This window comes from Labeo rohita, chromosome 4 (genome assembly GCF_022985175.1).
Source record: "Labeo rohita strain BAU-BD-2019 chromosome 4, IGBB_LRoh.1.0, whole genome shotgun sequence".
Classification (NCBI taxonomy): Eukaryota; Metazoa; Chordata; class Actinopteri; order Cypriniformes; family Cyprinidae; genus Labeo; species Labeo rohita.
The window spans coordinates 17,850,595-17,922,683 of record NC_066872.1 but is presented as its reverse complement, the minus strand read 5'-3'; the positions used below and the strand labels follow the sequence as shown (position 1 = coordinate 17,922,683).

Here is a 72,089-nt window from a genome sequence, read left to right as displayed (position 1 = left end):
TCTCTTCGCCACGAGGGAGAATGCTCAATGTCCCCTCTGGTTCTCTCTAGTTCATCCAGCTCCCCTGGGACTGGATGCTATGACACAGAGGTGGCCGAGGCTACGTCTGTACGCTTTTCCCCCGATCGCTCTGCTCCCAGGAGTTCTGGAGAGAGTGCGCCGAGACGGAGTCAGTCTACTGTTAGTAGCCCCGCACTGGCCGGGCCGAGTATGGTTCCCGGACCTGATATCTCTCCTCGACGGCTCTCCATGGGAGATTCCCGTCAGGAGGGATCTCCTCTCACAGGGGGGGGGTACCATCTTGCACCCCCGCCCGGAGCTATGGAAGCTGTGGGTGTGGCCTCTGAGGGGGCACAACTCATAGCTTCCGGTCTCTCAACCGAGGTTGTTGAGACCATCCTCCAATCCAGAGCTCCCTCGACGAGGAAACTGTACGCCCTGAAGTGGAAGCTTTTCACTTCATGGTGTGGAGAACGCCAGCAAGACCCAGCTAACTGCCCAGTTGGTACAGTACTGGAGTTTCTGCAGGCCTGTCTCTCCACAGGGTTAGCCCACTCCACCTTGAAGGTCTACGTGGCGGCAATTTCGGCCTACCACGCCCCTTTTGGTGGCATGTCAGTGGGTAGGAACCCCCTGGTTACACGTTTCCTCCGCGGTGCACTGGGGCTGAGGCCTCCGACGCGACCTCATATCCCTACTTGGGATCTGGCTGTGGTGCTTGAGGCTCTCTGTAGGCCTCCATTTGAACCTATAGAAGAGATATCTGATCGTCTTCTCACTATTAAGACAGCTTTGTTGCTCGCTCTTACTTCCCTCAAGCGGGTAGGGGACCTGCAGGCCCTTTCGGTGGCCCCTTCTCATTTAGAGTTTGCTCCTGGTATGACCAAGGCATTTCTGTACCCCAGACCGGGGTATGTACCTAAGGTCCCCACCAGCACACCTCAGCCGGTCGTGCTCCAGGCTTTCTGTCCTCCTCCCTTTCGGGAGCCCGACCAACAGAAGCAAAATTGTGTCTGCCCAGTACGTGCCCTGGATGCCTATGTCCACAGAGCTGCCCTGTGGCGTAAATCGGAACAACTGTTCGTCTGCTATGGCCCCCCCTAAGAAGGGGAGTCCTGCTTCCAAGCAAACTATTAGTAGGTGGATCGTTGATGCCATTTCTACTTCTTATGAGTCTTCAGACCTTCCTTCACCTATGGGTCTTCGAGCCCATTCCACTCATGCTACGGCTGCTTCCAAAGCACTCATGTTAGCTGTCCCCATCCAGGACATCTGTAATGCTGCGGGGTGGTCCACGCCATTCACCTTTGTCAGGTTTTATAACCTAGACACCCGAGCCACTCCTGGCTCTTCTGTCCTTGTGCCCTAGCAAATTCACTAAAAAACGCTCTTTACTCAATTTGAGCTATATATACATATTAATGGACTAATCTGATGGGCCCAGAAACGGCACCGAATGAGTATATGCCGTTTTTCAGCTTTCCATAGCACATAAAGTGCAGCTACCCTCTCAAGAAAATCCATGTCAGCCATTTCGCAACGAGACTGAAGCTGCCTGGCAGAAGCCCCTCCCATGACGTAAATTCGCGTCTGTTGTGAAGTGAATTTCACATACGAATGAAGCGAGTACACTCAAAATGTTCAAGCGTCCAACTAAGCACGAATAGTGGGATTTTTCACGCAAGTCGCGTGTGGTGTGAACGCACTGTAAGACCACATTTACGCACTAGGTCTTATTGTTCAGCCTTGCAATGCAATTGAATGCTACATTTTAAAAATAGCTCTATTTACTTGGACATGAAGTCACAAAATCTGTGAACATCCCTTGAAGCACATCATGTTATACAATATATTATACAATATATAATACCTATATGTGCATATAGAGGTGTAGCAATAGAGCAGGCAGGGCAGGCACTTGCCTGGGCCCCGCATTGTGAGAGGGCCCCTAACAGCTGACCATTTGAACAATCTGAAATGCCATTATTAATATAACATGGAGTAATATATCTGCATCCGCTCTAGGGGGCCCCCTCTCACATTACACTGGCTGTGCTTGCTTTTTCCTTGTGATGCACCAGCCACTGTTTTCAAACTGGCACAGCGCTTACTCATGCATTTACTAATTTAAAAATAAAGAGGACTTATCTGTCTGGCAGCCAATAGTGGGCAAAAAAGCAAGAAGAGGAGGAAAAGAGGAAACATGACAGCGGTAAGTTAAAGTCCACTTCCAAAATAAAGATTCACATGTAATATACTCACCCTTTTGTCATCCAAGATGTGCATGTCTTTCTTTCTTTAGTTGCAAAGAAATTATGTTTTTTGAGGTAAACGTTTCAGCATTTTTCTCTATATAATGGACTGATATGGTGCCCCAAGTTTGAACTTCCAAAATGCTGTTTTTTTTAAGGACTTCTCCTTTAAGTGATGGAGATAAGACTGACTTAAGAACAATTATATGACAAACAAATGTTTTTGTTGTTAATCTTACTTTTTTTAAATTATTTCCAAGATGAATTACAAGTCCAATTACTAATAGGTTGACTGGGAAACAGGTTAGATAGTGTTGCTACTTTCCCAAGAAACAATCAACTTTCCCACAGCCTCAAATCACCCCGCTCTTCCTATGTATCTTGTATATGGATTTAACATTGACCGCTGATTAATGATCTATAAATGCCAAGAAAACTACATTTTAAAATATAATTTGATTGGATTGAATGGTACCCCTGCTTATCATTTGTCATAAACATGCCTTATTGTTGTAAAAATACCATGAGCTGTTTAAAAAAACACAAAGAGAAAAGATATATAATCATAAACAGTCTATTTGCTTTAATATTTTTTACGTTTTAAACAATGTTTCTCTCAAGGGCAGGAGATATGATCGCATGATTGACAGATCTAGAGTAAACACACTGACTTACGCACACTAAAGAACAAAACAGTGCTCTTCAGATCACATAATTGTTTAAAACTTACAATCCTACAGATAAGATGAAGTCTAAAAATAGTGCTTGTAATAAGCTGAATAATCAGATTCACCACTTCATTTGATCTTTTTCTTCTGCTATATCTTCTTAAATTATTTATCTATGTTAAAGCCGATTTACTGTGAAAGATAGATAACATAGTACAAAGCATTTTGATAACAGCATAGCATGTGCCAGGTTGAACATGGTAAGTTCCAAAAATGATGTAAGGAAACATTCTGATGTGTTAAAAACATCAGAAAAAACATTGTGGAAAAAACATATTTGTAACGTTTAAAAAAAAACTACATCTGTCATATAAAGTACTTTGACATTTCACACTGTGACAAAACAAAAACAAAAAGAGCAGATTTTTACAGTGTAGTTGTGTTTGCTGGGCCAGTTATGTCTGAAGTGAACATAAACAGCTGAGAAGGAAATCGTATGTGTGCCAGTATCATTAGAAGTAACAGGAGTTATGTAATCAGATTACTTTTTTCAAGTAACTAGTAAAGTAACGCATTAATTTTTTATTTACAAGAAAATATCTAAGTTACTTTTTCAAAAACGTAATGCCAGTTACTTTGTTTTCCCATTTATTGACTGACTAGTCTCCTGGCCACATGTTGAGAGAAATTGGAAATACAGAGGCGTTGTGTGCACTATGTGAACATGATGATACTGTAGGCTTACTCATTTCACTAAAAGCCAGGTCTTAAATTTGCTTAAAAATAGAACTTTTTATATTAGAAAAACAAAAATCTGCCCAGATTTAGAAAGTAACGCAAAAGTAACTCAAAAGTAACGTAACGCATTACTTTACATATAAAGTAACGAAGTAACGTAATTAGTTACTTTTAAAAGGAGTAACACATTATTGTAATGGATTACTTTTAAAAGTAACTTAGCCCAGCACTGGCCAGTATATTACATACGTGCATTCGGTCTTAATCTGCGTCATTAATGTTAATCAAACAAAAAAAAATTAAAATTTTGATATTTTGGGAAGATCAGCCACCTCTAGTGCGGCGTCTTGTGTTTGCGTTCAAAAGATATGATTAGCGCAAAACATAAAGAGTCATAATCACACCAGATATACAAAGAGTTTCTATCTTAAAAAAACACATATTTCATAATACAGAAATAAAACAGACTTTGACCACTTTTTAAACCCAATAAGTAGATTCACACAGAACCTACTATAGAACAAATTAAACATAAAAGTAAACAGGAAAAATAATGAAGTAGCCTCAGAAAACTGTGAATGTAAGTAAACACGTTAGCATGTTCCTCACTCTTTCTTTCTGCAGATAAAGTTGAGTTTGAGAGATTCAGGAAGGCTGATCCAACGCTGATCTCCTCCAGACTGAACTGCTCCTTTTCTTCTCTCGAGGCTGCAGTTTTCCGGTGTCGTTCCGTTCCCTGGAGCCCAGTTGTGATAGCACACAACCTCTACACTGACCCAGAGCCACATGTTCATGCTGCAGTAGTTGTGTAAACCCAACCACACCGCCGCAGTAGACGCCCGTTTAACCACATTCATCACACGACGCTGAATCTCTTCTGAATGAACCGAGACCAGATCCATATGATTCTTTCTGCAGTATCTCAGCGCTTCAGACCACGTCAGATTCTCTTTGATCAGAAACAGTTTATCTGGACACAAAACAAACCACAAGCAGAAACTAGAGAAAGACTGACCAAAAACAACATGCAGAACAAACACTGTGGATGATTTTGTCATGTCAGACATGTAGTGTGAACTTTAAGAGATCTGGAGGTGATGGATTGTGTGTTTTGTGAGGATCTGCTCACCTTCATGGCACACAAAAAAGGACATTGGTTATTGCAGTAGAGGTCATGCCATTGTCCTTGAGCATACAGATTGAGAGCTGTACAGTTCTGATTACCCCCCAAATTGTTAGGTTGATCAGTGTTCCAGTATCTGAATGAGGAGTTACTCAGATCTGACCACTGCCATGAGTCTCTGAACAGACCGATCCAGACATGTGATCCAGATAAATTTCTATCACTAATGATCTTCTCAAGCAGTTGACTCTCATTCTGGTTCCTCACACTGACCAGATCAATGTGATTCTGTCTGCAGTAAATCTGAGCGTCTCTCCAATTCATCGTCTGATTGACAAGGACGAGTCCTGTGTTTGCTTTAAGAAAAAAATGAGAAAAAGAATCATATGAATTAATTTGTTCATTATTCTTATGCTGCTTTATGGTTTGGATGTGAACAGGAGCAGTGGTGGAAATATCAGAAATATGTCATTCAAAGACTTGAGCTGCTTCTACAGCTGGTGATATATTTAATATTCAGTTGAAAATCTCAACTGAACTGAAGGCTGAAAATATCAAGTTAAATCACCTCTAGTTACTTTATTGTTTGTTTATTATTAATAATATAAGATCAATTTAGATCTCCAAGATTTAAGATCTATAATTGCAGGTATCCATTGTGACAAATTATCATATATAAGAATGACAAAGCATCAAAGTGTGTTCAGTGAATGGTGAAAGTTTTCTTCTGGCAGTAATGTTGATATAGAAATTGTCTGAACACTGAAAGTGACAGACATCCACAGTCTCTTCTAAATTTGCTATCAAATTAAAGAGTCATTTTGTTTAGTATTCCATTAAAATATGGTGCATCTAAAAATGAACTCACTGTTGTTGCAAATGAAGTACTTGTTTTCACCACATGGCAAATCATGCCATTGTCCATTTCTCATCATAGCACAATCATCTCTGCTATCTGGTTGTCCAGTAGCCCAGTTCAGATAGAGTGCAGTTTCACCTGAAGACCACTGCCATTCATCACGACTCATCTTCTGGAGCCCAATCCAGACATACTGAGAAATTCTATAATTCACACTCTTCTTCAGCTCATTCATGTCGTTCATGTTGTCAACGGTGGCCAGATCTGAGTATTTCTCTCTGCAGTATCTCTGAGCTTCAGTCCAGGTCTTGATCTCATTTATAAAGTGATACTGACGCTGAACACATTCAGATACGGAGCAGACAGCTGTGAAAGAGAGGATTTGCTTTAATGCTTTTCATAATAGGATCAAACCTAATGAAACTAGAAACCATAAATAAAACCACAAACACACTCACCAGTGAGAAGAAGAATGAAAAATAGAGTTTGGTCCATTTCTGATCAAGAAAAATAGAGATAAACTCACATTAAATATTCAGAGATTGATGTAAAACATGATTAAGACTATATTAACATGTCAGTAGTCTAATTCTAGTTAAAGAATGAAGATGTGAGTTGTTCTTACTTTAGATGTAGTGTGTTTCTGTCCTGAGTCTGATGTTTCTGTCTGCAGCTTTAGTGTGATTATCATATCTGCTCTCGTTCCTCATTCAGCATCACATCATTTGTTTATTACTCTAAACAAAAAACTTTTTCTCAATGTTGCTCTTTGTTGCTGGAAGTGTGTTAATTTGAATGTGACTAGACAATCTGTCGGTTTCTGTATACACACAGTATAATGACATGCAAATGAAAGACAACAGCAGCAACACATTCACCTCTTTCTTTATGGAAATCATAGGCAAAGAAGGTCCACATTATTGTACACAGGTAAACTCACAGTCAACATTATAACAGTAAATTTAATTTACTGGTGTTGCTACTCGAACCTCTCTCTCTTTTTTTGCTGATTAACATGCATACGAGGACCTCCAATGACTATAGAATACTCATGTTCCCATTCACTAATGCTATATTTGTACTGCAACAGCAGCACATAAGCTACATAAGATAGCACAAAAAGAGTACAAGGGCAGAAAATTAATTTCAATATAGAAATATTGAGTGAAAATATAAAATCATAAATAATAAAACATACACCCTGTCACATCAACAGTTGAGTTAAAGTAATGGTTTTAATTATTATTAGTGTCTTTGTGCATTTCATGAAGAGGCTAATTCAGCACCCCTAATGGTGTATGTAATGTAGCTGTAGGTGGTAAGGTTTAATTCACATTCTTTCTCACAGAGTGTCACAAGTGTTGTGTGCGGGGAAATGAGGAGTAGGGAGAAGGAAATCCAGAACATATACTTTTATTAAAGGTGCAGTGTGTAATATTTAGGAGAATTTATTGGCAGAAATGCAATATAACATACAAAACTATGTTTTCAGACGTGTGTAAAGACCTTACATAATAAGCCGTTATGATTTTATAACCTTAGAACGAGCAATTTATATCTACATACACCGCGGGTCCCCTTACATGGAAGTCGCAATTTAGTGCTGCCATGTTTCTACAGTAGCCCTAAACGGACAAAATTCTACAGAGCGCGTTTCGTCAGTACGTTGTTCTACTTCTTCGCTGGTGTTTTAAAAGGCCACTCGTATCGTCACCACGTTAAAATGTTGAAACGATGTTGAACCGGCATCGTGATCCCAAAGTTGTGTTTTAAAGGCAATAAACATTAGATGGAAAAATATATATATTTCATTACTTTCTCTAGCAGTTATATCGTTAAGTAATTATACTGTATATAAATTGCGGGCATCAGGGGGCCGCTAGTAATGTGCATGGCACTGAAACTGATTTCGTATGCATGATCGCATTTCACTTTCACTTTTCATCATGATGTTTCACTGTAGACTTCGTCTGATGCCAATTTGGTAGACGTCGCACAACCCTACTAACTGTCATACAAAAAAATCTAACTAAAGTCAGCGAATAAACCTGAGACAATGATCAATGAGTAACAATAATATTCGCAATAACATATTGGTTTACTGAATAATTAAGTAAATATAATTCTTTGACTTACCTTTGTACAGAAACATCATTGCTTGATTGGCTACTGTCAGGTGTAACAGACGACGACACTTTTGTCCTGTGTCAGCTTCCGTAGCTTCTGTATGCGTTTCGAAAGGGCAGGGTGAGTGGGGGACTTAGCCGTTGGTTGAAATTCGAATCCTCACCACTAGATGCCGCTAAATATTACACACTGCACCTTTAAATAATCCACACTCGGAACAGGAACGAACAGGAACAGCAGGGAATCCACATGCAAACAAAGACTGGGAGACAATACAGACTTTGAATGACAATACAAGAACCGACAACCAAACGGGGAACTCAAACCAACTTAAATACACAGACCAATCAGACCAGGACAGGTGTGAACGATCAAACAGTGACGTAATAATTAAAGACGGAACAGGAAAGACCAAATAAGGGCATACATAGGGAAACCCACAAAAATAGTCCACAGGGGTGTGACACAGAGTGAGTTGCTTTTAGCTTAACCTAAAGTGTTAATTAATACATCAGTTGACAAACATGTACTAACATTCAAATCACACTATAGCAAAGAAACTATTGAACTGAACTGACAAACATGTCATGGTAAGGACACCACAGTTAAGCAATAACATGCAGTAAACTGTAGTGTTGGGTTCGAGTCCACCTAAGTCGAGTCCGAGTCTTTAACTGATCGAGTCCGAGATGAGTCCGAGTCCAAAACTTGACATTGTTTTAACCCAGGGGTGCCCAAACTCGGTCCTAGAGGGAGGTGTCGTACAGATTTTAGCTCCAGGCCTATTAAACACACCTGAACCAGCTTATCAAGCTCTTACTAGGCATACTAGGCAGAAACCCCCTGGCAGGTGTGTTGAGGCAAGTTGGAGCTAAACCAAGGACCAGGACCAAGTTTGGGCACCCCTGTTTTTAACCTTTACAACTAGAAAAATGCAATGTCAGTTGAAATGTAAGAAAAAACAAACCTCTAGTGGATCTTGCCATTTTGATTTTTGATTTCACAACATCTCATAATTAGTGTACTGCTCTGCTTAGCAAACTTAAAGTCATGTAACAGTAGTTATGGCTGATCAATGTAATGTGACATATTTTAGAATGAAGGTTTTAGAATGTGAAAAATTATAGGGCAGAACTTGACTTTATTCATCGATGTAGTAAATATATAAATTCAAGAGTGGGGGTAAAGGAGTAGGTGTCTTGGTCAATGGGACCTTAAGAGCAGAAAATGCACCTCTTTTATTTCTGATTGTGGCTGTGTGTGTTTTGGGTTTTATATGACTTTTTTTTTTCTTGAATGAAAATGAGGTTGTGAGGGATAAACCTAGTCTTTACAATGGCACACACTGTGTATAAAGCCCTACATATACTTTCCATAAGTCACAGCCAACCCACACCTGTTTTATTTTCTAATGCATTTATAGTTTCATTAATTACAATAAATTATAGATTATATAAGGAATAATTGATGATTGGGCCATTTAATTATTAGAAAATAATGCACACCCAAGGTGGTGTTGGACCCATAAAAACTCTTGCTGCAAAGATGTTAGAAAAATTATTTTTCTTTCAAGCTAGAAACTGCCACCATGTTTAAATAATAATAATTTCAATACAGAAAAAAAACTTAACTAATGTAAGTAAAACATTCTCAAGCTCAAGGAAAGTAAACACTCCAAGTATTACTTACAAGCAAAAATATTAATACATATATTGATCAAAAATACAAATTAAACAATATTTTTTTAAAAATAGAATATTTTTAAAAATAGAATTTTAGGGGTTTTTTTTTGTTTGTTTTTTAGGTAGGTCTAAATAAAGGTTACTACAGAAACAGACTACAGACATTTCATGAAGTAATAAATGTTAAAATAAAACACTGCAAAATCTTTACTGTATACATTAAAGATCTTTATCACAGTTAATAAGTGATTCAGTCAAGAACAGTGAGTGATTTTTTTTTTTTTTTTTTTGTTTAATTATTGTTTTACGCTGCTGTCGCTTTAAGATCTGACGCACATTTAAAATATTTGGTAACACTTTATTTTGATAGTCCACTTTAGACATTCTACTAACAGCAAGTAACTTTGCAACTGCATGTCAACTAGTCATTAGAGTATTAGTAGACTGTCTGCTTAATATCTTCTAACACTCTAAACTTTCCAAATATATGTCAACTTATCCTACTAACCCTAATCCTAACCTAACCTAACCTAACAATCTGCTCTGAGAGTTAGTAGAATTGTAGTTGTAAATTAATGAGAATTAGTTGACATGTAGTTGCAAAGTTACTTATAGTTAGTAAAATGTCTAAAGTGGACTATCAAAATAAAGTGTAACCAAATATTTTGACGCATCAGTATTTCTCCCAACTGTTCAGGTTTACTTAAGACAAAACCGACTTTATTTACATGAATAATCTCTAAGACAAGCATGTGTATAGCAATAACAAAACCTATTAAAAGCGAAAGACAACTCGGCATTCGCACACTAACCGAGAGGCACGTTCTGTGATCGCGGTTTGAGTGTATGTGCGCACATAAAAAAGTAGCCTACTGGACAAGACTTTCGTGATAATGCATTGAGTCAGTGACATTTCCGTCAACTGTCTCTGGACTCGGACGGACTCTGGATATTTTCCAAGCCTGAAAGGCTTGAGTCTGAGTCAAGTCCGAGTAAAAATGCATCCGAGTCCATGACAAGTCCAAGTCGCCTAGAAATTGTTGAGACTGGACTTGAGTCCGAGTACGAGTCCAAGTACCCCAACTCTAGTAAACTGTAATGTTCTGCCTGAGATTCCCTGAAGGGAACAAGACATTGCGTCCTCTTGAGGTCACTATGGGGAACAGCGGAGACAGCCTATGACGTCACTACTGGCACAACCACAATATAAAAGGCTGCCAGGAGAATACGTCATCTGCTTCTTCATCTGAAGCTTGTGTCCGAAGCATGCCAAGAAGTCTAGAGGATGCAGTGTCACACTGTGTCCCCCAGAGGTCGCTTTAGAGAGTGGTATACCCATGCTGCCATGCTGAGGGGAGCGCATGCCAAGCCTGGGACAAAAAACCAGACCCTGGCCTGTTACCCAAGGGGTGACTGCCAGCTCTGAATGAGCTTGCTCAAAGGAACTGAATAAGCAGATCCTTGGTAACAACACCCTGTTACAGCGTCCACACTTCCCACTGTGTGAATTTGAGAAAGTGGACAGGAGCATGGCTTGTGCACCTACCATAATATGGATATTAGAAACACCGTTCTTAAAGGAGAAGTCCACTTCCAGAACAAATCACAAATAATTTACTCACCCCCTTGTCATCCAAGATGTTCATGTTTTTCTGTATTCAGTCGTGAAGAAATTATGTTTTTTGAGGAAAACATTTCAGAATTTTTCTTCATATAATGGACTTCATTGGTGCCCCGATTTTGAAATTCCAAAATGTCGTTTAAATGCAGCTTGAAACAATCCTAGCCGAGGAAGACGGTTGTTATCTAGTGAAACAATTGGTCTTTTTCAAAAAATTTCATACTTTTTAAGCACAAAAGCTTGTGTAGCACAGGCTCTGGGATGCGTATTTACGTACTATTAAAGCATGCCAAAAGTTCATGCGGAACGTAGGCAGAACCATAGACCCAGTGTTTACAAAGTGAACGTGCAAACACTAAAAAGGTACAACGGTCACAAGCGCGGTCTCTGTGGCTCCCTCTGACCGCCGCCAGCGGGAATCCTCCCCGGAATACTAACACTACATTTCCCATCAACCCTGTACCTGAGCCGCTGACTTCCCGTTCCGGGTCTTCCCGGTTCACTTCCGCTTGTCGGCCATTTTAGGTGCGTCTCGATCTGCGTTTCCTCGCGAAGTTTCGTCTTAGTTATGCTAGCGATCTTGAGCGTTCTTTCGGACTGTCTTCTCGTTGCCGACTGGACTGTTAAACGTGTGTGTGAACCTTTGCTGCCTGCCCTGTATCGACCTACGCTATTGTCTCGGATTATTCCCTTTGTTTGCCGCCGGCCCCGACCCTTTGCATGGACTATCGTTTCCCCATTTGGATTATCTTCACCACACCTGTCCGCCGTTGTTGAATCCCGCCTGTTGACACAGTCTGTATTAATAAAGTTGTTGCGAATGGATCCTACGTCTCCAGATCAATCCTTAACTAGCTTACAGAAAACTTCGCCAGCTATGGATCCAGCAACAGTCGATCAGATCACAACCGAGCTCTCTGCTCAAGCATCCGCCCTGTCGGACCACCAACAGCAGTTGCAACGTCTCACTAACCTCACGGAACAGCTCGTCCAGGCTCTCCAGGGACTTCAGGTAACCGCTCCATCCGCTACACCTCCCGACGCTACACCATCTCCAGCGGGAGTTCAAGCCGTTACCGCCAGCCCGCGACTTGCGTTTCCTGAGAAGTTTGACGGTACGGCGGCCCGATGCAAGGGGTTCCTTTTACAATGTACACTCTTCGTAAACCAGCAGCCTCATCTGTACCCCACGGAGGAGGGCAAGATTGCTTTTGTGTGCTCACTCCTCACTGGGAAGGCGCTGGAATGGGCCACTGCTGTTTGGAACCTGGACCGCCCTGCCTTCCTCTCCTTCGCTACTTTTCTCCAACAATTCAAAGCGGTATTTCAGCCCAGTTCTGAGAGGCCTCCTCGAGGCCTTCAGCCGAACTAAAGCCACCCTTCTGCCACCTCATCGACCCGGGGATTGCGCCATCGACCTAGTTCCTGGTTCCACTCCACCACGGGGATGAATCTACCCCCTCTCACAACCCGAATCCGAGGCCATGAACACTTACATCCAGGAGGAGCTCGCAAAAGGTTTCATTAGACCCTCCACCTCACCGGCCTCGGCCGGCTTCTTCTTCGTCAAGAAGAAGGACGGGGGCCTCCGTCCCTGCATAGACTACCGCCCACTCAATGACATCACCGTCAAATACCGATATCCTCTCCCGCTCGTCCCTCCAGCACTGGAACAGCTTCGCACGGCAAGGTTTTACACTAAATTGGACTTACGATCAGCGTACAACATTATCCGCATACGTGAGGGAGACGAGTGGAAAATGGCCTTCTCAACTGCATCTGGGCACTACGAATATCTGGTTATGCCCTTCGGACTAGCCAACAGTCCTTCCTGCTTTCAGGCCTTCGTGAATGAGGTTTTCCGAGACATGCTAAACCGCTGGGTGATAGTCTATATAGATGACATACTCATCTACTCCAGCTCCTACAGTGAACACGTCCAGCACGTCAGGGCAGTGCTACAACGACTCATCCAGCACCAGCTTTATGCTAAAGAAGAAAAATGCGAATTTCATCAAGAAAGGATAGCTTTTCTGGGCTACGTCATCAGCCCCGAGGGGATCGCCATGGATGAGAGTAAGGTTAACGCCGTTTGAAACTGGCCACGCCCCTCAACCCTCAAGGAACTCCAACGATTTCTAGGGTTTGCCAATTTCTACCACCGCTTTATCCGAGGTTTCAGCTCCGTGGCCGCTCCCCTCACAGCTATGGTAAAAAAGGCAACTCTCATCTCTCCTGGTCTTCCACCGCCCACCAGGCCTTCGCTGATCTCCGACAGCGGTTCACCACGGCACCTATCCTTCACCACCCGGACCCTAACATTCCTTTCCTGATAGAGGTTGATGCTTCCAGCACTGGCGTAGGGGCTGTTCTCTCGCAGCGACAGGGCCAACCTCCCAAGACCTACCCCTGCGCCTATTTCTCCCACAAACTCACACCCGCAGAGAGAAACTACGATGTGGGCAACCGAGAGCTGCTGGCCATAAAACTTGCTCTGGAGGAGTGGCGGCACTGGCTCGAGGGGGGCTCTACACCCATTTACTGTACTCACAGATCACAAAAACTTGGAATACCTTCGCTCAGCCAGAGTCCTTAACCACCGCCAGGCCCGGTGGGCATTGTTCTTTACTCGATTCCAGTTTCAGGTCACCTACCGGCCTGGTTCCCAGAATACCAAGGCGGATGCGCTCTCCCGCATTCACGATCCCGACATCACTCCTCCTTCCCCCGGGACCATCCTACCCACCTCAGTCATCGTGGCACCTGTGGCATGGGATATTATGACCGAAATATCAGAGGCCCTCACTCAGGATCCCGCTCCTGCTAACTGCCCAGACCACCTCACATATGTCCCCCTCGCCCTACACTCCCGTCTGCTATCTCTAACCCACTCCACACCCAGCTCAGGTCACCCCGGCATCGAGGCCACCCTAAATCTACTAAGCAACCGGTTCTGGTGGCCGTCCATACGCCCCGACACTATCACCTTCATCAAGAACTGTTCCATATGCAATATGGCCAAGACGCCTCGTCAATTGCCAGCCGGTCTCCTACAACCCTTACCGATACCCAGGCGTCCATGGTCACATATTGCTGTAGACTTTCTCACTGATCTCTCCTCCTCCAGCGGTCACACTACCATCCTCACAGTCATAGACCGTTTCTCCAAGGGCTGCCGTCTCATCCCATTACCCAAACTGCCCACCGCCATGGAGACCCTTTGCAACACAGTCTTCCGGTATTATGGCCTACCAGAGGAGATTGTCTCGGATCGAGGTCCCCAATTCACCTCTCGCCTTTGGAGGAGCTTCTTCAACCTTCTCGGCGTTAACATCAGCCTCACTTTGGGGTACCACCCTCAGTCCAACGGCCAGGCCGAGAGGATGAATCAGGAATTGACGCGCTTCTTACGCTCATACTGCCGAGACCACCAGGAGGAGTGGAGTCGCTTCCTTCTGTGGGCAGAATACATTCAAAACTCATTACGTAAGCCCTCCACCAACCTCACGTCCTTTCAGTGCGTCTTGGGATATCAGCCACCCTTGTTCCCCTGGTCAGGAGAACCCTCAGAGCTCCCAGCGGTCAACTCCTGGTTTCAGCGCTGCGAGGAGACCTGGAACCAGGCCCATGTCCACCATCAAAGAGCTGTCAGGCGCACACAGACCCAGGCCGACCGCAAGCGTCGACCCAATCCCACCTATGAACCGGGCCAGTGGGTGTGGCTTTCGACCCGGGACCTTCGCCTTTGCTTACCTTGCAAAAAGCTCAGCCCCAGGTACGTGGGTCCTTTCAGAATAACCAGACAAATTACCCCAGTTTCATTTCGTTTAGATTTACCATCTGAATATCGTATCTCACCCACCTTTCATGTGTTCCTGTTAAAGCCCGCTGATGATCCGGAAGGAGAGGAGAACCTAGAGAAGACCGCCCCACAGGAGCCGCCCCCCCTAATCATCGATGGCGAGGAGGCCTACCGGGTCAATACCCTCCTGGACTCTCGGCGCCGGGGAGGCCGCCTCCAGTATTTGGTCGACTGGGAGGGCTTCGGACCCGAAGAGAGGTCTTGGGTGCCCGCCGAGGACATCTTAGATCCCTCCCTCACCGCCAACTTTCATGCTACCCACCCAGATCGACCAGCCCCCCGTGGAAGAGGTAGGCCCCGGCGGCGCTCGCAGGGGGGGGCTCTGTCACAAGCGCGGTCTCTGTGGCTCCCTCTGACCACCGCCAGCGGGAATCCTCCCCGGAATACTAACACTACATTTCCCATAAACCCCGTACCTGAGCCGCTGACTTCCGGTTCCAGGTCTTCCCGGTTCACTTCCGCTTGTCGGCCATTTTAGGTGCGTCTCGATCGGCGTTTCCTCGCGAAGTTTCGTCTTAGTTATGCTAGCGATCCTGAGCGTTCTTTCGGACTGTCTTCTCGTTGCCGACCGGACTGTTAAACGTGTGTGTGAACCTTTGCTGCCTGCCCTGTATCGACCTACGCTATTGTCTCGGATTATTCCCTTTGTTTGCCGCCGGCCCCGACCCTTTGCATGGACTATCGTTTCCCCATTTGGATTATCTTCACCACACCTGTCCGCCGTTGTTGAATCCCGCCTGTTGACACAGTCTGTATTAATAAAGTTGTTGCGAATGGATCCTACGTCTCCGGATCAATATTTAACTAGCTTACAGAAACGATGTCAGATGATTCTAAATTTGTAGGAGAAAATAACATGGAGTTTTTCGACATACTCCACCTTTTTGAGCTGGAGCACACAGACAATGAACTTGTGGTGATTCGAAGACATGATTTGTAGTAGTGATGGGAAGTTCAAATTCGGGGCACCAATGAAGTCCTTTATATGCAGAAAAGTCCTGAAATGGTTTCCTCAAAAAACATAATTTCTTTACGACTGAAGACAGAAAGACATCAACATTTTGGATGACAAGGGGGTGAGTAAATTATTTGTAAATTGTTGTTCTGGAAGTGGAGTTCTCCTTTAAGGGGGAACTGAGGCCGATAATCAGACAGGCCTAGGAACCCTGCAGAACAGGCTCTGGAGCATGTGCTCATACATAACTAGTGGGCGTAGCATCCAGCGCTCAGACCATGAGGAGAACACCAACAATTGAATTGGAAGCAGTGTGCTCATAGATAACACTCTAGTGTGAGGAGAGCACTACAAGCTGACCCATAAGTGCAGCATATCAGAGAGGCAGAAAGACTTAACAACCGAATTGCTGACTCATGGAGCCCTGGGGCGGACCAATCAAATCTCAGGCAGAGAGGAAACTCAGATGCCTCAAGGGGAGCGACATGCTCTCAGGTGACCCTCTAGGGTGAGGGGAGCACTGCTGGGCTCACCAAGAGAGTAGCCCACAGGAGGAGGCAGAGCTCTCAACAAGGTTGCCTGGCAGAGCAAAGGATTTGACATTCAAATGAAGAATGTACTCAGGAGGGAGCAGTGTGCTCACAAGTGACCTTCTATGGTGAGGGGAGCACTGCTTAAGCTCAACCAACAAGGAGAGCAGCGTAGCAGGGAGGCAGAAAGGGGCCTAACAATCTGACGTAGCTGCTCAATGAAGCTCCAAGAGTGAAGGGTCTAAGAAGAGCCCTTAGACGCTCAATTGGGAGCAGTACGCTCAAAGGAAACCTTCCAAGGTGAGGGTGGCACTGTTAGACTTGGCCAGATAAAGGCAGCTTTTCAAGGAGGCAACAAGTAGCCAAACCACCTGACATTGTTGAGGTGGAGCTTAAAGAGAAGAGGGGTGGACCTTAGCCATGGGGAAACCCAGCTCAACCAAAGCGATCATTAGCCCCAGGGCAAGTACCTAGCTCTCAAACAGAGAAACGGACCAGTGGGCTCACAAGGATCCTCCCATAGCGAGGGGAGCATGGCCATGTCCTGGGAGCAGAGTAATCGCAAAAAGGGCCATAAGAAAGGGGATCCAGCTTAAAAGGGAATCACACATTCCAACAGGCAACCAGTGTAGAGGCAGCTCAACAACTCTGTACTGTTGCAGTACTCTGAGTTCTCTGGAGCAGCAATTTTGGCTCTCAAGCAGAGGACGGCCCTCAAGGCACAACTGGGAGCAAAAGGCTCATCAATAACCCTAGCAGTGAGGGGAGCACACCAGTGGTTGTGCGCAGCTTCATACTCTCCATCTCAATAGAGAGCACAGATGCATGATGCTCTTCAGTGCCAAAGCACTCAGGAAGGGTTTCCACATAAATACACCTCACTCGTACCTCAGGGCATACTCAAGCCAACTCCGCAAAGGGGGCGATTCACAGGTTTGACCATAATGGCAGTGACCAGGAGGCCCATGGGCCTGACCATCTATTGGACCACAGAGTGGAGAGTGCAGCAGCACTCGACAACCCAGCGAGAGGTGCTTCACCAACCACAGCTCCTGCACTTGACTCAAGGCTCACGGATTTAATCTCAGGCAAAGTCTGAAGAGCACTAGCGTCCAGACCATCGGTAGATAGTTCTATGAAACATAGAAACTAATCAAACCATCATAGAAATTTTTTCTCTTTCTTTTTTGCTGTAATTCTCTGTTAGTGTGTTCATTAGAATGTGACTGGAAGGTCTGTATGTTCCTGTATGCACACTGTAATGACACATGCAAATAAAAGATAACATCAACAACACATTCAATTGTTTATTCATGGAAATCATAGGCACAGAGAACATTCATATTATTTCATTATGTACACAAGTGACGTTGCTTCCTCTTCATATTATGTCAACTCACAGTCAAAATTATAACAGTAAATTTCATTTACTGGTGTTACAAAACATGCTACTTGAACCTGTCTCTTTTTTTCGCTGATTAACATGCATGTGAGGATCTCTAATGACTGTACATGACTCATGTTCACATTCACTTATGCAATTTTGCGCATTAGTTAATGAGTACAAGATTACGATTATAGAAACAATAAATTAATGAAAATGTGAGTTAATAGATAATGAAATATTGTCACGGGTGAAGAATCACACGACAAGGTAAGCTGAGTGAACAACCCTGGAGGGTGGATTTTATTGACAATACTTGTGAAGGTGAGTGAGAAAAGAGGGGCGTGAGGCTGGTGCGGCTGGTGCTCTGTGTCCTCTTCGGGTGCTTGAAAGTGGGTGGCCAGGCGTGCTCCAGTGTGGGCTGTCGGTCACTCGCTGCTTTCTAAAAATAAGGAGAGAACAGAGGTTAGTTGCCGTGCTTCCAGCTTGGGTCCTTCGACAGTCTGACTGAGCAGGACAAACAGCTTATAAGCTGTGCTGCTGATGAGGAAGCAGCTGTGACCGATCAGCCGTAACGAGGACGTGCAGGTGTAGATCGTTTGTAGCCAGGGTGACGCTGATGAGCCCGTAGACGCTTGTCACATACCCCCCCAAGCGTCGTTCTGGCCCTAAGAACGAATGGAGATAGAAGGGGTGAGATGAGGGGTGGGTGGGGAATGACCCCTGACAGACCTGCATAAGCTGTCCAAATCCGAGAGAGGCCGTCCGCATTGGCGTTTTTGGCCCCAGCACGATGGCGAACCTTGAAGTGGAAGTCCTGGAGCGCAAGGAACCAGCGAGTCACCCTGGCGTTAGTGTCTTTAGCCCGGGCCATCCATTGTAAAGGAGCGTGGTCGGTTACCAGGGTGAACTTGCGGCCTAGGAGGTAGTACGGCAGCTCCAGGACTGCCCACTTGATGGCCAGGGCCTCCTTCTCGACCATCGCGTAGTTTCTCTCGGCGGGGGACAGTCGAACTGTGAGACCTCATTCAGTTGGCGGAAGTTGTTGCAGAAGCGGAGGGTGCCATCCGGCTTTGGTACCATGACTATGGGGCTGGACCAGGGGCTGCAAGATGGCTCAATTACTCCTAACTTCAGCATCTCTTGAATTTCCTCCTCAATAGCCTGCCAACGAGCCTCCGGGACTCGATAGGGCCGTTGCCTGACAATCACTCCAGGGGGCGTCGTTATGTCATGCTGGATGACGTTGGTCTGCCCGGGCCGGGAGGAGAACACATCCGGGAACTGACCGACCAGGTGCTGCAGCTCAGACTTCTGGGCAGCTGACAGATGGGGATTAATGTCGACAACCATGGGCTCGGTGAGACCGAGGGCGGTGAGCTGGTCCCTGGTCCCGTGCCACTTCTTTATTAAGTTAATGTGGTATATCTGTTCGTTGCGTCTTCTTCCAGGCTGGCGCAGTCGGTAGGTCACTGGACCGATTTTCTCCACCACTGTATAGGGGCCTTGCCAGGATGCCAGGAACTTGCACGCTAAGGTGGGGACCAGAACCATGACGTGATCTCCCGGTTGGAATTCCCGTGGCTGGGCTGCCCGATTATAGTGGCGTTGTTGGGCCTGTTGAGCCTGGCTGAGGTGTTCCCGGACTAATGGCATAAGCTGGTCGATCCGCTCCCTCATCTGCTTGACGTGTTCGACGACCGTGCGGGGGGGGCAGGCTGCTGCTCCCAAGCTTCTCGGGCAACGTCCAGGAGGCCCAGAGGTTGACGGCCAAAGAGAAGCTCGAAGGGGGTGAAGCCGGTGGAGGCTTGTGGAACTTCTCTGATGCCGAACATCACATAGGGGATCATGAGCTCCCAGTCCCGCTTATCCTCCGCCGCTATCCTCCGGAGCATTTGCTTCAGGGTCTGACTAAAACGTTCCACAAGCCCGTCCGTCTGTGGATGGTAGACTGTTGTTCTTAGTTGCTTCACCCACAGCAGCCTGCAGAGATCAGCCATCAGCCGGGACATGAATGGGGTCCCCTGGTCGGTCAGGATTTCGGTTGGTATTCCGACACGGCTTGCCAACAAAAACAGTTCCTGGGAGATGGCTTTCGCTGTGGCTTTCCTCAGGGGTACTGCTTCTGGGTAGCGGGTGGCATAGTCCACGATGACCAGGATGTGTTCGTGTCCTCGGGCAGACTTAGACAATGGCCCCACCAGATCTAATCCGATGCGCTCGAAGGGCACCTCGATGATGGGCAGGGGAATGAGTGGGCTGGGGGAAGGAGTCCTGAGTGCTGTGATCTGGCAGGTCGGGCAAGCTCAGCAGAATGCCTTGACATCAGCGTCCAGGCCCGGCCAGTGAAATCGGTCCCGGATCCGCTGGATGGTATTTTCCACACCAAATGACCTGCCATGGGATGGGAGTGGGCGAGCTCCAGGATGGTCTCTGTTTTGCCCTGGGGAATGACCAGAAGCTCCTTCTCCTTCCCCCTATGTTGGGCAACACAGTACAGCAGACCCTTTCGGACTATGAAGTGCGGGAGAGGATGGGGCCGAGGGAGGACGTCCTTATTGTCTATGGCCCGCACTTGAGTCCAACAGTGCTTAAGACGGTCGGCCTCCCGCTGTTCCTTGGCGAAGGAGCCCCCTCCAGATGCCTGTTGAAACACATCATAGAAGAGATTAGAATTTTGGGAGGGGGACTCACCATCTCTCCCGCTGTGGGGTTGTGGGCTCCGCCGTGGGCATCGGCTCGTCTCGGGGTGAGGGAACCGCCGGTCTGCTGACTGTGCACGGGGTGCCCTCTGGCACGCGTCGCTCCTGGACCACCCTCCGGAGAAACAGCAGCGCTCTGTCCCCAGCTTCCCGGTGTTGAACGGCATCTGCCAGCTCGATCGCCTCCACGAGCTCGAGGACGGTGACTGGGTTTCTCATCCCCACCGCCTGTCGGTGGGGCCGTGGGAGGGCGCGGAGGAGGCGATCGATGACCACCCGTTCCACTACCTGAGCGGCGGTGGGCTCCCCTTCAAGTAGCCAGTGTTGAGCAAGGCGGGTGAGTTCGGCCGCCTGGGCCCGGGCTGGCACCCGGACTTTATATTCCCATTCATGGAACTGCTGCGCTGCACAAATTGAAGAAAGTCCCAGGCATGCTAGAATTTCCCGATTTATTTCTGTGTAATTTTCAGCAACGGCCGGGGGCAATGAGAAATAAGCACGTTGTGCTTCGCCAGTGAGGAGAGGTGCCAGCGCCGGTGCCCATTCTTCGGCGGCCCATCCTTCACGGGTGGCGGTGCTTTCGAAAACTTGAAGGAAAGCCTCCACGTCGTCGTGCGGCGCCATCTTTGGTAACAGGTGGGTGGCTTGCGCTCGGGGATCAGGTACTGGAACATGCTGAGCCGCGTGGAGACTGACAGCGGCGAGTTTTTCCTCAGCACGGCTCTGCCGGGTGGCCAGATGTTCCTCAATTTGCTGCTGGCGGATGTTCACTTCGGTGAGGCGTTGAAGCAGATCGTGCATCTCCATAGGGGAAGAGCACGCACTGCTTTCCACTGTAGCAGATAAAAGAGACAGAAAAAAATCTATTAGTGGGGTGCGGTGCGAACACTTGCCAGTGACTCTTCCTGCAATGCCCGCATTCTCCACCAGATGTCACGGGTGAAGAATCACACGACAAGGTAAGCTGAGTGAACAACCCCGGAGGGTGGATTTTATTGACAATACTTGTGAAGGTGAGTGAGAAAAGAGGGGCGTGAGGCTAATATACATGAAAAGAACAAGAGTATTTTATAAAATGGTAAGAGCGACATCTGGTGGTGAGCGGACCGCAGGTCACCAACCAGATTCGCAACACCAAGTTCATTATATATATTCCTGGATAAAACATTTATACAACATTTTAATATGAATGATATTAATGTCTGAACATGCCATATAGTCACAGATTTAATGGAAAAATAAAAATAAATAAAGCCACATATCATTTAAAAAAAACAAGAACATGGTCTTCTTTGTAATAAAACACCAATGGTATTTCAACATTAGTTACAACATTCTTTAATCTTCCAAGCTGATTTATTCATATAAATTACATTTAGATTAGTCCTAGGGCTACTAAAGTGTTTCAGTCAAGAGCATTGAGTGATTTTCTCTCTTTCTTTTGTTGCTTGATTAACAATTAATGACACAGACAACAGCAACTAAATTAGGGATCTATCCCTTTAAACCTGGATGCACAGATACTGATAGACATCTGATATTCTCCAAACTGTTTGCATGAATACTCATCAGAACAGACAATTTGACAGCATTTTGGGTGTAATTCTTCGGTCATGTGTGATTAGACATAAAAGAGAACTGAATTCAATACTCATGCACTAAACTGAGTTCTCTTTCATTCTGTTCATATTTATCCATATGTCTGCTCTTGTTGTGGTTTCCCCTCTTCCCCGCCAAAGAATTATTCGAGTCTTGGGTTTTGATGCCAAAAGATAGACTTTATTTGCCGAGGACAATCAAGCCGAGTTGTCTATAGAGAACTAATCCTTATTCGGTTGAGGACCGCTTTTATACTGGTCTAGTCACGCAAGCATGTCACCATAAATCATAGGGGTGGGGGTCTTAAGGTAAACACTATCATGGGAAACAGATGGTTTTCCTTAAGGCCTCTTAGTGGCCCCTAAAATAACATGAAATATAACTCTGCTAGTGGAGCCCCAAAAATTAATCATATGGGCTTGGCTATTTTCCCATACTTATGGCCTCTTACATCAACATAGAATGTGCTAGGCCCAGCAACATACAGAGTAGGACTATAATTATAATAGTAAACTAATTTGGACACAATTCCTCTATATTTTAGTTAATAAAATCTTCCTCACTCTTCACTTACTCCCAGATGTTGCCATTTTTCAATGTTTCATGACATGTGCAGCAATGGTATGCTAGCTCATGTTCTGCTGGATAGGTCAGCAAAGTTCAAATGTCTGTATCTAACCTTCCAACCACACAGGAGATGCGTTATGTCTGCATCTCTTCCCAAGTTGTCCATAACATTTTTGTCTTGTTTTTATTCGTTGACGAAAATGTCAATAGATTTTTGTTACAGTTTTTGTCTTTTAAAGCAAGACTTTTTTTGTTTGTTTGCTTGTTTTTTTGATGAAAATTAGTTGTCAACAGTATAAACACTGCTACATTATTACCCGAAGCTCCTAATATCAAAATCGCAATTGCACAATGTGCAAACGCATGTTTTAGCAGTTTTGACAGGTGGAGGAAAGGCCATTGCTCTTGATACTTTGTGAGGAGCTGCTGTGGGACATGCACTCATTTCTTTTATAAGTTTGCTGGTCTCTCTCCTTGTAAGTGTCCTCATCTCCTGTCAGAAAATATTAATTTTGTCTGGTAACAGAACAACCAATTTGGTACCCAAAACTATTAACACTTTTCTATCAGCCAGGAAGTTGACTGAGTGATGCCAGAGAAGAGCAGAAGCAGGAGACAAAAGGATGATGATAAAAAAAGGAGCAGAGTTTATTGAATAATCTTAGTTGCGTATGTTTCAATTATCAGTTTTTTTTCTGATGAACATAAATCCATCAAGCAGTGTTATACCAAATTGATTCACAACAACATCCCATAAAGCTTGATTTTCAATAAACACTCACTTGTAAAACAATAGAAAACAATAATATGAATGAATAATCAATTAATGAATCAATAAAATAAGTATATAAATGGTAACAATTATGATAAATGATTAAATAGAATAATAAAATGATTAAATGACAAATTACTATCAATGAAAAGAATAAACAAAGGATAAAAGAAAGCAAGTAAAACAATACAAATGTATGGTTGCTCTCTTGAACCAAAACACACAGTTTGTATCTGAGGATCTCTAGGTCCTTCATTAAGCTAAGTGAACTGTTCTCAAAAATATTTGACCATTGTTGAATTGGAGCATAGTGGGGAGGTGGGTGCCTTTTTGTTACCTTGTTTCCTCACTCTTTCTTTCTGCAGATGAAGTTGAGTTTGTGAGATTCAGGAAGGCTGATCCAGCGCTGATCTCCTCCAGACTGAACTGCTCCATTTCTCGTCTCAAGTTTGCAGTTTTCCCATGTCGTTCCATTCCCTGGAGCCCAGTTGTGATAGCACACGATCTCTCCACTCAACCAGAGCCAGATGTTCATGATATGATGTTTTAATAACAAGGTTCGGGAGGAGCACGATCATCATCCGAACTAGCACAAGTCATATATATGCACGTAGCCGACTTACCTCTGTCATTCGACAGCTTTCCGGCATTCCCCCCTCCACCCCAACTCCTCACTCTTAATCTATTCTCATCCCATACTTGGGATGGGGGGGAGTTCTCTGGGTTCGGGCCATATTCCAGGCTCTGAGCCCTCCCCCAGGACAGCACACCAAAATATGCTTACAGTTTACTCAACCAGATTAGATGTAAGGGTGAACTCATGAAGCAGTAGTTGTGTAAACCCAACCACACTGCCACAGTAGATGCCTGTTTAACCACATTCATCACACCACGCTGAATCTCTTCTGAATGAACCGAGACCAGATTCACAAGATGTCTGTAGTACATCTAAAGCTCTGTAGTAACTCAGAGCTTTAGACCACGTCAGATTCTTTTTGATCAGAGTCAGTTTATCGGGAAACAAAACAAACCACAAGCAGAAACTAGAGAAAGACTGACCAAAAACAACATGCAGAACAAACACTGTGGATGAATTTGACATGTCAGACATGTAGTGTGAACTTTAAGAGATCTGGAGGTGATGATGGATTGTGTGTGTTTTGTGAGGGTCTACCCACCTTCATGACACACAAAAAGAAATTGAACACTGCAAGGAGTGTCAACCCATCGTCCCTCATCTTTCAGTTCAACTACTGCACAGTTTTCAACACCTCCCAAATTATTAGGTTCAGTAGGGTACCAATTTCTGAATGAGGAATTACTCTGATCTGACCACTGCCATGAGTCTCTGACTCTGAACAGACCGATCCAGACATGTGATCCAGATAAATTTCTATCACTAATGAACTGCTCAACCTGTTGATTCTCATTCTGGTTTCTCACACTGACCAGATCAATATGATTCTGTCTGCAGTAACTCTGAGCATCTCTCCAATTCATCGTCTGATTGACAAAGATGTGTCCTTTGTTTGCTTTAAGAAAAACAAATGAGAAAAAGATTAATGAATCCATTTTTTCATTATTCTTATGCTGCTTTATGGTTTGGATGTGAACAGGAGCAGTGGTGGAAACATCAGAAACACGTCATTCATAGACTTGATCTGCTTCTACAGCTGGTGATATATTGAATATTTACAATGTTCAAGATATTTTACATAATACAATGATCTGTCTAAAAACTTGATTCTGATTGGTTGGAACGTGTACATTTAAACCATGAAAAATGAAAAACACAGACATTCAGTCAGACACAAAGAAACATTTTGAAGCACAGAAACTTGAAGTCAATCCCGTGCCGTGAGGTTAATTATATAAAATAGCTTCACTACTGAATTGCTACATTACATTTCCAAGCAACGAGGGTTTATTTGCTCCCTGGGCACTGGAGCAATGGCTGCCCACTGCTTCGGGTGTGTGTGCACTCATGATGGGTTAAATGCAGAGGACCAATTTCGAGTATGGGTAAAATACTTGACAATACGTCGTCACTTTCTCTTTATGTTGTAATGGATTTTCATTCCTACATGGACCAGACTGATCTACATGTGAAAAACAAAGCCCTTGTAGGTTTGTGATACTGAAGACTGAAAATTTTAAAACTGAATCACTGCTGTATATTTATTATTAATATAAGATCAATTTAGATTTTTAATATTTTTAGGCTCTTTAATTGCAAGTTTCCAAATGATCATATAGATGGACAACAAAAGATCAAATTGCGTTCAGTGTATTAAGTTTTTCTTCTGGAAAATATTATGTTGGTACAGGAATTGTCTCAGCACTGAAACTGTGACAAATATAACAGTCTTTTAAATTCACATTAAATTAAACAGTAATACTGTTTATTCCATTAAAATTTGGTATATGCTGCATCTATAAATGAACTCACTGTTGTTTCAGATGAAAGGTTGGTTATTACTACATGGCATATCATGAAATTGTCCATTTGTCATCATAGCACAATCATCTCTGCCTTCTGGTTGTCCAGTAGAACAGTTCAGATTCAGGTTTACCTAAAGACCACTGCCATTCATCACGACCTGTCTTCTGCAGCCCAATCCAGACAAATTAAAAACTTCCATCATTCCCACTGTTCTTCAGCTTGTTCATGTCGTTCATGTTGTCAACGGTGGCCAGATATGTTTAATTCTCTCTGCAGTATCTCTGAGCTTCACTCCAGGTCTTCATCTCATTTATAAAGTGATACTGGCGCTGAACACATTCAGATATGGAGCAGAGAGCTGTGAAAGAGAAGCTTTGCTTTAATGCTTTTCATAACAGGATCAAATCTAATGAAACTAGAAACCATAAATAAAACCACAAACACACTCACCAATGAGGAAAAGAATAAAAAATAGAGTTTGGTCCATTTCTGACCAAGAAAAATACAGATAAACCCAAATATTCACATACTTATTTTGGGTGTAAAACATGATTTCAGTGATAATTAAAACTCCTTCTTAACATAAGCATAAATGCACCATACACAATGATTGAGACAATATTAACATATCAGAAGTCTAATTTGAGTAACATGTGAGTTGTTCTTACTTTAGAAGTTGTGTTTCTGTCGTCTGATGTTTCTGTCTGCAGCTTTATCTGCTCTCAATCATAATTCAGCATCACATCATCTGTTTATTACTCCAAACAAAACCCTTCTCATTTTTCTTCTTTCTTCATTCTCTCTCTGTGTTTATCTTTGTTGCTGTAATTCTCTGGAAGTGTTAATTTGAATGAGGTAGAGACTGAGGGCCTGCATGTTTCCTAATTAAGTATTGCATTTCCATAGCAGCTTCTCAGTAAATAGCCACCTCATTATTTGCATTTCTTTTTGTTTGTTTTCCATGTTAGTGCACCTTCGATACTGTATCGATGTTTCTGTATGATCGATTAAAATAATTAAGAACTGTCACAATAGAATTCAAAAATGGATATGATTAAAGAGTTCATAAAATGGTTCAAAAAGCTTAAAATTGTTCAAATATGGAAAGTTTGCTTCCATTTTGTCTTGTGGATCTGTGATCTGTTGGTCAAGTTAAGGTATGTTGGTGACATACAAGGGGAGACAATGAGTCATCTGCAAGTTTCACTACTGGAAATTATTATTATAACATTTTCCCCCTTATCAGGATATAAAATCTGCACCTCAAACTAAACAATGATTTTGTAAAATATGAACACATTCTGTGTCATGGTTTGCTTGACGCTGGTAAAACATTATTTTATGGTTAGCATGGCGTTCCTGCAATGTTCTTTCCACCTACAGTTACAGTTAAAAATACAATGTCCTAAGAATGTTTTTTTTTTTTTTTTTTTTGGTAATATTACAAAGTTTAGTTTAATAATATGGTATATTAAGATTAGCATAGTGTTGCAACATTCTCTTTTTTTAACATTTTTTATTAACACAATTAATAAAAATAAAATTAGCATAATTTTAAAAATAGAGCAAAATTAAAAAAATGTAACAAAGTATTTTGTGATTATTAATTCATACCATTATCAATTGAAATTGAGAAATCAGTACAGTAGCCATAGAGTCCACACAACTGACCCATTTAACTGTTTATCCATGTTCAGTGTTCCATGTTATTAAATAAGATGAAATTTTAAAAATTCAAACACTGAACACAGTCTTTTAATGAGGTAACTAAAATATTTTTCAAGAATTAACTTGCATGTTGGTGTGCTCACAGTGTGAGTTGTGTTTGATAATGACTGGTCTTTGTCATGGCCTAGTAACCAGTATGTAAAAACAAAACAAAACAGTGTTTAAGGAAGTGTTCGGTTTATGTGATGCAGAGATAACCCTTACGAAAATTAACTATGGTTCTATTATCGCAAAAGTGTAGTAATCATGTATTTGTTTGCTTTATTTGTAGTAAAACCATGGTTAATTTTCCCAAGGGAACTAAGCTCATAAAACGATAAGTCACATCTAGATATATTTACAGTGTGTGACATCTTTGGTGCTGGCATGTCCTCGTCCTCAAGTTAAGAAATAAAATTCACAGGATACAATATAACAGAGTAAGTCAACTGTATATAAATTTAACAAAAATATTTTCATATTTAAAACTTAGGGTAGGCCATTTTTTTGTTGTTGTGGTGTCTCAGGTGTCTTCACATCCTGATCTGAATATTAAAACAAACATACGTCTTCTGTGGAAGTCCATCCAGTCATTGCAACCATTGTCAACCTATGTATTTGCATACCTCCACACACCCTGCTTGCACAAATATCGCATGTAGTATACACTAGAGTCCACAAGAGAGCATGACATTTATAGATGTGAAACAGCTTCTCAAACAGTCAAATCAGTATCATTATTTCTGTATTAGCAATATTACAATTATCACAACAGTACGAGTTAGAAGTTTAGAGTCTGGATATAGACTGATGTTAATTTATCCAGATACATGTAAGTGGCCGGTGAACTGAGAGAAGAATAGGGTGAAGTTTAAGCTACCTACACAATGTGTATAGGATATGAATAAACCATATCATTAAAGTAGAATTGAATGGATAGTTATTGCCACTTCCAAAGACATCACAGTATTTTGATAACACTTCTGTATATTGCTAGCATTCTGTGTACTTGAATTTCTGAAACTTTAAATAAAAATATGGTTGAGAACGCTGAATAGTTGTGATTATGCGCTTATCATAACAATATGTTTTGACCAAACAAAAAATTAAATTACAATATAAGAAAAATCGAATCTTAATACATGCATACATCAGAACAGATGCCAGATGTTTGAAAATTATTCCCTTAACTATTCTGAAAATTATTTGCTGAAAAAAAAAAAAAAACAGCATTCAGATGTTTAAGTCTTACACTTATAAAGGTTGATGAAACAGAGAGGGCCAGAAATGGGCAAGGTGTATCATATGAAAAATCTGGTAATAGAAAATACAGCACAAAGATTCTGTTACGGAGCGAATGTGACTTGAAGCAGGCAGGTCCAAACACAAGCTTTTATTGAACTGAGACAGAGACATGGTCTTAAACAGGAAGGGTCGACACCAGCAAACAGCTACAAACAGGGCAAGACACAAGAGTAATCCAGGGACAGGCAAGGGTCAGTCAACGGCGAACATAATCCAAGGGGCAAGACAAACTAGTAATCCAAACAGACAGTCTATAGTACAGTCGTGGGGTGAACAGAGTCCAGGCAAAGGGTTAATCCATGACAGGCAAAAAGTCCAGGGCAGGCTGAAGACAGACAAGACAAGAAAACCAGGCTATACACATCAAGACACGGACGACTAAACTTAAAAAACAAGACTTAACTAGACTTAGAAGGCTCCGTAAAGCAGCTAACACTAGGAGAGTGCTAAACGCTGTACAATTCTCGGCCCAGAATGATGGTGACGGCCTCATATTTGTGGTGTGTCTGATTGGCTGCAAGTGAAAGTGCAATCCATGCAGTGGAACATGGGAATTGTAGTGCAACAGTCAGTGTAGTGTGAGTGTCAGTATGATGCCAAGGCGACCTCTGGTGGTGGGCAGATTGGACAGGACTTGTGACAGATTCAATACACAACACTTCTTAAGTATTGTTTAATGTTAATTTTAATATTAACATTTACTAATATATTATTAAAATTAAAAGTTGTATCTGTTAACATTTGTACCTGAGCTCAAGCTGTATTTTCATTAACTAACATCTACAATGATTAATTCATATTGTAACAGATGTATTTCTCATTGTTAATATTAATGCATTACCTAACTAAAGTTCATTGTAAAGCATTACCTTAGTCTGAGACGTGTTCAAAAGGAAAAGTAAACTTTGACCGCAGAAATGTCCACAGCTGCAAATATCTAAGTTTGTTGTGGAGAACAGTATCTAGCACAACGTTCATGTGTTTCTTTCCACAAAGGACGCATTTATTTAGCAGACCAAACACTGTATATTAGCTAATGTGATGCTTTAAACACGCTCAGAAGTTTCCAATCCATAAATTCATCACCTGGTGGCCTGGTTCCTTTTGTACGCGTTCTGGATTTAGTGCCAAGACTTAAGTTTCATTTGGGATATCCAGTACTTTTTAAAGACTGAGGTTTGTTTCACTATTTTCGAATTCAACTTTCAGTATTCTGAAAAGTAACAGGGCTGACAGTAACAGGTCTGATGATTTCAAACTAATTTCCTAATTGCTAGCTAATAGTCATGTTCACAAAAGCTCATTGTGTACACATTGAAAGGATGTTAGTTGTAGATATTATTTTAAATGTAATAATTGTTTAAATTCACGTTAAAATGGTTTCGACATTGGATATCAGACATTACATTATCAGTCAAGCCTCAAAATAATCAAAAATAGAACATTATAGAAGAGCGAGAGAAACATGCGTGTGTTTTAAGAATTGGAATCCTGGTTGAGAGATGATGTAACCACTTGATGATGTAGAGATGATGTCACTGGAATGTATATTACATGACAAGGGTTTTTTGATGAGTGTAACAGGGCTGACAAGAAATCAGGGCACACCAACATAATGATTTCTATTTTATAGAAAAAATGTATACTTTTGCCAGAAACGTTGATAAACAACAAGACTGTATTTAGGACAATATGCAAATGTGATTTTTACATCGTTTTCCCTTCATTTTGCAAAGAGGAAAAATTATGGTGGGGGACATGCCAAAAACCTTACCCTTGATCAGCATAAATGCTATTTAAATTATGTAATATTTAATTGCATTTTTTGTCTAATATAATATTAATGAAGGAATACATAATATTGTTATGTTTTTAAATTGCAAATTTATTTGTTATATTAATTCTATGTTTGATTATTTCTTAGGGACACAAAAGCCACCACTTTCATGGAATGACCAGCAACCATAGTTAAAGAGGGATGGATCTGATGACCTCACACACTTTGTTGTGTGAGGATGTGCTCACGCTCAATGAAATCTACTTGTTCCATTTTGACACTTGTATAGTTTTAGCACCCCCTAGTGGCAGTTCTTAGTGCGTGAGTTCAGTGTTGATGATAACAGTATAAAGCATTTTGATGACGTTCAACCTGGCACATGGTAAATACGTTCCAAAAATGATGCAAGGAAACATTCTGACATGCTAAAAACTAAACATGTTGATGTTTCTGCAACATTGTGAAAAAACATTTGCAACGTGAAAAAAAAAAAAAAAAACCTACATCTGTCATATAAAGTACATTGACAAAGCAGATTTTTACAACGTAGTTGTGTTTTCTGGGTCTGTTATATCTAAAGTGAACAAACAGCTGGGGAGGAAATTGGATGCATGCCAGTATATTATACTTGTACAGTATATTACACTTTCAGAGTTTAAACTTTTTGTAACCTAATGACTGCCTATAAAGCCCGAAACACACTGCATGATTTTCAGCTTTTCCAGACAAAAGATTGGCATCGTGAAACAATCATGATGATTTTGTGACAGATCGTGACAGATCTGATCTTTTCACCATGTCCAATTTTTTGGCCCACCTGTTTACATCACTTTAGACATGCATTGTATCTGATATCCGTGTTTACACTAATCTCCTGCATTAAATCATTTCACTGGCTTTCACAACCATTGAGAGCAACAACTGACCCTATCCGATATCTGATATGTATCTATTGATATCCGATAGATATCCCATATGTATCTGATTTAAAACCACATTTGGAAACGGCTCAGATCGGATGTGAAAAAAATCGGAGAGGGCTGCGTTTACACTGGCAGAAAAAAAAAAAAATATTTTTTTGCCCACATTTGTCTGATCGGAATTTGATGCATGTTTGTAAACACAAATTTGCACAAGATCTGTTTTTTTCGCATCCGATCTGAGCTGTTTTCAAAAGTGATTTTAAATCAGATACATCTCCTATATCTGGACATCAGACCACGTCTAAACACACATCCGATTCTCCGTGTCAGTTGTCATTGTTCCATGATGGATTGCATTGAATGTCATAATTTCACACTTGGCTGCGTTTGGAGACACGCCATGGAGAAAGTGTTCCAGATGGCAAATAATTAAAGAAAGCGAAAGCGCTCGCATAGAAACTCAAAGCTAGTCTTGTTGATGCAAAATTTTATACCATTTCCTTCTCGTAAAAGGAGTTGACTTGGTTTCACCACTCCTGCCTGGCTATAATATGCATGCTATTATTTCCTATTGTACTTTCACTTTCAAATTAACACATTCAGCAAGGAGGGTAGACAATTTTGATAAACATGACACTATAGCATTAACATAACATGAAATGAGCTTGTAACCTTAATAAAGCACGGGATGAAATACAGTGAGTGAGTCTAGTAAATTGTGAATTAGATGTCTCCATCAAAGCTCGTGGAGCCAGCCGCGCTGGAGAAACCTATGTAAAAAGCATTAACTCTGTCCTTATGATGGTGGCATTAAAAAGGCGCTTTCACTTTCTTTGTTTAATTATAAGTTTTGCTGACTTTGGAAAATATGAATAAGCAAAAGTCCATTCAGAATTCGAGGGTCAGTCATTGCGCTCAATGGTTGTGAAAGCCACTGGAATGATTTTATGCAGAAGATTAGTGTAAAAAGGGATGTCAGGCGTGTCTAAAGTGTATGTAAACAGGTGGGCCAAAAAAAAAACCCGGATATTGTGAAAATATCAGATTTAGTGTGGAAAGCTCACCAAAACCCGCCCACTTCAACAAATACCAGCCCAAAATTGTAACTGCCAAAATAATGTGATAGAATTTTATTGCCATGTCAATCAAGGTTGATAAAAGACCATTTTTATCTTAAAAAATTATGATGACAAAATAAAAATAAAGAAATCAATTTTACAGGAATATGGATCAAAATGCATTAAAGGGAGTCAGAAAATATGCTTAAAATCTTTTCAAAGTGGCAATCAAGAAATTAACCGGTGACTTTAACCCTTGGAAAAGCACATGCATCCTTTTCAATGTCCACAGTAAGAAGAAGCAATTTTAAAGTGATCAAAAAGCAATGTAATTTAGCTGGCATTTACTCTCGTTCATGCACACACTTACGACAGCCAAAAATGTATTTTTCATTGATACATACTATATGGTAACTGGACAGCAAAAATAAAATAATAACAACAATTAACAAAAATAATGCGTTTACCTTTGTCCTGTGCTTTATCTTCAGACAGAACTACAGCAGGCCACTTTGCCATCACAGTCACTTAAATGAATGAATGAATATATAGCTGCACATTCAAAATCTTGCCCTTTAAAGTGCCAAGCTGCCCAATCTGTCAACCCTGATTGGATCTGTGCATTAAAGGAGAAGTCCACTTCCACAACAACAATTTACAAATAATTTACTCACCCCCCTTGTCATCCAAGATGTTCATGTCTTTCTGTCTTCAGTCGTAAAGAAGTTATGATTTTTGATGAAAACATTTAAGGATTTTTCTTCATATAATGGACTTCAATTGTGCCACAGATTTTGAACTTCCAAATGTAGTTTAAGTGCAGCTTCAAAGGGCTCTAAATGATCCCAGCCGAGGAAGAAGGGTCTTATCTAGCAAAACGATCTGTCATTTTTTCGATAAAAATGTGTGTACTTTAAGCACAAAAGCTTGTGTAGCGCAGGGTCTGAGCTGCGTGTCCATGGGTTGTTCTTGAACAACTCGTTCATTTTGAACAAATCCTTAATGTGACTCGGGAAGAACGAGCCGTCTCAGGGAGTGATTCATTCAGTCGCACATGCACAACATCCTATTAGGGTCTGTACTGGAAATAATTCACCTGTTTCGAGTCTTCAGGTTTTTCGAGTTGTTTGTTCATCTTATGGGGCATCATCAAGTGATGCTGATTTTGTTAAAATGAACAAAATGACTCGAAAAAAGATTAGTTCATTTTGCTGAATAAGATTCAAAGGTCTGAGTCACTAAAATGATCCGGATTTCCCATTACTACTACGAATCACGTCTTCGAATCACCACAAGTTCATCGTCTGTGTATGTGTAAAAGCGCAGTAGACGCCCGTTTAACCACATTCATCACATGACACTGAATCTCTTCTCAATGAACCGAGACCAGATCCACATGATTCTGTCTGTAGTAACTCAGAGCTTCAGACCACGTCAGATTCTCTTTGATCAGAATCATTTCATAATCAAAATCTGGACACAAAACAAACCACAAGCAGAAACTAGAGAGAGACTGATCAAAAACAACATGCAGAACAAACACTGTGGATGAATTTGTCATGTCAGACATGTAGTGTGAACTTTAAGAGATCTGGAGGTGATGATGGATTGTGTGTGTTTTGTGAGGGTCTACTCACCTTCACGACACACAAAAGGAAACTGGTTGGTGCAAGAGATGTCATTCCCTGAGCTTTCTGATCAACAGCTGTACAGTTTTCAACACCTCCATTTAGGTTCAGCAGTCTTCCGGGATCTGAATGAGGAGTTACTCTGATCTAACGACTGCCATGGGTCTCTGAACAGACCGATCCAGACATATGATCCAGATAAATTTCTATCAGTAATGATCATGTCAACCTGTTGAATCTCATTTTGGTTTCTCACACCGACCAGATCAGTGTGATTCTGTCTGCAGTAAATCTGAGCGTCTCTCCAATTCATTGTCTGATTGACAAAGACGGGTCCTGTGTTCACTTTAAGAAAAACAAATGAGAAAAACATTCATGAATCCATTTGTTTTATTATTCTTATGCTGCTTTATGGTTTGGATGTGAACAGGTGCAGCGGTGGGAAAAGACTTGATCTGCTTCTACAGCTGGTGATATATTGAATATTCACAATGTTCAAGATATTTTACATTATACCATGATCTAAAAACCTGATTCTGATTGGTTGGAACATGTGCATTCAAACCATTAAATGAAACACACGCACATACAATCACAGAAACTTGATGTCAACCCTGTGCTGAATTAGATTCATTATTGAATCACTACATTACATTTCTCAGCAACAACGGTTTATGTTGTAATGGACTATTATTCCTACATGGACCAGACTCAAGTTAATCTACATATGATAAACAAAAGCCTTGTAGGTTTGTGTTGAGATACTGAAAGCTAAAAAAAAAAATCTCAAGCTAAATCACCTCTTCACTGTGTGACGTATCGTGCGAGGAAGGGGGCGAATGAAGACTAAGGTCAAAGATAAAGTTGTATTATATTCCACAGGTAATTCCAAAACAGTGGCGGCTACTGGTCTGTCAAATAGGGGAAGCTCATTTTCGGCCTACATCGTAAAATTGTCTATTTATTTATTCACAAGAATGTGCCTTATTGTCATAAGTAAGTCACAATGCAAACAATCGTAAAAAAAAAAAAAAAAAACTAGTTTTATTATGCAAAATATGATGTATTTTTTTCTTTTAGTCAGATGCTACTATATAGTATAAATATTTTGCAATTTAAATAAGGTTATTATGGAGATTTATTTATTTATTTATTTCTAAAGTATTTTAATAGAAATATAAGGTTTCATTATGTTATGTTAAAATTTTTCAAGATTACTATATATATATATATATATATATATTTATATTAATTTATAGTCATCCTCCATGTTAATATTTAATGTAGTAATCTATATATATATATTGATTACTACATTAAATATTAACATGAATGAATGAATGAACGATCTAAAAAAATATTAAACTCTGTAAAAGTGAAACAAGGAATGTGGTGTATAATTGTGTGAAATGTATGATGAAAATCAAGCAATTTCGCCAAGCAAATATAAAGAAATAGGTTGCAGCAGTTTTATTTCGACTGAACTTGAGAAATCCACGATGGGACTGAGCGCGAATAGCTTCAGCGATTCCTTATAGTACAAAATCGCTGTCAGTCAAAAGGAGATGCAATCTTTCGACAGACCCTCCAATCATCACGCAGAAGCTCGGCGTCCAGGCCAGCCCACTCCTCATTTGCTCCTCATTCACCCCCAGAGACGCTGAGCGTCCGTGGGCGGGACATAATCGCAGCGTTTATCCAATGACCGTCTAGTTTCAAAGCACTGAAAAAAAACGTTCAAAGCAGCCCCATTGAAGTCAATGGACGCTGGGCTTCAACGGGGAAATGCACTGTGACGCTACGGGAATGTATGAGAAGAAAATCAAGTCAGCCGACCTGCTATATCTAACTGATACTGAACGAACTCGTCTTTGAGATGAACGTTTTCTAACGCATTTTTAGTCAATAAAATGTTAATACAATAGTACATAATTTGACCATTAATTTTGTGACATTATAGGGGAAGCTGAGCTTCCCTTGCAGTCTTAAAGAAATCGCCACTGTTCCAAAACAGGTAAATCCACAGGAGGAGGGTAAAAACATGCATACATTGACGAGACCGGACACCAAACACTGAACGGAATGCAACTTATAAAGTCAGGTGATAACAATGAACTTATTTAAGGCACAGATGATACAAGGAAACCTAATGAAGACTAAATGAGGACAGGAAACAGGAACAACCAAATATGGGCACAAGAGGGAAAAACCAAACTGAACAGTCCACAGGGGTTGTGATACACTGCTGTATGTTCATTATTAATAATATAAAACCAGTTTAGATCGCTAAGATTTTTATGCTCTTTAAGGGTAAGTTTTCCGTTGTGACAAATTATCATATAGGGAGAACAAAAGATAAAAGTGTGTTCAGTGAAAGTCTTCTGGCAAATATTATGTTGATACAGAAATTGTCTCAAAACTAAAAGTGTGACAAATATCCACAGTATCTTCTAAAGACATAATCAAATTAAATATTCATACTGTTTAATATAACTTTAAAATTTGGTATATGGTGAATCTATAAATGAACTCACTGTTGTTTCAGATGAAAGGTTGGTTATTACTACATGGCATATCATGAAATTGTCGATTTGACATCATAGCACAATCATCCTCGCCTTCTGGTTGTCCAGTAGCCCAGTTCACATAAAGCGTAGGTTCACCTGAAGACCACTGCCATTCATCACGACCCGTCTCCTGCAGCCCAATCCAGACATACTGAACACAATGTTCAGCTCATTCATGTCGTTCATGTTGTCAACGGTGGTCAGATCTGTGTATTTCTCTCTGCAGTATCTCTGAGCTTCAGTCCAGGTCTTGTTCTCATTTATAAAGTGATACTGACGCTGAACACATTCAGATACGGAGCAGAGAGCTGTGAAAGAGAGGCTTTGCTTTAATGCTTTCCATAACAGGATCGAACCTAATGAAACTAAAAACCATAAATAAAACCACAAACACACTCACCAGTGAGAAGAAGAATGAAAAATTCAATTTATGAAGAAAACAAATACAAATAAACTCAATTTCAAATGTTCACAGATTATAAAACATGATACAAAACATGAAAAACATGATTTCAGTAATAATTAAAACTCCTTCTTAACAGCAAAGTAAATGCACCATACACAATGATTAAGTATTAATTAACATTAACAGTAATTAACAATATTAACATGTCTAATTCTAATTCTAGTTACAGAATGAACATGAGTTGTTCTTACTTTAGAGGTTGTGTGTTTCTGTCCTGAGTCTGGTCTGGTCTGTCAAATAGGGGAAGCTCATTTTCGGCCTACATCGTAAAATTGTCTATTTATTTATTCACAAGAATGTGCCTTATTGTCATAAGTAAGTCACAATGCAAACAATCGTAAAAAAAAAAAGCTTTAGTTTTATTATGCAAAATATGATGTATTTTTTCTTTTAGTCAGATGCTACTATATAGTATAAATATTTTGCAATTTAAATAAGGTTATTATGGAGATTTATTTATTTATTTATTTCTAAAGTATTTTAATAGAAATATAAGGTTTCATTATGTTATGTTAAAATTTTTCAAGATTACTATATATATATATATATATATATATTTATATTAATTTATAGTCATCCTCCATGTTAATATTTAATGTAGTAATCTATATATATATATTGATTACTACATTAAATATTAACATGAATGAATGAATGAACGATCTAAAAAAAATATTAAACTCTGTAAAAGTGAAACAAGGAATGTGGTGTATAATTGTGTGAAATGTATGATGAAAATCAAGCAATTTCGCCAAGCAAATATAAAGAAATAGGTTGCAGCAGTTTTATTTCGACTGAACTTGAGAAATCCACGATGGGACTGAGCGCGAATAGCTTCAGCGATTCCTTATAGTACAAAATCGCTGTCAGTCAAAAGGAGATGCAATCTTTCGACAGACCCTCCAATCATCACGCAGAAGCTCGGCGTCCAGGCCAGCCCACTCCTCATTTGCTCCTCATTCACCCCCAGAGACGCTGAGCGTCCGTGGGCGGGACATAATCGCAGCGTTTATCCAATGACCGTCTAGTTTCAAAGCACTGAAAAAACGTTCAAAGCAGCCCCATTGAAGTCAATGGACGCTGGGCTTCAACGGGAAATGCACTGTGACGCTACGGGAATGTATGAGAAGAAAATCAAGTCAGCCGACCTGCTATATCTAACTGATTCTGAACGAACTCGTCTTTGAGATGAACGTTTTCTAACGCATTTTTAGTCAATAAAATGTTAATACAATAGTACATAATTTGACCATTAATTTTGTGACATTATAGGGGAAGCTGAGCTTCCCTTGCAGTCTTAAAGAAATCGCCACTGTTCCAAAACAGGTAAATCCACAGGAGGAGGGTAAAAACATGCATACATTGACGAGACCGGACACCAAACACTGAACGGAATGCAACTTATAAAGTCAGGTGATAACAATGAACTTATTTAAGGCACAGATGATACAAGGAAACCTAATGAAGACTAAATGAGGACAGGAAACAGGAACAACCAAATATGGGCACAAGAGGGAAAAACCAAACTGAACAGTCCACAGGGGTTGTGATACACTGCTGTATGTTCATTATTAATAATATAAAACCAGTTTAGATCGCTAAGATTTTTATGCTCTTTAAGGGTAAGTTTTCCGTTGTGACAAATTATCATATAGGGAGAACAAAAGATAAAAGTGTGTTCAGTGAAAGTCTTCTGGCAAATATTATGTTGATACAGAAATTGTCTCAAAACTAAAAGTGTGACAAATATCCACAGTATCTTCTAAAGACATAATCAAATTAAATATTCATACTGTTTAATATAACTTTAAAATTTGGTATATGGTGAATCTATAAATGAACTCACTGTTGTTTCAGATGAAAGGTTGGTTATTACTACATGGCATATCATGAAATTGTCGATTTGACATCATAGCACAATCATCCTCGCCTTCTGGTTGTCCAGTAGCCCAGTTCACATAAAGCGTAGGTTCACCTGAAGACCACTGCCATTCATCACGACCCGTCTCCTGCAGCCCAATCCAGACATACTGAACACTTCTATCATTCACACTCTTGTTCAGCTCATTCATGTCGTTCATGTTGTCAACGGTGGTCAGATCTGTGTATTTCTCTCTGCAGTATCTCTGAGCTTCAGTCCAGGTCTTGTTCTCATTTATAAAGTGATACTGACGCTGAACACATTCAGATACGGAGCAGAGAGCTGTGAAAGAGAGGCTTTGCTTTAATGCTTTCCATAACAGGATCGAACCTAATGAAACTAAAAACCATAAATAAAACCACAAACACACTCACCAGTGAGAAGAAGAATGAAAAATTCAATTTATGAAGAAAACAAATACAAATAAACTCAATTTCAAATGTTCACAGATTATAAAACATGATACAAAACATGAAAAACATGATTTCAGTAATAATTAAAACTCCTTCTTAACAGCAAAGTAAATGCACCATACACAATGATTAAGTATTAATTAACATTAACAGTAATTAACAATATTAACATGTCTAATTCTAATTCTAGTTACAGAATGAACATGAGTTGTTCTTACTTTAGAGGTTGTGTGTTTCTGTCCTGAGTCTGATGTTTCTGTCTGCAGCTTTAGTGTGATTACTATATCTGCTCTCATCCCTCATTTAGCAGCACATAATTTGTTTATTATTCTAAACAAAAGCCCTTTTCATTTGCTTCCTCATTCACTCTCTCTCTCTGTGTTACTGTAATTTTCTGGACGTGTGATAATTTGAATGTGGTAGAGAGTGGAGGGTCTGTATTTTCCTGTATGCACACTGTAATAACACACGCAAATGAAAGAAAACAGCAGCAACACATTCACCTTTTTTATTTATGGAAATCATAGGCACAGAGAACATCCGCATTATTTCACTATGTATGTTGCTTCCTCTTCATATGATGTCAACTCACAGTCAACATTTTAACATTAAATTTCACAGGTGTTACAAAACATGCTTGCTATTTGAACCTCTCTATATTTTTGCTGATTAACATGCATATGAGGACCTCCAGTGACTATACATGACTGTGGTAACCAAGATTTTTGGTGCATACCATGGTTTTAAAATTCTACTATAGTAATATTGTAGTAATAGTACTGTAGTAAAACTGTAGTAACCATGACTGTAGTAGCCACAGTATTTACTAAACTAGGTTGTTTTACGTAACAGGTTGTATTGTTATTATATAACAAAAGTTGTGCAATGAACTTCTAATGAACGTCAATATATATATATATATATATATATTTTTTTTTTTTTTTTTCGGATAAGCATAAAAACAATGCCCTACCATATTCCAATGCACCAAAGCAGTCAATACAGTGCAGTCAAGAATAACTTTAAGAGGTTGCCAGCGTTTACAAAACTATGGACGAGCTTTTGACTTTAAGTGTCAGTTGATGGCCTTTCATTTTTAACCAGAAATGTGCACGCTGCTTTTCTGATTTTCCGTGTCTTTTTCCGAGTCACTTGAAATGTATCCGTTTTGATTCGTTGTTACTGAAGTTGAATGTGAGGATAAAATGAGCGATCAGTTGTGGGACTATACTGTCATAAATCGCATACCATTCATTCCTGAACTTTAACGTCCATTTGTGGCAATGAAATTGGGCTACTGGTTGATATGTCCCGGTATAGCCCTGCAGTGTCACAAGGATGAAGTTGCCCATCCTGATTTGCCATCTCCTCTTTGCACGCGCCTTTAGAGAGAAATGCATCTTTACAAAAACTTGACATCAAATTGACGTCAAAAAACAGGTCAAAAACGTAAATCAAATTGACGTCAAAAACTTGACATCAAAAATTAACGTCAATGACTTCCACACATTTACGTCCTATTCTAGACAACCAAAATAATGACACAACAGTAATAAATGTAAGAACAATTTTATTTATCAAGATACAATTCCAAAATACAAATATGAACTGGATTTTATCACGTGAAGGGACTACAGTATGTAAATGTAACAATGTAAATCAAAAGCATAAAAAAGGCCAATTAACAACATACTGTAGATAGACGATGTAGATACGCTACCAGTCAAATGGTTTTGAATAGTAAGATGTTTAATGTTTTTTTAAATAATTCTCTTCTGCTCACTAAGCCTGCATTTATTTGATCCAAGTACAGCAAACACAATAAAATTTTGAAATATTTGTACTATGTAAAAAAGCTGTTTTCTCTTTGAATATATTTTAAAATGTAATTTATTTGTGATTTCAAAGCTGAATTTTTAGCATCATTACTCCAGTCTTAAGTGTCACATTATCCTTCAGAAATCATTCTAATTTTGATTTGCTGCTCAAAAACATATTATTATTATTATTATTATTATTATTATTATAACATTATGCTGAAAACAGCCAAGTAGAATTGTTTCAGGTTTCTTTGATGAATAGAAAGTTCAGAAGAAAAGCATTTATCTGAAATAGAAATAATCTTTTGTAACATTATATCTTTGTCATCACTTTGAAGCGCTGGTGAGATGTCAATGGAGTAGGACGTGTTTAGGTTATGTATAATGTTACAAAAGCTTTTTATTTTACATAAATTATATTTCAGATCTTTGGATCTTTCTGTTCAACAGAAAATCCAGAAAAAAGTACTCAACTGTTTTTAATATTGATAATAATAATAATAATAATAATAATAATAAATGTTTCTTGAATCTTGGGCTCTCTGAACTCCTGTTTTATAAAATTAATAAGTGCCTTATCTTGCATACCATCACGAGAAATCTGTTTGAATGTGTTCCTGAATCCGGAAAATAGTTGATGTGCGGACTAATGGCTGAAAAACTGCGTAAATACAAATTCGACACATCATCTGCTGCTAGGCCCAGCGCCGCACCAGCCTCGAGTTCCACCGTCACTAGATCGCGAACGACTCCGCCCCCGCTGGACAGCCCAGAAAAGATGGAGGCGGCAGATTTGAAAGCAGAGATACTTCGCTCCCTAAGAACGGACATTTCGGAGGTGATTAAATCTGAGTTGAAAAATGCGCTTGCTGACGATTTCAACTACCTTAAAAACGAAATGCAGGCGGTTAAGGCCGAAATTATAAACAATACAGCGGCGATTCACTCCGAAATAGATCAAATGAAAACCACGATCAAAGAGGTGGAAAGTGGACTGTCAACATGGTCAGACGAAGTAAATAGTCTACAGACTGTGGTAACAGACTTGAAAGCAGAGGTGACGGCGCTGAAAGGAAAATGCGAAGACCTGGAGGGAAGGATGAGACGGTGTAACATTAGGATACTTGGAGTAGCTGAGACGGATGGGTCAAGTTCCACTGGGTCGGTGGCTAGGCTGCTGAGGGAATCGCTGCACTTGGAAAAAGATGTACTTGTGGATCGTTCCCATAGAAGCTTGGTGCCAAGGAGATCGGATGGAAAGCCGCGGGCCATCGTAGCTAAACTTCATTACTACCAGGATGCGGTGGAAGTTCTGAAGCGCGCGCGCACCCGAGCTCCGTTAAGATTCAACGGGGAATCAATCGCCATCTTTCCGGATTATACGGCAAATGTCGCTAAGGCCAGGGCTGCGTTCACGGAGGTCCGGGAAATTATTGCACAATCGTCAAGGCATCCGTTTTGGTATCCTGTTCCCAGCCCGGCTACGTATCTCACATGACGGTAAAGAAAAAGAATTCACGGATGCGGAGGAAGCGAAGAGGTATGTCAAGAAGAACATCATTTCCACTGAGAAGGACTGAGACTGAACTCTACTGATGTATACGGTATTCCAAGTGTCACTCAGGTACAAGAATGTGAAGGTTTGATAAATCTGAATTGCTATTTGTTTTTATTCCCTTTGATAAATAATTTTGTTCACCTATTAAGGAATCGTGATGATCAGCCATGTTTCACTGAAGATGTTAATGTTTGTGTTACTTATGGCACTGTTCAAAGTGGAATCTAATTTAATAACAGTGCACCCTGCTTAAATGGTCTTTGATTGAGGGGTTTGACGAGAGCCTGGGGGGGGGGTTATGTTGTTGTTTGTTTTGTTTTTTTTGCTGATCTTATAGCGTCCCCGATACACACAAACACTTGATGTGTGGATTTGTTTTGGAAGGATATTGGGTTCACCCTGTTCTTGTTGGTGATAAAGGGGTGGGTGGGGTTAGTTCAAGTGCCAGACTTATTTTGACAGATGCCCACTGTATCTTGCGTTCTTTATTACACTGTAGCATTCCTAATTTTCATGTATCCAATTATATCCCCATAATATGACTGATACTAATAATGCTAGAAGAATGGAGGGCTGCCGAGTCAATTTCATGACTTGGAATGTTAAATCGCTTAATCACCCAGTGAAACGCAAAAAGGTATTTGCGCATTTAAAGCAACATAATGCGGATATTGCCTACCTTCAGGAGACCCATTTGCGCACTATGGATCTTTCTCGACTTAGAAGTAGTTGGTCGGGACAGATATATCACTCTAATTTTAACTCAAAGTCTAGAGGGGCTGCCATACTTATTAATAAAAATATACCATTTACAATGACTAAAACAGAAATTGATCCATTCGGGCGTTATGTTATTGTTGTGGGACAGCTGTTCTCGTTTCCAGTTATCTTGGCCAACATTTACGCACCAAACTGGGATAATCCTGCATTTTTTTCAAAAATTTTTTTCTTTTACCAAATCTGACATCACACCACCTTATTCTTGGTGGCGATACAAATTGTGTACTCTCCCCTGTTTTAGATCGTAGTTCGCCCAAAAGGGTATCACTGTCCAGGTCGGCTCGCTCGATTAAACTCTTTCTTAAAAACTATGGAGTGGCTGACTTATGGCGGTTTCGTAATCCTACCTCAAGAGAATATTCATTTTTTTCCCCGGTTCATAATACCTACTCCCGTATAGACAATTTTTTTCTGGATAATAGACTTCTTCCCCTCGTTACTAACTGTGGTTATGAAAGCATAGTCATTTCAGATCATGGCCCCTTAGCCATGACAATGTGTATTCCTGATACACAGACCAGCTATCGCCCTTGGAGACTCAATCCTCTGCTCCTTTCAGAAAAGAATTTTACTAAATTTATTTCCTCTGAGATTGCATCATTCCTCGAGATCAATCAAACGCCAGGGATGTCCCCTTTAACTGTTTGGGAGGCGCTAAAAGCGTACTTAAGAGGCCAGATAATATCATATTGTGCAAATAGAAATAAAATCAACACTATGCGCCTTAAAGAGCTGACAGATGAAATACAGAGGATAGACATGCTTAACAGTCATACGCCCTCTGTGGATATGATGAAAAAGCGTATATTATTACAAACTGAATTTGATCTTCTATCAACGCGGCAGGTAGAATATCTCATTTCTAAATCACGGCATACATGTTATGAGCACGGGGAAAAGGCTGGGCGATTACTCGCTCATCAGTTGAAACAAAAAACTGCCAATCAGACAATCTCTGCAATTAATGATGAGCAGGGCTGCAAGAATACTGATAGCTTAAAAATTAATGCATGTTTTGAGAACTACTACCAGTCATTATACACCTCTGAGGCTTATGAGGACCCTCCTTCCCTGGAGGATTTTTCTGAAAAAATTCACATTCCCTCCGTCAATCCAGAGCTGGTTGCTGGGTTGGAAAAAGACCTTACCGTTGAAGAGATTAGTTTAGCAATTAGATCTATGCAAAGTGGCAAATCACCGGGACCAGATGGATTCCCAACAGATTTCTTTAAAAAATTTTCGGATCAGCTCTCTCCTTTATTGCTTTCTGTTTATGAAGAATCGCTCCTACTGAAATCCCTGCCACTAACTACGCGGCAAGCAGTTATCTCTTTAATTCTTAAAAAGGATAAGAATCCCCTAGAGTGCAGCTCATTCCGACCGATCTCCCTTTTAAATACTGATGCCAAAGTGTTGGCTAAGGTCCTTGCGCGACGTTTGGAAGGGGTTTTACCATCTATTATATCCCCAGACCAAACAGGTTTTATTAAAAATCGTTATTCTTTCTCTAATGTCAGACGACTTTTAAACATTGTTCATAGCCCCTCCCCGCCCGGCGTGCTGGAGATAGTTCTTTCATTAGATGCTGAAAAAGCATTTGATCGGGTGGAGTGGGACTATCTTTTTGATATTTTAGGGAAATTTGGTTTTGGGCACAGATTTATTGCTTGGGTCAGACTCCTTTATACAACTCCGCTAGCTGCTGTCCGGACTAACAATAATATATCTGCTTACTTTGAGCTCCAGCGTGGCACGCGACAGGGCTGTCCTCTGTCCCCACTTTTGTTTGCAGTAGCAATGGAACCGTTGGCTCTAGCCCTGAGGCAAAGGGCTGATATCGAGGGCATTCAGCGGGCAGGGCTGGAGCATAAAGTCTCGTTATATGCGGACGACATGCTGCTGTACCTATCAAACCCCCGCTCAAGTCTTCCTAAATTGTTGAATTTACTTACCAAATTTAGTAAAATATCTGGATATAAAATTAATGTTCAAAAAAGTGAATTAATGCCTATTGGTGATAAAATTAATTTGTCATGTTTAGGCTCAGTCCCTTTCAAAATTAGTCATAATAAATTGAAATACCTGGGTGTTTGGATTACACGCAGATATAAAGACTTATATATAGCCAATTTTCAGCCCCTTCTATCTAATTTGAAACATGATTTTGAACGTTGGGACAATCTGCCTCTTTCACTGGGTGGACGAATTAATACAGTAAAGATGACTATACTGCCAAAGTTTTTATATATTTTTCAGTGCCTTCCATTTTTTTCTAACTAAATCTTTCTTTTCTAAACTGAATAATCAAATATCATCATTCATTTGGAATAAAAAACCGCCAAGAATCAAAAGAAGTATATTACAGAGACCGCGTTCAATGGGAGGGATGGCACTCCCGAATTTCATGTACTACTATTGGGCAGCCAACATAAGACCAATGCTCTACTGGGTAACTGAGGATGACTCATCCTATGCATGGCCCGCATTAGAGGTGGCGGCAGTTAGACCTACCTCGCTAACAGCTTTATTGTGTTCTAAACTACCATTTACACAGCCCATATCTAGCTTAACCTCAAACCCAATAGTTATACACTCAGTTAAGATCTGGAACCAAATCAGACGGTCCTTTGCACTTAAAGATCTATTACAGGCTGCTCCAGTTGCAAAGAACTTCATGTTTACCCCATCAATGATGGATGAAGCTTTTGATGTTTGGGCTAAAAAGGGTGTGGTTTCATTATCTGATCTTTATATCGAGGGGAATTTTGTTAGCTTTGAGCAGTTGGTACAGAAATATGACATCCCTAATTCACATTTTTATAGATATCTGCAGCTTCGGAGCTTTGTAGCGTTGAACTCTAATTGCTTTCCATCATGCCCTCCTACTTCTCTATTAGACTCAATTTTTGAATATAAATCAGTCGGAAAACAAACTGTAAGTAGGATATATGAATTACTTAATATGCATAATCTAGAGTCACTTGATCTGCTTAAAAATAAATGGGAAACAGATTTGGAGGAACCTATTTCAGAAGAAATTTGGCACAATATAATAAAAGGAATTTTTTCGTCATCCATCTGTCTTAGACATGCTGTGATACAGTTTAAAATTGTTCATCGCTTGCATTGGTCCAAAACCCGACTCTCTAAAATTAAGCCTGATATAGACCCCACATGTGATCGATGCAGACAGGATCCTGCCACCCTGCTGCACATGTTTTGGACATGCCCGAAGCTTTACACATATTGGGTTAATATCTTTGAGACCTTCTCCAAGACGTTTGGAGAGAGAATAGAACCATCTCCATTTATTGCATTGTTTGGTGTGGCCCCAGAAAACATAATTATTAACAAAAGGATGAACACTGTGCTGGCCTTCGGATCTCTTCTAGCTAGGAGGCTGATACTCTTTAAATGGAAGGACCCTACTCCACCGACACATACCCACTGGATAAGAGAGAGCATGGGTCAACTTAAGCTGGAAAAAATTAGACATACCATCAAAGGGTCTACTGAGAAATTTTATAATATCTGGCAGCCTTTCTTAACTGTCATAGCAGATATGGATGCAGCCAAGGCGGTAATGTGACAAAAAAAGGTAACAGAAAGGGGAATCTTCATTAGGATATGCTACACTAGGCTTATATTACACTGTTTGCTTCCATCTCTTTTTGGACTTCTGTATGTATGCATTGTGTATATATATGTCTGGCGACTGGGGAGTTGGGATGTTTGACCTTAGTTTGGTAACTTTGTATTTTTGTGTTTGTTTCTGTACTTTTATGCTTGGATTTTCTATGTCTGTGTTATACACTGCGCGTGAATAAAACTTTTAACTGGCAAAGCTTTAAAGCACATGCAAATATTGCACTTTTGTGATTGCGAATAAGTGCAGTATTGCTGAGTTAACACTGATGTGAATGTATGTGGCATTGTACAGCATATTAAGACAGAGGTGTCAGAACTACAACTGAGAGAATGTATGCTGTAGAACGCACACTACGTTATTTCTTCGAAAGCAGATAGTGGAGACATTTTTTTATTGTCAACAATCAAAAATCGTTAAATAATCGTTATACCCCTAATGGGAACCTATTTTTCCTGCTAGACTGCATTTTCTGTTTGTTTCAAGAAATGAAAAATTGCTTTTATGATGTGAAAAAGTGACTAGGTGATGTGAAAGTTGATCTAGAAGTTAAGAATTTAAATTCTGATCTGAGAAATGCACCAAAGCAACAGAGAAAAACTGTATTATGGAGTTTCATTTACCTTTTCATCACATTTCTCACACAGTCTTCAAGGTTTGTACCCCCAATCTGGACTGAGACATCTGAAAACATTTTTAAAAATTTGACATTTTCCAGCTCAGGAACACAGAGAGTACAGTATTACTATTGGCCTGACAAAGTTATACTGACCATCTGATTCTTCTGTCCTTCATCAGTTAGTTGCCCTTCTAGATTCTTGAGCTCATGCCTGCTGTTTATCTTATCCAGGTGGAATTGAGATTCTGCGGGGAACACAATGTTTTGACCCACTTGGGACAGCTTTGCTCTTATATCAGACAGTAGATAGAGGACTCATCTTTAGAACTCTGAAAGTCAAAAAAATATACACACATTTGTCCCATTTGCAAAAACACCACTGTCAGTTAGAAAATAAGGAGGTATACTTACTTCCATTATCTAAAGGGAATAGATCACTGCCCTCTCTGTGCTGGTTCACCCTACATGGACTGTGGGACCAATGATGAGAAGAGTGGGACTGCTGGTGTGGAGTATGGGACCGCTGGCATGGGGTATGGGTCCGCTGTTGTGGAGTATGGGACCGCTGGTGTGGGGTATGGAGACTGCTCAACACGGACAATGTTGAGCAGTTTAGAATCACAAGGTTCACTGAAGAGACTCTCTGTGTGGCATTGGCGTAGCACATCACAAACCAAGATGCCTTCTTTGCATATTTCCTTTACAAAGACATAGTCCTTGTTCTGAAGAATGAAACAACAATCTCGTGGCCTTGTGGAGATGCGAGTAAACCACTCTTTGGTCAAGGGCCTACATTTTGTAGACTGCTCTAGTTCTGCCAAACGCTTGGCAACTTGGGCTATAGGACTGCGAGATTGTCTGACCATTTTCTTTAGAGTCTGCAGGTAGTTCTCAAATGGAAAGCCTGAAATCCCATTCAGTGAACATCTAAAGTGTTCCACATCATCTGGTAAGTGAAGTAGTGAGTGCACGTTGTATACAGTGAAGGTGTTTCCATATATATCCTCACACTTCCTCACATAGTACATGAGTAGCTCTCTGACATAGTCCAAGTGTTCCTCACGCTCTGCATCATCAGAATTCAACAGGATTGACATTGCAACCATCAAGGAAAGAAAGTGACTATATATATAGCAGGTGAAACCACTCTTCTCAGAACCACTGGTCCAGTATAAAGTAGACTGAGTTCTGTGGCCTTTCAATTCCAGTAAAGTCCTAGGCTGCCGAGCAAACTCACTAGGAAGTTCTCCATTCAATGCCTTGAGTTTATCTGAAATTTCACTCCTTTGCTGAAATGATAGTCTGCATTTGTTGGGTCCTCCCTGCATGTAGTGATGCATTCTCCTAACTACACCCAAACACACCAAGTGCATGTAGTCCAATGCAAATGTCCGAATACATGGAATCCCAGCTAGGGTCAGTGGAGATTTTTCAACTTGGTGATTTTTGTAGGCAAGTCTACTGAATTCTGCTTCAGACCTTGCAACAACACCGGGTGCTGTAGCACCAATAACAACTCGTCCCACATAGGTGCCTCTTACTGTGCAGCGCTCACATGCGAAGTAGCTGTTGTGATTCTTTATACACTTCAGAAATGATCGGGCTGGTGCATCACAAATGAAGGCTTTCACAGTCATTTGAAGTGTTTTCTCTCCATGGACTATGCCATCTTCCTTAAGGTGCTGCAACTCCTGAAGAAAATCAGAAAGGTAATCTTGAACTGGGCTGGGTTTTGCTTTGCTTGATGATTTAAAAAGTGGAATACCATCAGTGTTGAAGCACGTCTATGCGGTCTTCCAGGAAACCAGGACTCTGAGCTAAAACTTTCAAAATGCCAGAAGCAATACCAAAGTATGCATATTGTCCACCACACAGTTCAACTGTTTCCACTCTTTTGGGGGTCTTCAGCAGCGTTCTGGCATCCTTGGGAAGGCGATGTCCTTGGCGCCTTAAAATGTCTAGCAGTTCATTTAGTGCAGACCGCTTACATTTGTTGGTAGCTGCCCAAGCTGCAGCTTCCTCACCCAGATCAGGAGGAGTTCCCTTTCGAGGAACTCGAACTGCGTCCTCTAGGGGGCACTAGGGGGGAACGCCGTCTGCGTGACCCGTGTCTGAAGTCTACATACAAAAACATCAACAGAGTTGGCCGGCGACAGCCTGTGACGTCACTTCCGGCGCGACTCGTCGCTGCCAGTGCGTCACTACCGGCGCGACCACAGTATAAAAGGACGCCGGTAGAGCAGGATGGTCTCTTCTTCGTCTTCACTGACCTTTTGTCTGTAACCAAAGCTCGAATTGAGTACATGTTTCTCACCAAATGTTTTAATTACGGCTCGCGTGTGACGATGCGTGGTAAGGAGCAAGCGCTCTTTGCTCCCGTGGAGTTTATTGCGCTCTTTGCTTGTCTCTTGTGAGAAACAAGCACGCTCTGATACCCGCACCTTTCATACGGTCCTTATATGGTGAGGATTAAGCGAATATCGGCTCTCGAGGGAGTTGAACGAGATCACTGCATTTATTGCTTGTTACGAGAGGCAGATGCGCTCTCATACCCGCTTACACAGGGCTCGCGGGCCTTGTGTGCAGTAGCCAGCTGCGCTTTCAGCTCTCGAGGGAGTTGAATGCGATCGTCGCATTCAGTGCTTATTTCTTGCGATGGACTGGTGTGCTCTCATAGCCGCTTACACGAAGCTCGCAAGCTGTGTGTGTGTGGTCGGGAGCATCCAGTTCACGAGGGAACTGGATGTGCTCATTGCGTTGCAATCGCAAAGGAGGGAGGTAAGTCTTCTCTATACCCGAATTTGCATGAGTGTGTTCGCCTCTCGGGACATTAACAACGCATTCGCGGCGGCGGCTCCGTTCCGCCTGATTCCCACGGGAGTCTGGCGCATGGGCGGAGCGTGTTCAGCTCCCCAGGGGCGTTGCGAGGGTATGGACAGAAAATGAAGAGGATAGTATAGCCATCTGAGGATGGTTATAGTTTTTTGCATTATTTATGTGGTTAAGTGCAGCTATCTGAGGCTAGCTGTGTATTAAGGGATGTGGGTAGACAGCCCATTCTTTGTGGTCAGGTCAATCGTGGTTGATTTCCCCTTTCTGTTAACTCTGTGATTGCTCCCCTTTATAGGGTTTTTAAGCAGTTGTCTCCCTGAGCCCCTGCCTAGATGGTGTTATCTCCCCTGTTAGGGTTATAAGTAGGTGACCCACTATGATGGTCTGGCGGTTTCTCAGAAGGTCTTTCTGGTAACTGGAGTCAGGCGTGGGAACCACGGTGGGTGAGTACGATCCCTTATTATGTGTCTAACCATGCTGTATTTCTGGGACCTGTCTTGTGCGTTTCCTTTGGTAGGTCCTCTTCGAGCACCCCCCTCTGGTCTTTGACCATGGTTATGGTTTGCTTGCCTGGATCTGCCTTCGGCATATCGATTGGGAAACTTTCAGGTCCCCACTACAGCACTGCATCTAGGGCTATGGTCCTACCTCCAGGTAAGCTCTTCGGAAGTCTTTGTCGCAGGAAGCTCCTGGACATGCTTGGATAGACGCATGGACCTAGGCCACCTGGCTGAGACCCTCTATCTGCGTCCCGCCCTGAAGGGCCTTCTGTTTCTTGATTTCCACCCTTTTCATACAGACCTATTCTCATGCCATTTGGTGTTCTAGCGAGTCGCCCCTCCGAGGAGTGGGCTTGATCACGCTATGTTTCGCCATATTACGAATCAGAGTCGTTTCTGCGGAAACTCTCTGGTGCTCCAAGGAGCCTTTGGCTACATTGTGGCCCTTGTTCTCGAGGTTCTTCGGGCCTTGATAGAGCGGGGCCCTATGCTTTCCATTGAGATGGGAAGCACAGGTCTGTGTGGGGTGAGAATGGTTTATGCCTCCTTAAGAGAATACCTGAAACATAGCCCGAGGGCTGGGGATGCTACTGCTCTCTGTTCCCTGTTTTTTAAGTAGGTCCTCTTCGAGCACCCCCCTCTGGTCTCTGACTATGGTTGTGGCCTGCTTGTCCTGGATCTGCCTTGATCATGGAGACATCATGGCCACTTTTGGCTTTCAGGTCCTCACTACAGCACTACAACTAGGGTTACGGCCCTACCTCCAGGTAAGCTCTTCGGAAATCTTTTTCGCAGGGAGCTCCTGGTCGTTTGGGATAGACACATGGACCTGAGGTCACCTGTTTGAGACCCTCTATTTGCGTCCTGCCCTGAGGGGCCTTCTGCTGCTGGGTTTTCTGCCTTTTACACAGACCTGTTCCCTTGCAATGTGGTGATCTAGCGGGTCGCCCCTCCGAGGAGCGGGCTTGGTCACGCTATGTTTCACCATTTTACGAGTGCTCCGAGGAGCCTTTTGTTATGTTCTCGGCCCTTGCTCCCAAGGTTCTGCGGGCCTTGGTAGAGCAGGGCCCATGCTTCCATCGAGGTGGTAAGCATAGGTCTGTGTGGGGTGGGAAGGGCTTATGGCCCCCTTGAGAGGTTACCCACAGAACAGCCTGAGGGCTGGGGATGTTACTGCTTTCTGTGCAGCTTTATAGAGGTGGCTCCCCGTCATATCTGGTCCCTGTATCTCTTCCTGGGCAGGGTGCGACGAGGCTCCCCTTTCTGCGGGAAGGGTTTGCTAGAGCTCGTCCACCCTGGGGGGGAATCAGGCTTCCCTCCCATCTTTCGGGAGTAGAAGCCTGTTCTGATACGCCACTTTGTGGTTAGATGTATCAGGTCTTTGGCAGTGTTATTAGACAGCTGGCTGCGGCCGCTGTCTGCTTGGTGCAGAATGCTCCCCTCCCTTCGAGGGTTTGCTTGAGCACTGCCCTATCGGCCAACTGAGGTTCGCCCTTACTGCCTCCCCCTTAGGCCAATGGAACTGATCACCGGGATCAGATCTCATCTAAGGCTCCTGTACAGGGCGTGATGATGCTCCCCTCTCTACGGAAAGGGTCTCTGAGCTCGTCCCCCGTGGGGAGATCAGTGGCTCCTCCTGTGTCGGGAGTAGAAGCCTGTCCCGATACACTGCCTTCCCTGAGTGTATCAGCTCTATGGCAGTTTAATGGACAGATAGCTGCGGCTACTGTCTGTTTGGCATATTCTGCTCCCCTCTCTTTGAGGGTTTTGCTTTGAGCATTGCCTGTTTGGGCAGCTGAGATGCGCCCTTACTGCCTTCCCCTTAGAGCCTTGTTAAGCCGGCAGTGCTCCCCTCACCCTGAGGGTCATCTTATTCCACCGTTTCTCAACGGTACGTCTAAAATCCATTTTTATGGTAAGGCCCACACGAACCTTTGGGCGCTTTCTCAAATCCATGTATATGGTAAGTGCACACGTGAACCTTTGGGCACTTTTCTAAAATCCACGCTGTGGTATGGAATGCACCAGGGTTACATACGTGACCTGAGACGTTTCCTCTGCAGAATCATCAGAGACAGGACTAATGCATCATAGAGAGTCATAATATGAGATGTTGCCATCTGCTGAAGTTGACAAAGAGGCAGTTTCATCCTCACTGAACTGAGCCTTCAGCAACCCATCTGCATCACTGCTATTTGAATCATCAGCTGCAAGACACAGCACTTCAGCATTACGTTTCCTTCAGTTTCTGTAGTATGCCAGTATTTAAGAGTCACAAGTAGCTGCAAAATAAAGAAGGAATGCATCTAAGATATTTACATATATTTACAAAGATGTTATAGGAGAATGACAAGCATGGGTCATTTGTCTTATTGAACAATTTAAAAAAATCTCATGTATTTTCAGCAGTCAGGAGTACTAACACCATCATCAATTAACAGACAAACAAATAGTAAATAAAATCTAAACTGAAACATGCTTCAACCTTAGTCATAACCAAATACTTAACTGTTAGTATTTCTTTTATATTTTAATTGCTTAGTTTTATTATTAATCTACTTTTTAATTCTTTTTTATTACAAATGTATTATTTTCAATTAACTTTTAATTAATTTGAAGTAGTTTAACTTATACATTTCATTTTATTATAGGCTACACTGTTTATTTACTGAATGAAAAACTTGAAACTCTGTCAGGTGCTAGAACTGTGCATACAGGATCAGCTCAGCCCATCAGCTAACTATAATTCATTATTTATAATTACACAATGGGTCGGCCCACATTTTACAGCGGCTCACCGTGAAGGTGCTCCCGATGGCCAGTCCACTGTTATTACAGTCTGTATAGAGACGCTAAAAATTAAATTTAGCATACACTGCGAAACTATTTTTATATCATTATTTTGATTTTAATGAAACAATCTCTTATTTTAATGAAATAATAGTGAAAAGGTTTGTTTCTGCTTATTAATCACAGTTTAAACAAGAAGAAACCGCATTTCTGTATTTAATTTTTGGGATAAATAATGGAAAAATGAATGGACTCAAAAATACACAGACGCCCGTAAAAAGATTAAGATTCAAATAATTAACGCAGAGCTCTAGTCCGAACACAAAGGTTAACGCATCATCCCCTTGACATTTCAAAATCATTAATGTTAGACTTACAATACAATGCTTATAGTCATATTTTATATATTCACATAGCCAAAGCTTCAACCACACTGGTAACATTAATATACAGGCCACATACTGGCAGGAAATTCAAATACACACACACAAAAAAAATCATTGCACGTTGCAGTTGAAAAACGATCTTATACAGTTATATATAAATGCTTTAATAAAGACCTCAATGTCATTACCCACTGAAGGTCTGTGCGTCGGAGAAGACGACTGAGAATGGCAGCTATTGCTTAAATAAATAAAAGCATTGATGCAAGTAATATTGCAGAACAGGTCATTGTTATTAGCGGCTGTTTCGTTATTATTGGTAGTATATTGTAAATATTATTCTTATTCACTACTCATTTGAACCCTTTTAACATTTTATTATTACAAACAATATTATTTATTATGCTTTTTACACTATTAAGATTCATAAAGTATATCATGGTCAAGATCTCATCAATTATATAAAGTAACAAGTCTAATTTCACCAGAATATCTTTATTTAAATAGCCTATATGACGCACACGCACAGGATTGTGGGAAATTGAAGGCAGCGAAGGATACATCTATGCTGCCTTCAAAATTCGATAGGTACCTCCGGAGACAGGAAGTGAAGCAGAATTGGAATTCGGACGTGCCTTGATGCCTTCCTGCCTTGGAATGCTGCCTCCGAAGGCAGCATTTTAGAGCTTTCGGATGCAGCCAGAGAATGCTTTTTCAATAAATGGCCATCATGGCCCTACATTTTTCATAATTCCAGAAAATTATTGGCAAACACAAACTGAATTTGAGAAAATAAAATGCATGTTTCATAGAGCCCAAAAAGAATGTTTTTTTTTTTTTTTGTTAAACTTTTAATAACTTTTTTAATAAATTACTGTTAAATTACTTTTTTCATGATTTCAATTAATTAGACATACTTTTTATTATTAATATATATTTTTTATTTGTCTGTTGGAGTCAAGAAAAATTAAAAAGAAAAAAAATGGAAAAAATAAAATTGATTTTATAGGGTCATACATTACATCTTGGACAATTAAGGAAATCTGAATAATTTTAAAATCTGAAGGGAAGCCTGTTTTTGCTCACCAGACATGAAATGTCAAAGTGAAAATTTTCACTGTGAAAAATTAGGCCTAATGTAAATTTTACAATAATTAGTAACTGTTGTTGTAATACTGTAAATGCTGGTTTTACAATTATATCGTAATAACAGCAAATGGTAATTCCATGCAAAAGTCAAACTTACCATGAAAAAATAACATTTTTACCAAAGTTTTTTTCTATACTGACAGCACAAATGTCAACATTTGGTGGTTCAAATACCCATGACCCAGGTCTCTCTTAAGGTTTTTAAAGCTTTTTTTTTTTTTAGTGCATGATTTTCCATAGTCTGGTAAGTGCTATTTTCAGGCTTGTCACATCCATAACAGTACATATTTATCAAAATTAAAATAACATTATTCTTTGAAGAGCCATCGCTTCTCTATTTGTTGGGTATTACTGCATCTGGTTTGTGCATTTTAATTTGAAGAAATCCTACAAAGTCTAGACCTATTCTCTCAAAAACGGTGTCCTTTTTTGTCACATCCATAACACATGATTATTTCTCTTTTTTAACAAAAACTATATAGACTGTATTTTTCTGTGTTTAGACCTATTTTTATTAAAATATAAGCAGATGGTTTAGTATACAACATCATTTTCAAGAATTTATGTCACATCAAAAATGTCACATCCATAATGCTGTATTTGCCAGTATACAGTATTATGATAGCACTATAAATAAAAAAAAAAGTATTTTTGGTAAATTTAATAATCACTGGACTGTTTACCTTCAATTTCTGCATGAGTAAAACAAAAATAATAATAACAATAAATTTCTAGTTGAAGTTACAAGTCCACATACAGCAATTGTGTTCCATGCACAAATCCAACACATCATGGTTCAAAAGATGACATGGATGTGTTTCAAAACCTCATTTAAGAAAAAAAAGGTATTTAAACTTAATCAAGCTAATGACAAATTCATAGTACACCATAACTTTACATAAATCCTGATTAAACATACTAATCATTGATGTCAATACGACGTCAATATGACATCAATTAAATGTTTAAAACTTGACGTTGATTTGACGTACATTCAGTGTTGGGAAGGTTACTTTGGAAATGTAATAGGTTACAGATTACAGATTACAAGTTACTTGATTTAAAATGTAATAAGTAGTGTAACTTTTCAGTTACTTTATTAAAGTAATGTAACATTACTTTTAATTACTTTTTGATTACTTTTCTAAATTTCTAATATTTTCAACTGTTAATCATATTGAAACATTTAAACCAGTCAGAGTTAACCTTACAGTAGCACTCAACACTGATTACTGTCAGACTTTCAAAATCTTTTATCACTTGAATTAGATTTTAATAAGTAAGGGATAATATACATCTTTATTTTGTGATAACAACTTGCTGAATGTACATTATCTCACTTATTACACAGCTGCTAATAGATTATTTAGATGTTTCGTGTCAAAATTATTAGACACAAAACACTGATCTGAGTTGAAATATTTGAACGCAAAGCTTCCATCAGTTGCTAGCAAATGGCAAGTTCAAACTAGACATTTTAGGGACACAGTGCAGTCATACCAGTTTTCTTACACAACATTTCACCACATAAATAGTTTGTTAGTTATCTTTATAATCCATTACAGTGTACAAAAAAAAAAAAGGCAGCAGCTGCGTTTGTATGAAACAATAGAGCAAGTACACAATACCAGGATGACAGAATTAAGAAATAGTACACATAATATTGAATTAAGCTTCAATATTTTATTAACTAACCAAACTAAACAAAAATTATCACGCATATAGTACTGACTTAAGTTGCCCTGAAATAGTCCGAGCTGTGTAATAATTTAATTTAAAGAACACCGCAAATTCAGATTTTTTTTTTACTTATATTTTTGGGCTTTTTATGCCTTTTATTGTGATAGGACAGTAGAGAGACGACAGGAAAGAACTTGGAGGAGAGAGGGGAGCGGGATCGGCAAAGGACCTCGAGACGGGAATCGAACTCGGGTCACCGTGAGCGCAGTTGCGCTATATGTCATAACAAGATCATAATATAACTAACATCATAACAAGAAATAGTTTAATAGCTATGATACTGGGTTTGAAATCAAATGTTTGCATAGTTATGACAGAAAACAATAGCATCTAACAATGCCTGGGAAAAACAATCTTAAAAAATAAAGTTTATGCATAAACCCAAATAGGAACAGTTATTGAATAAGCATGTGTCTGATTCTGTGTCCTAAACTCCTGAAACATTGGTGTCTCATTTTAGAGCAGTCAATGCAGTTTCTGAAAGAAGTCAATTAAATCTGTAAGTGTGGGTGGGTGTGTGAAACAATTCAGATGTAATCCCTTTTGTAATCACTGGCATTTTTCAAAAGTAACTGTAATTTAATTACATATTTTTTTCTCAGTAACTGTAACTAATTACAATTACATTTATTTTGTAATTAAATTACGTAATTCCGTTACATGTAACTAGTTACTCCCCAACACTGAAGACTGGTCATATTTTTTTATAATTTAGTTACATAAAAACATAGATTAGTCTCAGATGAATCTGAAAAGTAAGACTGCTTACCCACTGGCTAACTGCTAGTTGGTCAGTTTTTAAGACTCTGTCTTAACATTTAAGCTAAGTTTATCCAACTGGCTCCAGGTATTTTCAAATGTCCCTTTAAGGTATTCTATAGTCTTTGGTGTTATTCATGCTATTTCTCCATGTTGAGAGTGTGGTGTCACACAGATACCTGACTATGCATTTGCATGCTTTTCTCTGGTGAACTAAAAATAACTGTGTCTATGTCACAAATGTAAAATCTGAGTCATCTCAACCATCAAATTATGCAACAGGAAATTTACACACGGAATTTATTCTCTGGTGCTGTTTTGCAGTGTTGGTACATCCACCACTTAATTTTGAGTTAAAATATATTGTTGCAATGTTATGGCATTTCAGAGATTGTAACAAGTAATAATATTACCCAAATTTTATTAGCAATGCTTTATATTACTGCATTACAGCAAAAAGTAATATACTACTGTAATATCATTACATTTGTAATTTGTTACTCCAAATACTGCAAATTATCATACAGGGGACAACAAAAGATCTGATACAATTCCACACAGAACCCAAAAAATGCACTGGACAAAATTACTGTTAAGTCCCTTAACTTAATATTTAGTTAACACCCCCTTTGGGAAAAAAATAACTAAAATCAATCGCTTCCTGTAACCATGAATGAGTTTCTTACACCTCTCAACTTGAATTTTGGACCACTCTTCTTTTGCAAACTGCTCCAGGTCATTCAGATTTGAAGAGTGCCTTCTCCCAACTGGTGTTTTGAGATCTCTCCACAGGTGTTCTATGGGATTCAGATCTGGACTCATTGCTGGCCATTTCAGAACTCTCCAGAGCTTTGTTTGTAACCATTTTCGAGTGCTTTTTGAAGTGTGTTTTGGGTCATTGTCCTGCTGGAAGACCCATGACCTCTGGTGGAGATGCAGCTTTCTGACACTGGCCACTACACTGCTCCCCAAAATTCTTTGGTAATCATCAGATTTCATGATACCGTTCACACAGTCAAGGCATCCAGTGCCAGAAGCAGCAAAGCAACCCCAAAACATTTTTGAACCTCCACCATGTTTGACTGTAGGGACTGTGTTCTTTTCTTTGAAGGCCTCATTGATGTCCTTTACCAAAAAGCTCTACTTCTGTCTCATCTGTCCACAGTAAGTTCTCCTAGAAGGTATGTGGTTTTGTCACATACGTTTTGGCAAACTCCAGTCTTGCTTTTTTTATGATGTTTGATTAAGTTCGGGAAGAGCACGATCAGATAATCAACTAATTCGGCACAGGTGCAACTCGTCTAGCAAATCATCCAAACTAGCACAAGTCATATATATGCACACAGCCGACTTACCTCCGTCATTCGACTGTTTTTTTTTAGCTTGAATTTGTTTGGAAGTTAATCAGGGTTCTTTATCCACCATTCGAACAATTCTTTGTTGTAATTATTCATTAATTTTGCTCTTCCGTCTACGTCCAGGGAGGTTAGCTACAGTGCCATGGGCTGTAAACCTCTTTATGATATTGCGCACAGTGGATACAGAAACATTAACATATCTGGAGATGGACTTGTAGCCTTGAGATTGTCCATGTTTTTCCACAATTGTTTCTCTCAAATCCACAGTAAATTTAGTTCAATTCAATTCAATTTTCAATTCAATTCAAATGTATTTGTATAGCGCCTTTCACGATACATATCGTTGCAAAGCAAATTTACAGCAAATTAAAGTTTTTACAATATATTTAGTAGTAGCTTACTAGTGGTGACTATGTCAGGTTGATGTACATATGGCAGAGATGTGTGGTAAAGATCAATTTATGACGTAATCAAACAGACAAAGAACACTATAAATTAGTAGCAAAATTCGGTAGTGCTGTATGTTGTTTCAGGGTCTTGTCTGGTACCCAAAACTCTATTAACAGTCTTCTATCAGCCAAGACATTGACTGAGTAAAGCCAGAGAAGAGAAGAAGCAGGAGACAAAGTAATAATGATGAAGATGGAGCAGAGTTTATTGAATAATCTTAGTTGCATATGTTTCAATGATCAAATTTCGTCTGAAGAACACAAATCCAACCAGTGTTATACCAAACTGATTCACAACAACATCCTATAAACCTTGAATTTACATAAACATTCACTCGTAGAATAGAAACATTAATATAAATGACTAATCAATACATGAATGAATGAAATCAGTATACGAATGGTTAAAATGATTACAAATGATTATGTTATTAAGTATAATAATAAAATGATAAATGATTATAAATGAATAAAAATAAAGAATAAAAGAAAGCAAGTAACACAATTCAAATGTATGGTTGCTCCTTGAAGCAAAACAGTTTGCATCTGAGGATCTCTAGGTCCCTCATTAAGCTATGTGAACTAGTCTCAAATTGTGATTCTTAAAACCTTCTTCTGTTAAGGTTGGCTTCTATCTCTTCCTGACTATTGATGAATTGGAGCACGGTAGGGAGGTGGGTGTTTTTTGTTTCCTTGCACTATAAAAGTGTGTTGTTGTAAAGAGAGTGGGTAAGTCAAAACCACACCAGATATACAAAGAGTTTCTTAAACGACACAAATTTCATAATACAGCAATAAAACAGACTTCTGGCCACTTTTAAAACTCAATAAGCAGATTCACTTAGAACTTACTAAAGAAAAATCAAACATAAATTAAATCAGAAAAATAATGAAGTAGCCTATGAAAAGTAAGTAAACACATTGGTGTGTTCCTCACTCTTTAATATCTGCTGCAGATGAAGTTGAGTTTGTGAGTTTCAGGAAGGCTGATCCAGCGCTGATCTCCTCCAGACTGAACTGCTCCTTTTCTCCTCTCAAGGCTGCAGTTTTCCCGTGTTGTTCCGTTCCCTGGAGCCCAGTTGTGATAGCACACGATCTGTCCACTCACCCAGAGCCACATGTTCATGCTGCAGTAGTTGTGTAAATCCAACCACACCGCCGCAGTAGACGCCCGTTTAACCACGTTCATCACACCACGCTGAATCTCTTCTGAATGAACCGAAACCAGATCCACATGATTCTGTCTGCAGTAACTCAGAGCTTCAGACCACATCAGATTCTCTTTGATCAGAACCAGTTTATCTGGAAATGAAACAAACCACAAGCAGAAACTAGAGAGAGACTGATCAAAAACGACATGCAGAACAAACACTGTGGATGAATTTGTCATGTCAGAAATTTAACATGAACTTTAAAAGATCTGGAGGTGATGGAGGGATTATTTGTGTTTTGTGAGAATCTACTCACTTTCATGACATACAAAAGGATATTGTTTGGTGCAAAGGCAGTCATGCCATCGTCCCTGACTATTCGGTTCAACAGCTGTACAGTCTTCACCACGTCTATAATCATCAGGTTGATCAGACCTCCAGTATCTGAATGAAGAGTTACTCTGATCTGACCACCGCCATAAGTCTCTGAACAGACCAATCCAGACATGTGATCCAGATAACCCTCTATCATTAATGAACTGCACAACCTGTTGATTCTCATTCTGGTTCCTCACACTGACCAGATCAGTGTGATTCTGTCTGCAGTAACTCTGAGCATCTCTCCAACTCATCGTCTGATTGCCAAGAACGAGTCCTGTGTTTACTTTAAAAAAAGATGAGAAAAGATTCATGAATCAGTTTGTTTATTCTTACGCTGCTTCACGATTTGAATGTGAACAAAAAACATCAGAAACACATCATTCAAAGACTTGAGCTGCTTCTACAACTGGTGATATATTTAATATTCATAATGTTCAAGATATTTTACATTATACAATGATCTGTCTAAAAACTTGATTCTGATTGGCTGGAACAAGTGCATTCAGACCATTAAATGAAACACACACATACAGCTGCAAGGATCCACCCGCTGGCCCAAAAGCGGAGTCCAGCAGCCTGTTTGAAAGATTAATGCGAGTTCTGTCTTTTACTTGCGCTTCTGCAAAGTTCACTTGATTTTTTAAGGTTTAGTTTGAATTTTGGTTTACCTCCGTGTTCAGTCTGACTCCAATTTCAAGTGATCATTTAGGAGGTTTCTCTAACTAAAACTGATCACAAATGTAAATGATCTGTGAATCCCATACTTTCAACTTTTCATTCATCAAGGACTGATATCGCTTAGCAATTCACTTGGCCAACAGTGAATGCATGACACAAATTTGCCTGTTCTGGTCTTACTTGGATACAGGGTGACTATTATACCTTTAAGTAGGCTGCAACTTGCTAGCACATAACAAAAGGTGTATTTTTATTTTATAACCATGAAAACTGTATCTTGTTAAGCCAGTGATGGTCAGAAATCAGAGGATCCCTAATGACGAGCCCCCTGCTTCGCTCCTTGGTACTTCGATATGATCCATCCTGGACGCAAATTTGCAGAAACACCAGACTACGCTTTAATCTACTGGAAATAATGATGTCAGAAGAGATCAGAAGTAATTGAATATAACATTATATTTGCTTTATTATTATTTTTTAAAAATGGTTTAATTATTATTTAAACAATTAATACAAAGGAACAAATCAAAATGATCAATTTCTTAATTGATGGCCGTCATTTTTTTTAAAATGGCATAATGGAATGTAATACACCTTGAATGTAATCTAAACATTCCAAGTTAATATCCCAATTTTTGTAGGATTTTTAGGCATTTTTCATGTCACATTTTTAGCCTATTAATAGTAACACCCCCTTGTGCCTATTAATCTTTTTCTCCCTTTTTTTTTTTTTTTTGGTGTGAGTCAGAGTATAATTGTGATGTAAAGAGTCTCATGAACGAGCAGCTAGTACAGAGGACCAACGGTCAAGGTCCAGATTTTTCATTTAAAAACGTTCATTAGCCTGTAGATTAAAATGAATGCTCTTTAATACTACGATAATATTAAAACATAAGTAAACTGTGTTATTTTAACGGTTTTCAAAATAACCATAACATTACATGCATAAGAGCCTTAGTGTAAATTTCTTTTTATTGTTTTGTTGCATGGCATCTTTTTTTGAGAGTTCCGGACATTTTGGTTTCATGGAGAGATAATTTCACCTCTTCGACAGTCAGACAGTCATTCGCACACAGAGAAACATTTAGAAGCACAGAAAGTTGATGTAAACCCTGCGCCGTGACTTTTATTATAAAATAGCTTCAGTATTGTCAGGAGTCCTGTCCGGTCAGCTCGCCACCAGAGGTCGCCTGTGCATCATATTGACATTCACACTGCACTACACCCTGGACTACATTTCCCATGCTCCACCTCTCAGATTAGGCACACTGCTGCAGCCCATCACACGCTGAAGAAATATGAGACCGTCACCATCATTTTGGGCTGAATATTGTCTTGCGGTTATCGCTTTCATAGTGACAGCAATTTAACAGACCCACCTCTCAGTTTCCAAGTCTGGTTATCTTGTCCTGTCTGCCTGCAGCCTGCCCTGGATTTATCGCCTGTCATGGATTTAACCCTTTGTCCTGCCATTTCGGACTCTATTTGCCCCTCATTTGAACTATTGACTGTCTGTTTTTCGGATACCCATTTGCCTCACCCCCTGGATTACTCTTTTTGTCCTGCCCTGTTCGTATCTGTTTGCTGGTGTTTTGACCCTGCCTGTTTGTGACCATGTCACTGTCTATGAATAAAAGCTTGCATATGGATATGCCCACTTCACGTCTCATTCACTCCGTAACAAGTATTGAATTGCTACATTACATTTCTCTGCAACGAGGGTTTATGTTGTAATGGACTATCATGCCTACATGGACCAGACTCAAGTTAACCTATGTATGATAAATGAAGCCCCTATTAGGTTTGTGTTGAGATACTGAAGGCTGAAAATATCAAGCTGAATCACCTCTAGTCTCTGCTGTATGTTTATTATTAATGATATAAGATCAGTTTAGATCTCTAAGATTTGTATGCACTTTAATGGTAAGTTTTTTCATTGTAACAAATTATCATATAGAGGGACAACAAAAGATCAAAGTGTGTTAAGTGACTAAAGTCTTTTTTTCTGGCAAATATCATGTTGATACAGAAATGGTGTCAACACTGAAAGTGTGGCAAATATCCACAGTCTCTTCTAAATTCACAATCAAATTAAACAATCATACTGTTTAGTAGTTCATTAAAATTTGATATATGGTGAATCTATAAATGAACTCACTGTTGTTGCAGATGAAATGTCGGCTGTCACTACATGGCAAATCATGCCATTGTCCGTTTAACATCATAGCACAGTCTACACCATCTGGTTGTCCAGGAGCCTAGTTCAGATAGAGTGCAGGTTCACCTGAAGACCACTGCCATTCATCGCGACCCGTCTCCTGCAGCCCAATCCAGACAAACTGAACACTTCTATCATTCACACTCTTGTTCAACTCATTTATTTCGTTCATGTTGCCAACGGTGGCCAGATCTGAGTATTTCTCTCTGCAGTATCTCTGAGCTTCAGTCCAGTTCTTGTTCTCATTTAATAAGTGATACTGACGCTGAACACATTCAGATACGGAGCAGAGAGCTGTGAAATAGAGGCTTTGCTTTAATGCTTTTCATAACTGGATCAAATCTAATGAAACTCGAAACCATAAATAAAACCACAAACACACTCACCAGTGAGAAAAAGAATGAAAAATAGAGTTTGATCCATTTCTGAGGACGAAAAATACAGATAAACTCAGATTTTATATATTCACAGATTAATTTTGGTGTAAAACATTAAAAATCCTTCTTAACAGGAACGTAAATGCACTGTACACAATGATTAAACAATATTAACACAGAAGTCTAATTCTAGTTAAAGAATGAACATGTGAGTTGTTCTTACTTTAGAAGTTGTGTGTTTCTGTCGTGGGTCTGATATTTCTGTCTGCAGCTTTAATGTGATTATTGTTCTTCCTCGTTCATGTGATTTTCTGTTTTCATTTCCTGTATGTTGCTGTAATGCTCTGGAAGTGTGTTAATTTGAATGTGGGCCTGCATGTTTCCTAATGAAGTTTTGCATTTCCATAGCAGCTTCTCAGTAAAAATCCACCTCAACATTTGCACTTTTTTCTTATTTAGTTTGTTTTCCATGTTCTTGCACCTTCTGTGACCAACAGCATTTTTCTGTGATTAATTAAAATGATAATCGAGAACTGTCACAATAGAATAGTGTTGGTTGTTTGCATTTAAAAATTACAACTTACTTTGCAAACATAAACAATTTCCAGAACTAATTTGTGTTTTTCATTTACAAGTTTCAATTTATAATGCAAAAATAAAACAATGCACACCCAGATAGCAACATATTGTCAGCCCAGATCCGGCCCACATCTGGCACATGTGGCATGATGATCTGGCCCACATGCAGCGTGGAATGATGGCACTTGGGCGGACCGCTCCTGTTTGCCAGATCTGGGCCAAAAGCAGGCCATAGCAATGCCACATGTCAGCCAAGAGCAGAGAAATAAACCACACTGGACCTTATCTGAGCCACAAAATCTGTGTATATTTAATATGGAGTCATCTCAGCGTTAATAAGCCCATTAACAAGCAGAATCACTGAAGGAAAGAAGAGAACAGAAAACAAGAGACAAACAGAAACACAACTACTGACTACAGCCACAGCCTTAGATGAAATCAGCTGAAGATAAAAGACATTAAATCTCTGAAGATCTCAGCAGAGGAGGATTAAACAACTCCACAAACAGCATTACCAGCTTCACTTATTACTGACCAGATTTACTTTATTTCTGTTAGAGGTCTACAGAAGTTCTTTACTGAGAATTAGCAGGGGCTTAAATATTTCACTTGAAGTCACCGTGATAGTGATTAGCGTTTCCATTAATTAATTGGGCTCTTAACTTTTTTTTTTAAGCATTTCTTATTTGATTGTTGTGAAAATGTGGTTAACAAACACATTTGTAGTACATGATCATTTTTTCATTGTTGGCTTCACAATTATCATATAACCGACTGATTCTCTGAACACATTTGATTGTAGTAGTTGTATAGTTTAATGTTTTCACATTGTAAAACTGCATTATTGCAACATCATTTTGAAAAATGTATTTAAAAAAGGACAAAAGTTTGAACAAGGCTATCACACAGATATCAGCAATCAGCATATGAATCTCAACAATGGTGACAGATAATCAGATCAGTTCTGGACATCACAAAAGGCTGCATTATTCGTTCATGCTGTGATGCAAGTTTTGCACACTTTTTATTGTCACCATTGTTGAGGTTCATATGTTGATTTATGATGGCTTTGTGTGTTCATAAAATTTAACCTTTTGTGATTTTTTTTTTTTTTTTTAACTGGTTCTGCAAGACTACAGACAGTTTCATACTATGAATGTATTTTTCCACAACATAATTGTAAAAGCTATATGACATGGAATCAGGCTTATTTGTTCAATATTACAACCATCAATAGCTTTTCATTGATTTCATTTTGTCTTTATTTGTTATTGCTTAGAGTTTTCACAAACACACCATCACAGCAATTGACAAAGATAAACTTTTATTAAAAAGTGTTACAAGTCCAATTATTGGAAACACTAATCACTATTATGGTGGCTTCAAAATAAATTGATTTAAACCTGTTTTTCAATAAAGAACTTCTGTAGGCCTCTAACAGAAATAAAGCAGATCTTATCAGCTGGTAATGCTGTTTGTGGAGTTGTTTAAACCTCCTCCTCTGAGATCTTCAGAGATTTAATGTCTTTTATCTTCAACTTCAAGGCTGTGGTTGCAGTCAGTTGTTGTGTTTCTGTCTTTTTTCAGTTCTCTTCTTTCCTTCAGTGATTCTGCTTGTTAATGTGCTTATTAACGCTGAGATGACTCCATATTAAATATACACAGATTTTGTGGCTCAAATAAGGTCCAGTGTGGTTTATTTCTCTGCTCTTGGCTGACATGTGGCATTGCTATGGCCTGCTTTTGGCCCAGATTTGGCAAACAGGAGCGGTCCGCCCAAGTGCCATCATTCCACGCTGCATGTGGGCCAGATCATCATGCCACATGTGCCAGATGTGGGCCGGATCTGGGCTGACAATATGTTGCTATCTGGAAATGACTTCGCTTCATTTACAAATAACTTGTCAATGTTAAAAGCAATGTACAGAACAACTTAATTCATTTCATTTTGAAGTTTCCCAGCAGCTCCATTTTTTCCCGAACTGTTCTAAAAGAGGAAAAATAAAGACTTCTGAAAACTATTAAGATAGGGCTGCAATCTTGGTTAGAAAATATGATACAGCAAGACTTGCATACAAAATACTCCAGAAATCATATTACTGGATCATCAAGTTTGCCTTGCATGATAGCACTACAAAATAAATCTAAATTTAAAAATAAAATAATATAGAAATACAAATGAAAAACTTATCTACTTACTTATCCACTTTTAACATTTGTTTCACTTGATATTTGACTACATCAAAACACAGTACTTAAATTTATAAGTGTATTTGTTGGCCACCACAGAAGCATCACCTGCTATTTTGTTTGATTAAAAAAGGCCCGTCGTCACCGGCATGCCATAAATTATGGGATATGGTAGTCATTTGCCGGCAAAATGGAGGGTGCATTTGAAGTCGCGTTCGAATTACAGCAGCATTTGTCATGCCGTTGTGATGCAATCGGCCTTCAAATGCAGCCTTCGGAGGTTGCATCATGAATTGGGACTGTCTTCATCGCGCTGCCGTGACGCAATCGGCCTTCAAATGCATTGTAGGACCCAACCTCTAAATTGGGAAAGCCTTTGTTGCATCGTTGTGACAGAATCGGACTTCAAATACACACTTTGAAGGATGTAGCCTACAAATTGGGACGCAGCTTATGCCTAGTAAGAGCTTGATTAGCTGCTTCAGGTAATCACTCACAGCATGGAGGCAAAGAACCCCCCCAACACAAGTAGCTTTCCACTGTTCTGTCTTCAGACCACATGGCTCCCTTGCAAAAAGGTCTGGCATGAATTGCCTCAAACCAAGAAGCCTGGCACTGATCTCCCTCACTTGGTCTGATGGTAACCTGTTTCTAAGTTGTCCACGCAACCACAAAACAATCAGTTTTCACATTACTAAAAGACAGCACTAATGCATGTAATATGCAGGAAACTGCTGAATCACATCTATTCAGAGACATCCCAGATAATTGGTTGTGCTCATCCTGAAACTGCTCAAGGAAAGAGACATCTGTTCTCAGAGTAAGATTAGTTGCCTCTGGGTATATTTACCCTCTGCCATCCCAGAAGCCTTTCTGTGTGCCCTTGTCACAACCAAAGTCACCAGAATATTGCCTTGTGCATTTAGCAGGTGAATCACAACTGCTGCGTGCAAATGACCCTTGTCAGTCTAATCCATTCAGAAAAAATAAATTCTTCTGTGGATGCACACTGGTGCCAGGTTAATGGAACAGAGAGCTGACCAGTGGGAAATGTTTGAGTTTTTAAACAATGGCAGCCCATCAATGTGTATGGACAGATCAAGTGACTGCAGATGTTACAGTTGTGGGATATTTGCTCAGGTGTTTAGAGAGCTGATCTGATATGTTCAGTTTTATTATATCAGCAACTCTGATTCTGGTATTAACATCATATTTAATTCACTTGACAAAAAGGGTTATAAGAAATTCTTGCCGTATATGGGAGGTCTGCATGCCCACATCTTTTGAGGATGGTTGGGAGAATATCCACAGTGTTATGTTTTACATGAAACATGCTGGCCCAGTCTGACAGTTCTTACTTGAGTGTGGCTGTCATATCTGCTTTGGATGTCCTCCTCCTTAAAGTGCTGTATGTGGCTAAATCCCTCACTTCCAGCAACACTGCCCATGTTGGTTTCCTTGGTGGCTGCAATCTTTTGTGCCCTGGACACTTTTGTACAGACTTTGTTATACTGCCTTTTACAGTCCTTGGAACAGTCCTGTCAAACACTGCAACACTTATTTTCCAATAAATAACTACTTATGCCACACTCATGCAAAAATACATATTCAGATCAAACCTAGTAAGTTGTCGAGGAAGTTGGCCCAGGTCATGATGATTCAGCTGACTGTTGCTTGGTGGATGTTAAATCTATGACCCAACTTCAGGGTTTCTGTGGTCTTTAAAAAGTAATAAATGGTACAAAAAAGTCTTAATTTTGATTTGAAATTTGGGGACGGAAAGTACAAGAATTGTGTCAGGGGACTTTGATCTACAGCTGGTCTGGTTAAAGGGCTTTCAATTGTTGTGCTAGTGGTGTAGGTTTTATTTGCCCTGGTGGCCCTAACTATTTTGGCTGTTGCTGCTTCAGATTCCAAAACGGCATCAGAAGCTTGTATGAAGGGAATCAAAAATACAGTACTGTAATTGAGGGGGGGGGTAAACATACTTAGATTAGGCCCAAGTACAGCAATAAAGTGCACTAGTGGTCCAGATCTGGTTGCCAGATTACAGGCCACATATGACACATATTTTAGCCACTTTTATAACTAATACCAGTTCTGTTCTCGTCCTATGTAGGGTCAGAACAGATTCAGCACTGGTTCCCCATGTTAGTCTCAACAAAACCTTAACCAAGCCTCTTTACACAAACTCTTGGCCCACACGTTTGTTGCAAGTCTAGTAAGCAGTCGTACTTTTCTCATGTTCCTTTATTTTCATCTTCTCTCTCCTTCCACCATCCCTATCTGGGGTCAGATGTAGCCATCTTTTAATGGTGCATTCTTCATCTAAGTTTAAAAAACATATGGAGAGTTCAGATGCAAAACCAGCTAAATCCATCTGACGTATTTCTTTAAAATAAGCATTTCTTTCTGGCTACTTTGTATAGGTTTCTATGTAAGTACTGGCACTTCTGATTGGGCTGAGGCTGGAATTTAGCGAGATTGAAGTAAAAGTATTTGATGGATGTATACTATGTGTCAGGAGCATTCACTCAGTATCATTATCTCATTTTTGACCGAGATGGCTTTTAGCTGGTTTTGCATCTGAACTCTTCATATAAAGTAACAAATGTGAGTGACAATATAGACTTAAAAAGTATTTATAACCAAAATGTCCTTACTTTTTGCAGTCTGTCATGAACTTGTTGGTCTCCCACAGCTGCCAGACTAGCAGGGCCTGTGGGTTTTCCAGAAATTCAGTTAAATAGTCTCTCTAAGAAAAAATGGAGTAACCCCACTATGAATTAGGCCAGCATTTCTTAATTCCAGTCCTCACGCCCCGCCGCTCTGCATATTTTGTATGTACCTCTTATCACATACAATGTTTGTTCTATTGGACGTAATGTAAGTGACATCACAGGATTTTCTGCCATGATTCCAGTTCAAAGCAAGCGTATATGTTCCATTTAACAGTCATTAAAGTATGCGAGACATGAATTTAAATTGTATTTATTTACAGGTGCCTTTATGTCACACTTCTCGAGTAAGATTTGTTTGTGTGTGAAGACGCTGCAGGCAGTGGCGCAGCACAAATCTCCTGCTCAGGGAGTAGGGAACAATGAATACTTTGTAGGGACCATGTCAATCAGAACACAGTTCATCCACAGAGCTCAATTCTGATAAGCTGGTTATGCATGGGTTCTCAACTGTGGCCCTCAAGGTCTGTGCTATATTTTTTTTTGCAACTAAGTGACCAAGCCTCTTTTTGTCGACTATTAGGGGGCAGCCCTACTCCATAGAACACTTATCTTTCAAAGACGTCACAAAAAAGAGCACATACAGAAGAACAGCCTACTGGCACAATGATGAACACTCACTCTTCTCACTCCCTGCTTAATAAAATGGCTAACCAGCTGTTTGGCTGGTCATCCAGCCTGGTCTTAGCTTGTCATGATTGGTCAGCAGGCTGGTTATAGAGGGGTTTTGGCCATTTCCTTAGCTGGTCAGGCTAAGAGACCAGCTGGAACAACCAGCTAAAACTAGCTTGACCAGCCTAGCCAGGCTGGGAGACAAGCTAAAATCAGCTACTTACAGCTTAAACCAGCTGTCTGCCTCCAGCGCTTCCAGTTGTCTCCCACTCATCTCCTGTTGGAATTTAAAGTCAACATTACAAACTGCAGATCAGTAACAAAGGCCTAGACAAGTGAATATATAAAAGGTAAGTGTTTCAAACAGAAAAATAATTCACCACAGCTTTCTCCTCTTTTTTTCATGACGAGCAGCCTTGGATTAGTGATTTCACTCTAAAAGAAAAGGTCAGATCTGTTTTTTGGTTTATTTTTAGGCTGTATTTGTCCGCTGTGTTCAGCATTTGCATAGTACATCATAGCAAGATAGTGTTACCTGGAATTGCTTAAGCCTGACGAGAAACACAACTACAGAGTGTAAATATAGAAAAGGTATACATAAACAAACAAAAACATAAAAATGAGCAAGATGCCTCACCTTCTTGTGAAGTACACTTCTGTCTCAGGCACACTGCCAATTACGTTTACAAATATTTAAAAAAATCGTTATTGATTGATTTATTCAGTTGCGTGGTAAATTTCCATGAAATTGAACCCAACAACACTTACACTGTTGTTTCATATTATGGATTAAGAATTTTAATTTTATATATGTGATGGGATGGATGTTGCTACTATAACCCCCTCTGCTGGAGAATAGGAAGAGCGCACTACAGGTTTAACTGCAGCCAGCTGGTTAATGAATAACATTATTGTCCCCATGTTCATTAAATTTTAGGGGGTGTTCATTGTGCTGTTTGGTGGACACTGGATCAATGGTGTCCACCATAACAGAGTTTTTTCTCTAAACACTTTGTAGCTGTGGGTCCTGCCTGGTTACAGGCCTGCCACTGATTACAGCTTGAGGCTACCAGTGGCCTAGCTATTCCATATGTGGGGTATACAGAAGTGGATGTGGTGCTTTGTGGAAAGGT

At 40.3% G+C, this 72,089-nt stretch overlaps 1 protein-coding gene and 2 pseudogenes across 1 annotated transcript; all 3 read right to left on the bottom strand.

Annotated features, from left to right (window-relative positions):
* Positions 1 to 3,273: 3,273 nt before the first annotated feature.
* LOC127164264 (macrophage mannose receptor 1) lies at positions 3,274 to 6,286 on the bottom strand. Its single transcript, XM_051108108.1, has 5 exons — positions 6,266 to 6,286; positions 6,099 to 6,137; positions 5,650 to 6,006; positions 4,909 to 5,137; positions 3,274 to 4,633 (listed from the first exon to the last, which is right to left on the bottom strand). Exons 2-5 carry the CDS (start codon positions 6,133 to 6,135, stop codon positions 4,264 to 4,266), a joined length of 993 nt encoding a protein of 330 aa, XP_050964065.1. The 5' UTR covers positions 6,136 to 6,137; positions 6,266 to 6,286; the 3' UTR covers positions 3,274 to 4,263.
* Positions 6,287 to 23,787: 17,501 nt separating this feature from the next.
* On the bottom strand, positions 23,788 to 26,371 carry LOC127164513 (C-type mannose receptor 2-like; annotated as a pseudogene).
* Positions 26,372 to 60,972: 34,601 nt separating this feature from the next.
* LOC127164219 (macrophage mannose receptor 1-like) lies at positions 60,973 to 64,883 on the bottom strand (annotated as a pseudogene).
* Between the last annotated feature and the right edge of the window lie 7,206 nt (positions 64,884 to 72,089).

Bases quoted from the DNA above. Each gene is read 5' to 3' on its own strand.
- LOC127164264 (XM_051108108.1), bottom strand. From the start codon at position 6,135: ATGGACCAAACTCTATTTTTCATTCTTCTTCTCACTG. The intron at 5,138-5,649 runs GTGAGTTCATTT...TTTTTCTTAAAG, and splicing joins GTACTTCATTTGCAACAACA to CAAACACAGGACTCGTCCTT. The intron at 4,634-4,908 runs CACTGATCAACC...GTTTGTTTTGTG, and splicing joins TCCTCATTCAGATACTGGAA to TCCAGATAAACTGTTTCTGA.